The 66,030-nt window shown below is 32.9% G+C and overlaps 2 protein-coding genes and 1 pseudogene across 2 annotated transcripts; 1 reads left to right on the forward strand and 2 right to left on the reverse strand.

Moving 5' to 3' along the window:
• The first annotated feature begins 1,017 nt into the window (after positions 1 to 1,017).
• LOC127840024 (long-chain fatty acid transport protein 4-like) lies at positions 1,018 to 20,258 on the forward strand (annotated as a pseudogene).
• Positions 20,259 to 21,827: 1,569 nt separating this feature from the next.
• LOC127840025 (uncharacterized) lies at positions 21,828 to 23,622 on the reverse strand (the record flags this gene model as incomplete). Its single annotated transcript, XM_052368412.1, has 4 exons — positions 21,828 to 22,229; positions 22,523 to 22,669; positions 22,821 to 22,968; positions 23,223 to 23,622. Coding segments are annotated over 4 exons (945 nt in total), but the record flags the coding sequence as incomplete, so codon positions are not given.
• LOC127837446 (uncharacterized) lies at positions 23,511 to 25,441 on the reverse strand. The gene is made up of 2 exons (XM_052364567.1): positions 25,252 to 25,441; positions 23,511 to 24,591 (listed from the first exon to the last, which is right to left on the reverse strand). The coding sequence occupies exons 1-2, from the start codon at positions 25,267 to 25,269 to the stop codon at positions 23,623 to 23,625; spliced, it is 987 nt and encodes a 328-aa protein (XP_052220527.1). The 5' UTR covers positions 25,270 to 25,441; the 3' UTR covers positions 23,511 to 23,622.
• Between the last annotated feature and the right edge of the window lie 40,589 nt (positions 25,442 to 66,030).

The raw sequence follows: 66,030 nt of genomic DNA on the forward strand, positions 1-66,030 counted from the left end.
AAATTGGAGCCCTAAAAACACAACTTTGTTGGGACATGCCAGTCACCCAGATCATGTCTATGCTATACTTGTTGTAGTTCTGGCTGCCATAACTTTAAATGCCGCTTTTTATGATTTTTGACAGGCGCGACTTTATAGTTATGGACCAACCCCATTAGGAATGTCAACCAGAAATTCCCGAAAAGTTTACAGTTAACAAAGACCGGTCCAAAACAGCTTTTAAATGCAGCTATTGGCCCAAATCAATCACTTGATTGACAGATTGACATTTTCACATTTAACTGATATATTCTTTCACAAAATACTATATTAAACATTTAAAATTTATCTATTCTGCTCTTACATATCCAGAAAAACAGCGATGTGACAGACTTTCTTGAAATGTGAATCTCCCGAGATTTCACGGTCATATGATGTTATTTCTATTTTTAGTAACATACCATGTGCTCAAGTGTTTCAAATTCAGAATGACATTTCCCTGTATTTTAGATTATTCTGGCTTGTTTTGCAAACAAATTGTAGTGTAAATACAAACTCAATGTATATAGTATTTAAAACTACCTGATTCACACTGAAATCAGTCTTATAATCCACCAGAAGTAAGTTGTTAATCTCAAAACATAGATTTCAAAAAACGAAAGTAATGTTTACAAATTCAGCAAAAAATGTCAAGGTCGATCCGAAAGTATCCAAATGAAAACTCGTCACGTGACAAAGCGACAATGGCGTCAAAATTGTGAATTTCAGACTGATGAGAGTTATTTTCATCTATTGTAAGATGCATTTAAAACATTGGAACCTTAAAATATTCCCCCATGCAGTAATTTATATTCATTCACCAATATACGTAGAAATGTATCCAAGAAAATTAAAAAAAATTCTTTGATTTATAGCGCGACATAAATATATTACGGCTCTGGTTGACTTTTGATATGGGGTTGGCTTCAGCGTACAGGTATGTCAATACTATATAAACTGTACGCTGAAGTTTCTTTAGCTATACGTGTTGTAACCCAAATGGAACAAAGCTTGGCTGTGGCATTGCAAAAGGGCTCTTCTGAACAAGATAAAGCCATAGAAGTCCTGTTTAAGACTCTTGGATGGCTTATTGAAGTGATATTATGGGCATTTTTCACTGTTGAATTGAGCTGAAAAGAATTAACTGGTCAAAAGAGTTAGTTAAAATGTGGTTACTGACCAATTACATGCAACTCATCTTGCAACTAGTTGTTTATTAAAATATATTTTATATTCAATATGTTACATGACTCCCCCAGTCCTCTAAGCCGAAATGATCCGTAAAACAAAATTGTTTCGTATGAACGAATCTGCACGAAACTCAATTTAGTTTCACATCGTACATGCATGATCAGTTGTCTAACAAAAGTACGGTTGATATTCAAATGCATTATTTTTCTCTTTCCAGGATATTGTTTTAGTATGTTGATGCTGCATTAACAAATATAAGTGTATATGACAGGACTTTTTTCCCTTCTTTGGGACCCGCCAAAAACGGCCCTTTCCCCTCCGATTTTTTTTCTCCTCAGCAGGTAAATTTTCCCCAAGATATTTTTTTTTTAAACTCTAAATACATAAGTTAACCTGATCCAGTGTAGAAAATATACCAAAGTGCATAATTAAATTATCTGTTGCCTTGAATTTTTTAAAAACAGCAAAATATGTTAAATTGATTATTTAAGACTTTCCTTATTTTCCCCAAAATCCGGCGTTTCGCGTGATTTTTTTTCCCAAAAAATCCTGCATTTTGCGCGATTTTTTTCCCTCAAAAAAGGCCAGACCCTTTCCCCAAAATCAGATAAAAACCCCTGTATAATGGGAAAACACCAGTAATAAACAACAGTTGCGATTGACACCTATACTGTAAGATGCCCATAATATCACTTTAAGGTGGACCTACCTTTGCCAAAATTTCAGTCACTTGTTCATTTACTATATGATTTTAATGTAAAGGACTTGGAAATACTAACCAAAAGTAAAGTAAACTACGAGCCGCCAGAATCAGTCTATGATTTTCTTGATTACAGTGAAAAGTCATGTACTAAGTTTACCAAAATAGTTCTGTTTATTTTTATGCTGGGGGACATATTTTTTTTGCCCTGTCTGTTGGTTGGTTTGTTGGTTTGCGTCAAACTTTAACATTTGCCATAACTTGCATTATTGAAGATAGCAACTTCATATTTGGCCCGCATGTGTATCTCATGGAGCTGCACATTTTCAGTGGTGAAAGGTCAAGGTCATCCTTCAAGGTCAAAGGTCAAATATATGGGGAGGACATAGTGTTTCACAAACACATCTTGATCAAAGTTGTTTTTATTACTTATATTAATTTGTTATTTCTATTGCTAGTCAGGAAAGACCTATTCATTTATTTATTTATGTTCACACTGTTAAAACCTATGATTAAGTATTAGAAAATCTGTCTAAGTGCTATTTTTATCGTTAAGCCTTACAGTACCCATTAATTCAGTTTTGGAGTCATAGATTTTCCCTGGTACTCATAGTTTTAAAATATGCGAGTCCTGTGGCTCATTGAAGTATTATTCTAGATTAATCACTGACCCTGAAGATACATTACTTACGCAGATTTAAATGTACCAGTAGTTTTTTTGCTAGTAGGACTTTTTCACACATCTGAGCAAAAAACATACATTAGTCCGAGTCCAAGGCTATAACAATTTCACTCGGTCTTTAATTTTAAGTCCTGTTCATAGTGTGATTGGCTTTAAAATAGAAATATTGCTTATGATCATTAATTTTCCAAATCCTTCTTAATCCAACAACACAGTCCACTGAAGTCTGCTGGGTGCTGTTTTAACCAATCAAACAATCAATACCAGGAGTTACACACGGACTGGACAGCATTTAAACACACTATTACAAACTTTATTTTTGCAAATTTAAGTTATTTAAATACATTTGAAAAAATATTTAGTTCATAAAAGACAGATTTTCTTGCAGTTTGCGCAGATATCTTAAGGTATAAGAATAAATCCTTGAATACGCCTGAAATTGGTGACAAAATTTTCACTTTGCGTGAAGCATAACGTGAAGAAAAAATTGAATTTTCGAACAAGAACACAATAATAAAGTAATTCTGATGTTTTTCACATTATCCTCAGCAGCATAACAATCTGTTTTTATGCACAAGTTGAAATTCTAAAGAAAAAATGTTTTAAAAACATATTTGGAAAGCAGCACTTTTCTGTGTGATAACATCAACTAAAGTTTACTTGAGAACCCAACAAAGTCGCGTGATCCTGCAACCTTAATACTAAACAGTTCTTGAAGTTGACATGTCAATCACATAGGTCTCGCACAGATGAGAATTATATGCAGATTTATGACTTATATGAACTAGCAGTTCATATTAGACATAAAACTTAAATGAAAGCAATATGTATTACACAACAGGCCTGGTTGCTAAAATTTAAAATGTATAGTCTGTTAACTTGGGACCCAAATAAAATTGAATTTTAAAGCAATTGTTATTTTCAAACATTTTCAAACTAATCAAGCAAACACATTTGTTTATCATTAACACATATATTAAAGGGTTAATAGTTAAGTCACATACATAGCTTGATTAAAAAATAAAACGCTGTAAAGTTATGTTGCCTTTGCAGTTTAGAGCAACCGGTCCCAGATTTGTTTTTGTACACAAACAAATGAACCCTCATAAAATGCATTTTTTAGGAAGTCGATCTTCTTACCAATGACAACGCCAACTTCTTCACTGAGTCCGGCATACGTCAAGATCTTGTGGTTGCCCTGGTGATGGAGAACCGCCCTGACCTGGTGTTCTACTGGATGTGGCTGGCAAAGATAGGGGCAATAGAGGCCCTGATCAACTTCAACCTGAGGGAGATGTCCCAGCTGCACTGTGTACAGGCCGCCCAGGCACAACGTGTGGTCTTCTCGGAGGAGATGGCGCCAGGTAATGAGTATTTAGTTTAATCCAGTTTATTTTAGCTAAATTGCGTTGAAAGTTTAAGGGTCATTGAAATGCTTTTGAGTAAGTTTCTTGGGTAGAAGCAGTTCTTGGTTTCTTTTGGGGAGATCAAAACAATGGCATCAAAATCATATTTGTTTATACATTGTTGAAAAGTTGAAACTTAATCAGAAGTGCTAGTCAACTTGTTTATTTATAAATAAATATGTTCGTTATGCCAAAAAAAGGCTTTTAAAGTATAAATGCTCCTTAGTGAATTGTGACCTACAATAGAGAAAACCGTGAGTTTATACCTTATAACATATAAAACCACACGTCATAGAGAAATAATTTAGTTTTTTGTGTTTAGTTTATGATCAACCTGCAACTAAAATAGCACAAAGACTGACCATTTTGTTGCTAGTAAGTGAATTTATATGCTCCCCCCAAAATTTATTTTGGGGGGAGCATATAGTCGCCGCTTCGTCTGTCCGTGCGTGTGTGCGTCAGTACGTGCACAATTTTCGTCCGGGCTATTTCTCAGCAACGAATGACCGGAATTCAATGAAACTTTATGGGAAGCTTCACTACCAAGAGGAGATGTGCATAGATCAGCGGGTTCTGGTCGGATATTTTTTCACAGAGTTATGACCCTTTGAAATTTTCTATAGAAAAATTATTGTCCCCCCCCCCAACTACTGTGCCCTCAAGACGTTTCCTTTTATCTGAATATATAGTGCAATATTGTGACAAAAAAAACTTTGGGGGAGCATCACCCATCTCCGACGGTTTTTTGTTTACATACTGCAGCATGACATGATCGTATTTCCACCATGTTGGTCAGGTTGATATTTCGCCGGGTACTCTGGCTTCCCCCAACAACACAAGGCTACTTCAAAATTGAAAATATTTCAGTAACAACTAAATAGCCCAACATTGTTGCTAGAATCAAGATTCGTACCAACAAGTCTAGTAAGCTAATACGGTAGACCAGGAATGCAAGGACACATTCCGGGACCACACATAATGCAGCCTCAGACACGTTAGGACCTCATAAACTTGATAATGAATGCATGATTAATTCTTAATTAATTTCTTGCTACATTCAGCCGTAGCTGACATATCCAGGGATCTTTCCAAGTCCTGCAGCCTGTATTATATGGGCGGTGGGCAGTGCCCAGTAGTCGGTGCTGTCAGTCTGGATCCGTTGTTGAAGAAGAGTCCAACCTACACCCCACCTGCACCTATAACCAAGTTTAGGTATTACTAAGATTTGTTGAAGTCATATGAGCCTAGTTCTGGAAACTCTGGGCTTTATGATAGTGCGTAAAGTGTAGTCCCAGAATAACCTGTGCAGTTCGCACAAGCTAATCAGAGACAGCATTTTCTGACTAAACTGGATTTTTAATTAGAAGAGATTTTCTTCAATTTACATAAAAGTGGGAAGTGTTATCCCTGATAAGCCTGTGCGGACTGCACAAATTAGATTTTGACGACAGTTAACACTCATGCCTTAAGCACTGCTTTCCCAGAGCAAGGCTCAATAAGACTTGAAATACTTATATGAGCCACTGCAGGTTTTTCTCACTATTTTGGAATTTTTACCTACATGTATACTGAAATTTTGAGCATGGTAATTTTTGGACTGGACTTGGAAAATAAAGATATGCTTGACCATGATGGGGAACATGACTTACTTATGGCTATAAAATCAGCCAAAAGAGAGTATTGGATACTTATAACTACTTTTGGTCCCAATGTCAATTTACTTGCCTGATAATAACACATTTGAACTTGATTTAAATTTGTTTTGACCATGAAGGCCACTTTTTTCATTTGTTCCCTGATCTCTTGAGTCAAAGTATTTGTTAGTTCCTGACCAAATATTTAGTAAATAGGGGTCTAGATATACTTTATTAATGTAAAAGTGAAATTATCGCACATTTTGTACAGTTATTAAATGATAAAACTAAAACTATGATGAACAATAACAAATTTGCAAAAACGTTTGTTTTTAATTTGCAATTACTTACATTACAGGCATATTCATGATTGGTCACAAGATATAATCAGAATTAAGTCTCTGTGTGAAAAATATGTGGAGTTGTTATTAGTTTGTTTGAATTTTCAGATCGCGTGTTTTACGTATACACATCTGGAACGACAAGACTACCTAAGGCTTCCATCATTTCTCACTCCAGGTATAATTCAATCTTATTTTGAAATCATATTATTAACCTTTTCCCCCCATGAAAGCTAAGTGAAAATGGCTTTTGCATCCAGCATTAAACCAGAACAACCTGCGAGTAACTCGCAATCTGTTAAGGTTTTATGCTGTGTGCTTCTCATCAGTATTCAATGGTTGGATATGAAGCCTTTAAAACTGAATTTAGTAAGAAAGTTATTTAATTTAATGTAAATTTCTCAGGGACTACGAATGCGTCAAAATACGTATCTTAGTGGTAAAGATACACTCTTTTAAGACTCTCTAAGATTTCTGTCCGTCTGTTTCTAAGTAGACACAAATGTGTTAGTAGTTCTGCCACATTCTTCAACCTATATCATTCAAACCTGGACTGTTCTTTATAATATAAGTTTTGCCTTGATTTCTTACATGGAAATATCTTAATTTATGCTTTTAAACCAGGTTTTCCGAAGGAAAAAACGGTTATTAAGATTGGCGAATGTCGGCTGGCGGGCAGGCGGAACAAGCTTTCCCGGGCCAAAACATTGTCGTTCATTGTGAGATTTTAAAATCATTGGGCACATTTGTCCACCATCATTAGACGGTGTGTCGCACGAAAGAATTACATCGATATCTCCAAGGTCAAGGTCACACTTTGAGTTCAAAGGTCAAAAATGGCCATAATGAGCTTGTCTGGGCCTTAACTATGTCATTCATTGTGAGATTTTGAAATTATTTGGCACATTTGTTCACCACCATTGGACAATGTGTTGCGGGAAAGAATTACTTCGATATCTCCAAGGTCAAGGTCGCCACGACTAAAAATAGATTGATTTTGAAACAAGGGGGGTAACTATGAACAATCAGTAACAATGCACATTTTGAGTTGTCTGAGGACTTTATCAGACTTTTTTTCCAAATTGAAATCAAGGTCGCCACGAGTAAAAATAGTGGTTTTGACACAAGGGGAGTAACAATGCACATTTTGAATTGTCTCCATGTATCAGATTTTTTTGTCAAATTGAAAACCTATTTTTGTGACAATGTTGTCCCTTGTTTTCAAATTATAATGTCTGCCATGATTATTACAACTTTATGCGCAATCCCATAATTGGGTATTAGGACATGCTGCATGAGGAAATATTTTAGCGCTCCGTAGGTGCTAGGCACTACGCTAACGTTGAAATTCACAACACAATGTCCAGTTAACATTTTCTTCAAGTTTTATTCTTCAATTTGGTAGCATAACAATAGTCATAAAGAAGTATTATAATATGTTTCAATAGCATTTGCCCATTGTCAATTAATTCCATTAAAATACATTATTTACTGCTTAATCTCTTCAAATACGTTATGTGTCTTACAAAGATGCCTTTGATTGCTGCTATTAACCTGGCCTAGTATTTCAGGTTCTACTACATGGCCAGTGCTGTTCACATGATGTAGGGACTAACTGATCAATACATACTATACGACCCTCTACCCATGTATCGCACAGCAGGGGGCATTATTAGTATGGGCCAGGCATTTCTATGGGGGACCACTGTGGTCATCAAGAAGAAATTCTCAGCCAGTGGATTCTTGGGTGACTGTTTGAAATATAACTGTACAGTGAGTGTTGATTATTCTGTAAACATTTGGAAATATGTGGGTTTTTTCTTTACAAAAGGTCGTAGTGGATATGGTTCCCACCTAGCATCTGGTAGGTTGATGTTTCAATCCCAACTGTAAGACTATTTTTACAATCTTCTCCAAAGATACAACATACTGTTTAACCTAGGAAATGGACTTGCGTGTGTCTAAATAAGACTTACGCTTTTAATGGAATCAAGCGAAATAATGTTTAAACAAAACTAAACATGTTTCTGTCCTTTCTTTTTCAAGGATGTAGCCATCACTAAATTGATAACTGGAACTATTATATATGCAAAGTTCCAAAGGTGTCCTGTCAATGTCATCATAGTAATTCATACATTTTTCTAGTAACAAATAATTGATAATAGTTCTTTTAATATCATAAATACATACCTGCTATCCCTAGCTATACCTTTCCAGGTGGGTTAGCCTCTCCAAAAATCTTCAAGTGCCGGAATTCCGCCATCTCTCCTACTGAAAACAGATCAGTTTAAGCATAGTACACTGTAACCTAACCGGAAATCAAGAACCGTAACTCATCGTACTTTTCTGGACAACACACCGTGCAGATCGCCATTTTTTATCGGCTTTAAATTTGGACTTTTAGTTCAATTCTGCGTGGTGGAATTTGGTTTGAAATTGATGAATTGTATAATTTATCGTTTCTGCTTCATTCGGAAATCTTTTCTTGTATTATTTTGTTGATACTTTGTTGTTTTTCACTTTTTTCCGGGTTTTTCCATGTGCTCATGATTTGAGCACGAGGATTTCGTGATTTTTGTAAACAAGTTATTGACAATTTTGTACATTGTGAATACTTTGTTTAGCTGATTATTTCAGTAATTTTGTTCTTTTTTCATTGTTTTCTTACGCGGAATACTCTTCTTTTTCTACTTTCAGAATAAGAATGAGTTTACAAACTAGAGGTTTGTATGGGCATATTAGGGCTTCGTGGGATTCCCACAAGACTTGTTTGCTATGCGCTAATTGTTCCTTTGAACATAAATGCTCTGTTTGTAGTGCGTAAGTCTTAAGACGATGCGACATGGCGCAGAACGTTTCTTGCAGAAAACGTACAGATGAATCTTCATCAGATGAGAAATTTCCGATGACATTACATCAGACGTCAGATGATCAATTGCAGCATCAGTCATGACGGCATTGGTCAAGATCGTACATAGGTGTTCTTCTATACAATGACAGAATGTTTATCGTTTGCCATTGTGTGCAATAATGATTTTACTTTCCATATGACAATCTGTTTTGAATTAAACTTTGTTTGCCATACGGTCATTATCCGGTGATTACTCTGGTCATTTCATGACCGGTACGTCACCGGGGACCGGTCCGGGCAACAGTCATTATCTGGTGATTACGCTGGTCATTTCATGACCGGTACGTCACCGGGGACCGGACCGGTCACCGGAGACCGGTCCGGTCACCGGTCACTCCCACCGGTCACCGGTCAACATTGACCGGTCCGGTCACCGGTCAGACCCACCGGGGACCGGTCACTCGTCACCGGTCAGACCCACCGGTCACCGGTCAACATTGACCGGTCCGGTCACCGGTCAGACCCCCCGGTCACCGGTCAACATTGAATGGTCCGGTCACCGGGGACCGGTCCGGTCACCGGTCATACCCACCAGTCACCGGACAACATTGACCGGTCCGGTCACCGGTCAGACCCACCGGTCACCGTTCAACATTGACCGGTCCGGTCACCGGTCATACACACCGGTCTCCGGTCAACAGAGACCGGTCCGGTCACCGGTCATACCCACCGGTCACCGGTCAACATTGACTGGACCGGTCACCGGTCACCGGTCAGACCCACCGAACTACCGGTCACTGGTCATATAGTCAACAGTCAACGATCAGAAACAGACATTCTTCTTCATCGGATTATTCAACTTCTTCTTCGTCAAATGCACATTCGTCAGAAACACCGGTCACCGGTCATACTGACCGGTCACCGTTCAGTACTACAGGTCACCGGTCACCGTACACCGGTCAACATGCACTGATCATTAACCGGTCAACAGTTGCTAGTCACCGGTCAACGATCAGAAACAGACGTTCTTCTTCTTCATCTGATTATTCCACTTCTTCGTCGTCGAATACACATTCGTCGTCGACTAGTTCCGATGATAGAGGTAGACGTAGATGCCAGACACGCTCTTATTCATCGAGCAGTCCTCATTCACGTCATCCTTATGATCATTATCGATCATCACGGAAACGATACTCGAGGAGACGTTCTTACCGTCGTAGCCGTTCTAGCTATCGCCGTCGTAGCTGTTCTAGATCACAGCATCACAGGAATAAAGATCGTAGACAAGCTTCATTGAAGCATTGTCGTTCCGACTTTTATGACCGGTCACATTACTATCCTATTTCTGATTGTAATGTCGCCATACCCTATGCACCAGTTTCCATTATGATGTTATCACATGTTGCAGTGACTGATCCGATTTCACAGCCCTTCTATTCTGGTGTTCAACTCACCACAACGGCTGTTTTATCTGCACCGAGGGTATTTACTTCTATTCCTAGTCGGAAACCCTCGGCTGCTATACCGTCTATGCGTGACACATGGTTCAAGATTCCTTTGGAATTATGTACCTGTCACTTTGGATAATTCACTGTCTATTTCCGGCTTTAATTATCAGTGTGTTGACTTTGCGGATAGTCATTATTCGATATCGGAGAATCAGCTTTTGGTGCAGGATAATCCTCTTATCATTCCTACTACTTTCTATGGACGAATAGGGCATGATGGAGATCTTACTATGCTAACTTCTTTAGAAAGTCGATCAATATCAGACCATATGGTGACAACCGTCAGCCAGTTTATGCCCTATGGCATTGGTCAAGGACTACATACGCCATACGGTCATTGCCTGGTGACAACACTGGTCATAGCATGACCGGTACGTCACCTGGTAACTCACCTGGGCCAGTCCGGTCACCGATCACCGGTCCGTGGTATCGGTCCGGTCACCGGTCAATACTACCGGTCACCGGTCAATACTAACGGTCACCGGGCACCGGTCACCGGTCATCGATCAAGAACAGACATCGATATTCATCATCGGATTATTATCCTCTTCTTCTTCTTCAAAGGCATCTGGGTCGTCGACTAGTACCGACAATATATGTAGACGTCTTACACGATCTCCTTTATCGAGTAACCCTCATTTACGGCGTCAATTTGATCGATTCAGATCATCTCGAGACTCTAGGAGACGTTACTCAAAGAGACGTCGTTTCCATTGCATCCGATCTATTTCTCGGCTTTGCAGGTTTAAGCTCGTCATCAAGCTTCACATAGACAGTCTCGCTATGACTACTCGTATCTTACACATTACTATCCTGTCGTGGATTGTAATGTTTCGGTACCCTATGTACCAGATCCAGTTTCCAGTTTAACATTAACAAATGTTGCTAGACTGGTACTACTTCGCAGACTTTGTCGTATGTTGTTTGTTTAACCACTACATATACTTACTCTGCTCTACGGATATCGGCTACGCTATTTTTTCGGGTACCTCGTGCTCCGACACCGTCGAATCCGGACACGTTAGGTCTTCAAGATTCGTCTGGGCAATTCGTACCGATCAATCCTGATAATTTACCATATTCTTTTGGTTTTAATTATCAGATGGTTGATTTGGTGGATGGTCATTCATCATTATCAGATACTCGCAATCTGGTACATGATACTAGCTCTAGTATTTCCAATTCTGTTTCCGCTGATTATTTGCACATTGTTGGTGTTGTAGACAATGAGGCCGATTCAGAGGCAGATTCCAATGATGTCACGGACTAATAATTGTAAGCAATTAATCGGATTTATGAAATGATATTTCAAAATCTTAGTGATGATTATTGCCCAATACCTGCGGAGATGTCTTCTAATTCGACAATCTCAATCACGGGAAATAAGTCCGTAAATTTCATTCCAACAGTCTTTTTTAGGATGCTTCTCGCATTGATACACGCCTTCCTATTGGTTCTACTGTCTTACCAGTATTTCAATCGTTGGAATCAGATAATAAGACATGTCAAAACGAGGAGAACGGTGGAAAGTGCCTTAGGATTTATCTGATCCTATGCATAATGAACGGACTAGAAGCTACAAACCTCTCAGTTTGTTGGAAATGGTCTCCGGACAATCTGTTATCACAGATTCCAATTCTTTAGGAGTTAATACCACATCTTCAATGGTGGCTAGACGAGTAGAAACTATTGGCAGGAGTACCCCTTCTTCCTCGGCAACCGTCTTTGTATCTTATGACGGACGCGATCAAGGAAGGTTGGGTAGCTCATCTGGAACCACTCAGTCTGACAGTTTCGGGGTTGTATTTTCATCAGGAGTCACATCTACATATCAACAATCTAGAAATGCGAACGGTCTTTCTAGTTGTATCTCATTTCCAGTCACATCTTCGAGACTTTTGTGTATGATGTCAACAGACAACACATCAGTTGTGACTTTTCCTCTGTGAAACATTTTATTTATACCCCAAAACATCGATGTGCGAACAACAGCTCAAAAGACTATACTACTAAACAACTCACAAACACAAGCCCGCGTGCTTTTGAGTAAATAACGTCTTTAATAATTACTCTAGTTAGTAATTGCAAACGAAGGCCATAGTGTGAACCAGATAACAATACTAGGGATGTCAACGAATATCCGAATATCCGAATATTCGGTCCCGGACCGAATATTCGGATACTATTTTCCGAATCGAATATTCGGAAGAAAAAAAAAATCGAGTAATTTCAAAGACTTTGTATTCGTGAAATTTGCTTCAAACATTGTACAAAAAGTCGTTCCTCGTGTCAAAATGTTAAGTCCGGATAATTCGTCGCTATGGTGATGACAGTATACCGGTCATAAATCCCGCTAATTGCCTAACAAAGACAGTCACTTTGTGTCAAAATTATGAAAGGTTCTAATCGCATCGGCAATCAAAACACCGACCTGCACTTGATCCAATGACTCGAATTACATTTAAAATTATCAAAGATTAAATGAGTAAAGGAAAAGCCGACTTGGTGTAAAAAAACAAATAAGACCGTATGGCATTTAAAACACAGACCCGTCTTGATCTTATAACTCAAATTACATTTAAGATGATAAAAGATTAAATAAGTAAAGGAAGTGCCGACTTGGTGTGAAAAACAAAAAAGATCGTATGGTTATAATCACGTTGTCCAATCAAAAAAGCTTTTAGAAAATAATTTACTCAACCTCTAACCGAGCAAGAGAATTCTGACGAACTTCAGAGATATTTGCTTGTGAAAATGGAGCCAAACGCTAAACCTCTTGACTGGTGGAAACGTCACGAGAGCGAATTTCCGAAAGTCTATATGTACCTGCAACTTCTATGCCATCTGAGCGCATATTCTCAACCACTGGATTGCTCATCAATAAACTAAGAAATAGACTCGCCAGTGATCTGGTCGACGCAATCGTGTTTTTAAATAAGAACAATGTTCATGTGCCCAGTGACGCCGATCCGAGTGACTTTTAAATGTGGCAACGGTGTTTTGTTTGCATGTGTTCGCTATGTAAATAATACGTTTAAGTTCAGTTCAAATTATTTATAGATCTAACTGTTTTGTCATGTAATTATTTTGTCGTCATGTAAATATTATGTTTCTCGTTCTATTGTTGATGTACAATATTAAAGCACGTGTTCGCTATGTAAATACTATGTTTAAGTTCAGCTTAAATTATTTATAGATCTAACTGTTTTGTTATGTAATTGTTTTGTCGTCATGTAAATATTATGTTTCTCGTTCTATTGTTGATTTACAATATTAAAAGTTTAAAAACAGTTTTCGTCATTCAATTTTAACAATTAGCGCCGGCAATGCTGTGTCAATATTTAGTCACTTCCGGGGAACTTCCGGTAAAAACGAAAGTAGAATTCATGGGGTAATGGAACGGTAAACATAGTTGATTTTTTTCTAACAGATGTTGACCGAATATCCGAATATTCGTTCGGAAGGATGACCGAATATCCGAATACCAATATCGGTATTCGTTGCCATCCCTAAACAATACAAATTCACACATAGACGAACTGACCACATCGGTTTGACGAAACGACGTCACATCTGTTATGACCGATAAATTAGACGGAACGGGTATTAGACGAAACGACAGAAAACCGACGGTTTCAACTAACACACATCGGTCGTTGTTTACTTTCAGACACAGAGGTGAACATTTTATCAATATTTGTGTCTGGAAACTAGGAACTTTTTCATTCTTTGCAAGAACATCAAAATTTCTCTATCGTCTTACACATATCAGGTCGTCTCAACGCCCTGATAGACGTTTTGTCTTGCAATTCTTTCTGTCAAATTAGTTTCCGTTGGGTTTAATGAAATATAATTTGCGCATGCGCGGCAGTATTTTTACAATTGCGTGGATGTATACGCAAAGTTAATCGAAGAACGTTGTTTATCATCGAACGCTAATAATAAGCGTAATGCAATCGTAGATCGCAGTGTAATACTGAACAACGTCAATAATGCATTTCACAGAAATCGATCAAGCTGGGTGGGCGATTGTTATACATTCGTCCACTTGACATAACTGGAAATATCTTGCCTTCTTGGTGAGTTTTTGCCATAATGTCATCGAAACTAATTAATGAACCATGGGATAAGGGTTTTAAGACCTTTTTAAGTCTCCTGTACGATTATTTTCAGGAAACTTCTTCACAGGTCAATTTCATATCTCAGAGAGACATATATTTATACTGATCCAAGCTATGAAATGTCAACATTATGTTTTTCGTTCATTTACCTTCTTAATAGGTTTTAGCTTGTGTTATTGGATGGCTTAATGAGCTTCCAATTAACCGTTGTTTCATCGGGCTTATTAACAGTCCCAACATATATTTTAAGACTGTTTTTCGTCTTTCGTTATGGCTTTTACCATTCGGATCTGTAATTTTGTTATGTAAACCAGGATACCTTGCTTAAAATCAACTCCCCTTTATGGCTTATAACCCTTCAAAGTTCCAAATCTTACTAATACTTGTGGACATGAAGATGATGATATAATTCTTTGCCCAGTCAGGGCGTTAAAATTATATCTTAAGAGTAAAGTCTATTTGAGGTTTTCGTAAGAGACTTTTCATTCCGTTAAAAGGGGGGGGATGTGTCTGAGGCTTCGAATTCTCGTTGGGTAGCCTCAACGATTAAGAAGGCGTATTTATCTCTCTCATTTAGGGATTTATTCCTTTTTAACATTAGACCGCATGAATTAAGAGCTCTTTCGGCTTCGTGGGCATAGATTTATAATGTTCCACTTTCTGAAGTGCTTCAAGCTGCTTTCTGTAGGAATCCGACCACCTTTTCCTCATGCTATCTTCGTTCTCTTGAGTGTCAACAGGACAATTTATATATGTTGAGTCCTTTTGTGGTTGATCAAATAGTAGTTTCTTCCATGGCATAATGTACTGGTCCTATTCAGAAACTAAGTACAATACCGTACTAACGAAGATTGTATGAGGACACAAAAAAAATGTCATTTCTTCTATCTCTGGCTGAAAAATCTGATTATGGGTTTTTGCTGTGATGGGAAAATATAACGAGAACCTCCCACCATAGCTACAAAATCAGCTAGGGATAGCAGGTATGTATTTATGATATTAAAACAATTTTTTTTAAATAAAATTCATTTAAATTATTAAATACTTACCTGCTATCGGTAAGTCCCATCTCCCAACCCCGCTCATCGTTTTATATTTTCATAATTAATTTGAAAAGTACGATGAGTTACGGTTCTTGATTTCCGGTTAGGTTACATTGTACTATGCTTAACCTGATATGTTTTCAGTAGAAGAGGTGGCCGAATTCCGGCACTTGAAAATTTCTGGAGAAGCTAACCCACCAAGGGAGGTATAGCTAGAGATAGCAGGTAAGTATTTAATAATTAAAATAAATTGTATTTAAGAAAATTTGTTTTACATCAAGGACCAACATGGCATAGAGGATATTTGTTCATGTCAGTGTAAGATCGTAGTTATTTCACAAGTGATCATAGAACAATTTATTTTTCTATGATAACAAGTGAAATATCAAACGATCTTACACTGACATGAACAAATTGACTGTTTCTTTTATGCCCATTTTTCAAGAAAATAATTAACATCTGTTTCCCTTTCGCTGAAAAGTTACCCTTTCGCGGAGTTTCTCCTGTGGCGTGCCTCAATACATTTGATTCTGTGGAATGTCGATTTTAACTCACTCGTGATCATAGAATATATATATATATATAATTATTTATGATGATCTAAAAATAGACAAAGGGGTTCCGAAAATGTGTTCTGTTCATCGGTGAAAATAACAAAATTTTGAAATCTTATATTTTTACTGTAAAACTGGTTGGGTTATAAATGTAATGCATTTTCAGATACTTGGATAAGTAGAAAGACAGAATTAAAAAACAAGCAAACAACAACTAATGGTTGTTTTATTAAGAACATGTGTATAAAAAAAGAAATGTACAGTTAAAAATATTCAGGTTCAATACACATTTTGTAAGAACATTATATAAATGTGCAATGGGGTCACTGGGTATCAAACACTAGGTCTGTGCATCGTGATAAAATAAACTTATATGCCTGAAGGCATCTGTTTAAGTCTTTAAACTGTAATTCATTTGAGAATTTCTTAATCACCACTTTTTTATCACATTAAATATTTCTCAGTTATTTCTTCATTACAGGCAGCACAATACATTGTTGAGATATGTCGTTACTTAATGGCTCAGCCGTTCTGACCAACCGAGAATCAGCATCGCGTGCGAGTCATGTTTGGCAATGGGCTTCAGCCAGGATTGTGGCGTGATTTCCAGACGAGATTTGGCGTGAAAATGATTGGCGAGTTTTATGGTGCCACTGAGGGAAATTGTAATATCAGTGAGTATAAATGGTAGTATGAGTGATGTATGCATTGTAACATCAGGAAGGTATGGATTGTAACATCAGTGTGTACACATTGTAATATTAGTGAGGTATAGATTGTAACATCAGTGAGGTATAGACAGTAATATCAGTTAGGCTAAGATTGTAAAATCAATGAGGGATGGATTGTAAAATCAGTAAAGTATAGATTATAGCATCAGTGTGGCAAAGATTGTAACATCAGTGAGGAATAGATTGTAACATCAGTGAGGTATATATTGTAGCTCCAGTAAGTGAGTGATGGTAACATCAGTGAGATATAGATAGTAACATCAGTGAGTTTTAGATTGTAACATCAGTGAGGTATATATTGTAGCTCCAGTAAGTGAGTGATGGTAACATCAGTGAGCTATAGATAGTAACATCAGTGAGGTTTAGATTGTAACATCATTGAGGTATATATTGTAGCATCAGTTAGGTATAGATTGTAACATCAGTGAGGTTTAGATTGTAACATCAGTGAGGTTTAGATTGTAACTTCAGTTAGGAATAGATTGTAATAACAGTGAGGTATAGCTTGTAGCACCATGGGGGTTTTGATTGTTACATCAGTGGGGTATAAATTGTGAGTACACATTGAAAAATGCCTGAGTATACATTGTAATATGAGTGATTTACACATTGTAACATCAGTCAGTATAAATTGTAATATCAGTGATGTATGAATTGAAATATCAGAGATGAATGAATCACAACATAAGTGAGTGTAAATTGTAACATCAGTGAGTATTCATATTAACATCAGGCCGTATAAATTGTTATATTATGGAATATAATTTTGAAGGGTTGTGAATATAGGTTTTAATATAAATGAGTATAAACTGTCAAAACAGTGAGTATGCATAGAAAAATGTATAAATTGTGATAACATAGAGTCTGAATTGTTATGAAAAAGAACAAATTATATATTAATTGAGTATACAATGATACATCAATTACTATACAAACTTTTGTATACTCTTCATATTGGAAAAATTGAAAACCATACAGCGTTCTGCATTTTCACTAGTTCTGCATTTACACCAAAGAGACATTGTATATGATTTGATTTCCAGGCAATATTGACAACACCATTGGGGCCTGTGGTTTCACCTCCATGATCGCTCCCTTCATGTACCCAGTGACCTTGATAAAGGTCGACGAGGACAATAACATCATGAGGGACAGAAATGGAGTCTGTGATCGGGCAAAACCAGGTAAAAATAAGACACACGTTTCAATTGTTAAGACTTTTTTGGCTAATTTGTAATTTTCTTTTTTAGCTCACATGTGTTTATAAATCACACTATATACTACCATATTTTGGTGTAGCACTAATAGGTTACCTACTACCATACGTTTGGTGTAGTACTTTTAGTTAATTCAATATGTTATTTATAGGCCATTTTTTCCGATATGTTTGCAACATGTAGTCTTCTTGCTTCTGAAATTGAATCATGAAAAGAACATACAATTACATTGAGGATTAAAACCTTTTCTTGTGTTTGTTAACATTTAAAATATATATAAACAACACCATGAATTAATGAGTTTATTACTTTGCGTTACAATGTATTGCTCCTTAAGATGGGCTATGTTTTTGTACGATAATTACGTATTGTACTTACATAGTTAGATTCTTTACACAATGATCAAGACTAAAACAAGCTCTGAGAACAGCATACTAGTGCAATGTTCCGTGTATAATATACTGTTGTCAACATTTTCCTAAAATATAGAAACAAATCAGAACTTGTTTTATGTAAGTTTAATAAACAATGTATTTTGCAGAATATAGTGTCTAAGCCAGCTGATACATATATATATGTATATATATAAATATCTGTTGCACCCTTGAAAGGTGCTTTTTGTAAACTTTTAACGATATTCTTGCTATTGGGTAATGCATTTTGTTTAGTTGACAAAAAGTAATATGTATATTATATATCACTATAACTCAGCTGTGACTGTAGGTGAACCCGGAGAGTTGGTGGGAAAGATAGTGGCAGGTGACCCCTTGAGACAGTTTGATGGCTATGTGAGCAAGGAAGCCACTAATAAGAAGGTGGCCATGAACGTGTTCAAAAAGGGAGACATGGCCTTCCTTACTGGTATGCTGGCAGTTGGGGATATTGTAGAGGCATATGTACTCGTAAACGTCCACTAGTGACATAATTATTACAAATCCTAAGATGATGACCTTCCTTTCTTGTATTGTTGAAGTTTTCAATATAGAATAGGGCACATATGCTCATAGAGCTCCATTTTACCTACCTACTTGTTTATTATTGATCTTGCATTTAAAGGGATCTTTTCACGGTTTGATACATTGACAAAATTGAAAACAGTTGTTTCAGAATCGCTAATTTTCGGTTTAGTTATGCTATTTGTGAGGAAACCGTATAACTGAACATTTGCCATGGTCTAATATAGCCACTATATGCATCTTTTAACGATTTAAAAACCTAAAATTATAAAACGTTGCAACGCGAAACAATTGAATAATTTTGAGAGTTCTGTTTAAATTTGTTAAACGACGAAGATTGCTTATATAACGTATAAAATACGCATCTTATGTATGCTTGGCAGGATAGCTCAGTTGGCTTATGCGTTTTTACTTCAGGATTCCGGTAGTCACTGGTTCGAGCCCTGCTACGGGCTACTTTGTTTTCTTTTTTTAATTTTTATTTTTTACTCGAGCTTTTAAAATTTAATGTTTACATTTATCAATATAAAGCATTTAATGACAAACTTCAAAACATACCAAAATCTGTGAAAAGGTCCCTTTAAGACTCTTCATACTGGTATGGCAGATATTTAGTAATATGTAAAGGCGAAACTTCATCTATAAAGCTGAATTTTTACAGGTTACATATTTGTTTTAAATCTTCAAAATTTATCTAATGTTTTAATGTGTTTTGTAGAAGGAAACTTGTGAAAATTAATTTCTGCTTTAGATTTGTTGTCTGGATAATACCAAAATATGTGCGAATTCAAATAATTTGATACGTTTTTAGGTGAAACCTGTGAACATTAATTTCTGCTTTTTAGTGCATTTTGGCATAATACAAAAATATGTACAAATTGGTTGTTGAAGATACATACATTTAATAAAATAAATACTTTTCCAGATTCCTGTATATTTCCCAAGTATATTTCAGATATTTATCATTTTAGGATGATACATTTCCTGATTCCTACATAAAGCCAATAATTATTTTTTTCCAATATCCTGTATATATTGCAAATATTAACCATCTTCAGGTTATGCATTTCTTGATTCCTGTAAAATGTCTAAGTATATTTCACATTTTAACCATTTTCAGGTGATGTATTGATCATGGATGAGTACAGTTACATGACATTCAGAGACCGCACAGGAGACACGTTCCGGTAGCGCGGTGAGAATGTCTCCACGTTTGAGGTGGAGACCACCATCAGCAAGATCATCGGGCTGAGTGATGCTGTCGTCTACGGAGTGGAAGTGACAGGTACAGTAACCAATAAATGAGATGACATTGACTCAGCATAGCTTTAAGGCAGCTTCTATATGGATGTAGATCTACAAAGATAAAAAGGTCTGGAAGAAATTTCTTTTCCCATAATCATTAATGGTAAATCGTAAATATATTGCATGGCTATGGATAATAACGCAATTACAAAATCCAAGTCATACTTATTTATTAACTCTTTACTGAAATATTTTCTGATTGCAACATTTTCTGCCTCTTGATAGGTACATATCCCACTAGAAAAGGGAGTAAATATGAAATAAGACAAAGCCTTAAAGCAAGCTCGATTAATGTTTTAATAGAAAAAATTTACAATAACTTTAATAAAGATGATATTTAAAGTGATATTATGGGCATTTTTCACTGTTGACTTGAGCTGTAAAGAATTAACATGCCAAAAGAATAAGTTAAAATGTGGTAACTTACCAATTATCTACAACTCATCTTGCTACCAGTTGTTTATAAAAAAATATATATTCTTTTGATATTTTGCATGACTCACCCAATCCTCAAGGCCGAAATGATCCGTAAAACAAAATTGTGTTCTTGTGACGTATGAACGAAACTGCAAGAAAACTACATTTAGACTCACATCGTACATCGAATCATTTCTGTCGTCAGTTGTCAAAACGAAAATACGGTGGATATTCAAATGGATTATTTTTCTCATTCCGAGATATTGTTTTATTATGTTGATGCTGCATTAACAAATATAAGTGTATATGAAGTGAAAACATCAAAAATAAACAACGGTTGCGATAGACACCTTTATACTGTTAGTTGCCCATAATATCACTTTAAATACAATTATTATATATATGGACCGTGTCGCGGCAAAACCTGTATTCGTGACAAAATTTGACATTTTTTGTTTTCTATGGATTGATAAAGACTGTTCTGTGCTTGTTATTATGATACCAAATTTATAGATATAGCCCCATTACTTACAGAGAAATTTTTTATTTTAGTAACAGCACTGCAGAGGTGTTTTGACGTTAACAACGTTAACAGCGTTTTCAAGTAAACCTCATTCAGATGTATGTTACATCAAAATCCACACTTATAAACTTATATTATCAGGTATCTATGTGTTCAAAAAATAGTTGTAATTAACATTAAACTGTAAACTAACATACGTTGCTTAGCAACAAAGTCCACTTATATTTACATCGACCAGCAAACCATACATTTTAAATCATTTTTTTCTAAACCAATCTCACATATTTTCACAACATATCATTTAGTTTTTCATAGGAATGCACGCATCAAAACAAACATTATCAATTACACCATTAATACATAAACCAACAATATCCAATAATAAAAATAATAAAATAATTTCATTTTGTTGAAATGTTAGATTTTTATTTCCCAAAAGTGCTGTTTTTAAAAATTAAGAGTCGAGTAATCTTTAATAATTTTTATAATTATTCTTAGCATGTTCACAATTTATTTATCGTACAGCTTAAATTGAAAGCAGAATTCATTGTTTGCCATGAATTCTATAGAAACGAGCAGAAGTGAATACAAATATTTCATTTGATATGAAAAAGTGTTATTTAAATGTGTTATAAATAAACCAATGTATTTAAACAGACATTGAAGGATATTCAAAAAGTACTGAAGAATAAGTTTCAAGTTATTTGTCATTCGCCTGTAAATATTGACATTATAATGTGTGTAATATTTCGCCGTAGATGCGATAGATGCGACGACATAACTATAGTGATGTTTCTGGGCAAGGGCAAGTAGCATCCTTGTTAGCATCGCTGAGATATGGCCTGACAACTTTGTACAAGTACTCCTGTCTGTTTCGGCTGAGTCCTTTGGCATCTACAATCTGCGGTTGTTGGTATGGAATATGGACGCCATCCATAGTCACTGTAACCTTGACCTCTGGACATCCGACTCTCGTGCGCATTGTGACCACACCTGGCTCTTCCGTCGTCATGCGGAAGTACTGATATTGTCTGAAAATAAAAATAAATACTATTTTGGCAAACATTTTAATACGTTTGGATAGGACACAAAATTATGATGCATTTGCGAATAATATTCATTTGCATTGGTAACTATAATTGAAGACAATGTGCATGGTTATGTCCGAGTTTTGTTTTTCTTTCGCTTTGTATTGCACTTTAGGAATTTTAGACTTTTCGTTAAACATCAGTATAAAACCGTTATACAGAAAAAAATATTAACAATTCTACTCAGTGGTGTGAACATTTTCAACCAATTATCATAGGCCTACGTTAGTAAATACCTTATCGCTGGTACAGGACAAAACAGTCGGGACAAAAACCCTTTCCAATCCCGCCAGTTCCATGCCGGATACCTCACTGCTTCATTGGATGCTGAGGACATATTCACCATCTGGGTCAATGAGTCCATTGTCTCAATGTTCGACCTCCTGAATTTTAATGATCAGATTGCTAGTATTGTCAGGAGAAGAAATGTAAACTCGATCTTATTCTACATGCTAAATAAATAAAACACTTCATACAAGGAAAATTTACCTTTTTTAAATTCTTACACATACAACAAAGGCGGCTTTTAGGTACCTGTAAAGTTTCTTTAAATGCCCAAATCCACTGTCAACCAGACACCTGGCATGTCCTGGTATTTGCATGTGGTATTCTATCACGTCATGTCTGCCGGTCATCACACGCCATGTGAAATAGCCAATGAGGTAGCGGTTCTTGTTCTGACCTGTAAAATATTGCAGACCATATGTTAATATTCTAAAAATACATACTAAAACGTTTCTATATTTTTTTCTTTGTTATTAAGGTAACGTTACACATTTTGTTAAGCCTACTTTAAAAGAAAAATCAAACAATTATTACCATATGCTATATAGTCATAGATATAAATAATGTTTAATTGTTAAGAACACAATATTTACTCATATGTTTGAAATATTTATTCAAATATAACTAAATGATAATTTTACAAAATAATACCTGGACAATTATCCGCATGGATGAAGCATGTCGATTCACCACGCCCGTGGGTGTCTAGCACCATATCCAGCATCGAGATGACAGCATTGGGTCCGTGTGTTTGGGTACCATCTATGCCCATAGTTTCACTTTCATCAATCAAAAAATTGAGCTGTTTAGGCAGTCCATCTATCCGTACACCAAAAATATGTACTTTGCGAAGGGACATGAAATAAATTGGCCCCATTTGCCGCGAGAAGTGAGGAATGGATACATTTTGACTAAAATCAAAAGTATAGTGGTTTGTTCTTTTATCAGAACTTAATATGCATGTTTCCTTGGCACGCTTTACACAGTCATTATAAAGTTCTCTTTCTTTTTGGGCATTTATCACATGTTGTTTGAAGTTTTCGGCAGCCTCTTACTTTTCACTCTCTTCTATTGCCTTCATAATGTTCTTTCTATGGCCTTCACATGTTGCGCAAACATCATCCCTAGGCGAAGCTATTCTAATGTGACACAGACAGCTTTTCCAAATTTCACAGAAAGCAGTTCGCTGTAAAGATCTAACCCCAGCCTCGCGACATCTTTCTATATACTCTTTATGAATGGTTAGTTTTGTTTTACCACTGTCAAGATAAATTGGAGGAGTATTGTCGCTTCCTCTGGGAGCTGCTGGTTGGGGGATACCATACGTGTCCGCATAATTTTGCAAAAATTCAACCACGCGTTTTACATCATCATAAATGACGGCTTGTGATGGTTTCTTTCCTACGTTTCCATGCTTTCTTGGCAATGGACCATTCTGCTTATAATGGTCTACAAGATTTTCTAAAGCTGATCTACCAATGTCATTAACCAGCATAAACGTTTTCTTGCAAACTGGCTTTTGGAATGCATTGTATGAAACCATCGAACGTTTCCTTGGCTTCCCTCGTTTTGTAGTCAGGTCATTTCCACACTTAAGATTACTCATGACAATAATATCCTTCTCTGCCTTTGTCAATTCTCTCATGTTCAATATATGATGGTATACCTGGCCAATTTCAAAATTAACAGTACACTTACTCTTGCAACCACATCCGATCTCGAGAAACTGCCTGACAGTTGCATAGTCAGCGTCCATGTCACCACTGGCGCATGCACCACTGACAATGTATGTATCGTCCACATCACTTTCATACTCATCACTGTTGTTACATACAATGTCATGTTGGTGAATGAAATTTCTGGCTCTACAATCAACACTATTTGCTGCTGAACTGTTTTCGTCCTCACTAAATGAATGATCATTTGGGGAATTTATATAAGTCCCATCATCGGAATTTGAGCTCACCTGAGATGCCGATGGAGTTCGCCCAAAGTGGTCGGACAATAAATTGTCCAGTTCCTGGAAACGTATATAGTCTATGCAAATTATTCAAACATTAAATAATCGATACGTGTTTCTTTACGCGAAATTACAGAAATTTGTTTTTGCACTCAGTCATTGAATAAAAGTAGACAATGTAGATCTATATGTGCGATATGCAAGCTATTTCCTACCGAAACAAGGATAATAAGTGACAAAAATCTTCCAGACTTCTATGCAATATTCTTTCCTGCATATTAATCTATTTAAATCTATTAAGAATTTGGATAAATAATAATTTAGAGACTATGGTCGAGTTTATAATAAAAATCGAAAACAAAAACTAACAAATAACAAATACTATTTTGCTTTGAATTTTAAAAACTGTTTAGCCTTTAGGATCGGCACAACAAATTAGAATCGATCGGGTTCAATATTGGAAAAAAAACTTTTTGTAGTAACCCCATGGTTCCAATAAAAGGTTGGGACAAACTCTTACAACAATTCATGTACAAATAAAAATAACAAACTTTTAGTCTGATAAGTTATACCGTAAATAAATTTTCGTTCACTGAATATCTTAACAACGTTTAACATGGTGGTTAATTTGTAAACACGTCTAGTTCGCTATATTCTATTAAATATTTAGATCAAACCAATTTTGCAAAATAGCCAATAATAATAAAATATACTACTTACTTCTATTTCATTATCCATATCACATCATTTCATACTTAACACAAATATAAAACTGTCCAAAACAGCTACACAGATCCACATGTTGCAGTGATGACGAAATCGCGCAAATTAAATAAAATGTTGACGTCACTTTACAGAGAATTTACCAACGTCATAACTGATGTCACGAATACAGGTTTTGCCGCGACACGGCCCATATATATATATATATATATATAATAAAAGTAAAAACACGTGTCTGGGATTTTAAATATATATTGATTTAGCCAACGCGTTTCGCATAGCTCATCAGGGCATAATACAATATATTACAACGTCAAAATGTCATGGAGATAACGTCATATCAATTATGACGTTATACCGTCAATAAATATTAAATGAAATTTAATTTTGGTTTAAATACATGTATAAAATGTTGTTCTTTTGCTAACCTAGCTGAAATATTGTTCGAAAATAGCTTATAAAATGGAAATATTTTAAATTTTGGTTCATTATGTGAACATTCATCTAAATGTTTTCTTAAAGGCATCTGTCTTGTTGAGGGGTCTCGCATTTGTTGTTCATGGACAGATCGCCTATTTCTAAGTTTATCGCCAGTTTGGCCTATATAATATTGTTTGCATCCATTGCATAATAATACATAAATCACATTTTGTATATCACATGACATATTAGTTTTTATTTTGAACATTTTGCCATTAAAATCAAAAGAATTCCTTTCAATAATATAACCACACAGGGCGCATCTAGAGTCATTACATTTGGATACTCTTGGTTCTTGAGATGAAAAGTAAGATTTGGTTAACAGACGTTTTAAATTAGGTGGCTGTCGCTTACATTTTATTATCTTCTGATTTGAAATTATTTTATTCATAACCGGGTCTGTTTGTAAAATGTCAATGTTGTTTTTTAATACGCCAAACAGTTCTTTATTTTTTGGATTTTGTGTTGAAATAAATGGAATTATATTACTCTTGTCTTTCCACTTTCCATCCCTAAACATGAATTACTTTCAAAATCAACACAAAAAGACAAGAGTAATATAATTCCATTTATTTCTTCAAGAAAGTTAACAGAAGCAGAAACAAGTCTATTATCTAAAGGAATATCTTTTGTACCGTCTAAAAAACACGTAGATTTATCAAAGATACACAGTGATCTAGCAGAATGGGAGAGACGGATGCGACTCGCAGAGTATTTCCATAGTGATGAAAATCAAGAAAGGAAAAATGAAAAGGAGGAATATGAGATAAAGAAAGAAAGCCGTTTTACTCCTGAACCTGGTAGAGAAAAGTGGCTAGATGCTTATATAGAAGCAGTTAAAAATGATATTCTAAATGGCATAAAAGAAAATGGACAGTCAAATATCACAAGACAAGAAAAACAAGCGTTGCACACGCTACTAAATGATTCCAGTATAATAATAAGGCCTGCAGACAAAGGTTCTGGAATAGTGATAACAGACGCAAATGAATATGTAGAAAAACTCAGGAATGAACTTAATGACAGCACATCATATGAAAAAACTAATGGGAATGGACTTGAAAATGCAAACAAAAAGGTGAAGCAACTAGCAAATAAACTATTTAAAAACGGCATTATCTCAAAGAACTTACAACAATACTTGATACCCAAATATCCATCAAGAGGGAAACTCAAAGGAAATCCAAAAATACATAAAAAAGGCAACCCGTATAGAACAATCGTAAATGGCATTGGAACAAGTACTGAAAGAATGGCAGAGGTAGCAGAAAAAGAGCTAGAAACCTATGTTATAGAAACACCAAGCTATATAAGAGACACCACAGCATTTTTAAACGCTATAGAGAGGGAAGTAACTACACCATTACCAGAAGGAATTATCTTATACTGTTTTGATGTTGTCAAGTTATACCCATCGATTCCAAAGAAAGAGGGCCTAGAGGCGTGCAAACAAGCTTTAAATAAACGCTGTACTAAGACCATCAACACTGAAGCGGTCATTGAAATGATTGAAACTGTTTTAGAAAATAATGTGATCGAATTTTGTGGACAAGAATACAGACAAAAAGAGGGAGTAGCTATTGGATCGAAACTTGGGAGAAATTATGCCTGTTGTTACATGAGAAAATGGGATGAACAATTATCTGAATACAATAAACAACCAATATTCTATAAACGTTTCATAGATGATGGGTTTGGACTATGGACACATGGAATTGACGAACTCATGAAATTTTTTGACTATGCTAACAAAATACATGAAAACATCAAAGTAGAATTAAGATGGAACACAACACATATAGACTTCCTAGACACAAACATTCAACTAGAAGATAATAAAATAACAACTGATTTATACTCAAAGCCAACCGATAAACATCAATATGTCCAATATGACTCAGACCATCCAACAAATGTGAAGAAAGCAATACCCTATGGATTAGGAATACGTTTAAAAAGAATATGTTCTGACGAAAACAAATACAGACATCGGAAAAAAGAACTAAAACAGAATCTACAAAAAAGAGGATATCCAAATAAATTTGTAAACCATGAATTATCCCGAGTTGATAATTTAAATAGGAAAGACTTACTTAAGAAAAAAGAAACAAATAGAACAGCCAACAAGAGAGTACCACTAGCTATAACTTATTCTAACAACCTTCCAAATATCCACTCAATAATTCGAAAACATACCGACAAACTATATAAATCAGACAGAATGAAAAATATATTCCCAGACGTACCAATAGTTGCATACAGACGAGATAGGAATATCGGTGACATTTTAGTTCATGGAAAAACAAATAAAGAAATAAACAAACGTTCTCAACTAATACCACAATCGTGTAAAACTAATTGTATAGTCTGTAAAATGTTGAAAAGAGGTTTTCATAACAACCCAAAAAGCGAAATTCCAAACGAAGCAATAAAACAGAACTGTAACATTTATAACTTGGTGTACGGTATATTTTGTATTAAATGCCAAAAGATGGTATACGTCGGAGAGACAAGCAGATCATTAAAGGAACGTGCCAAAGAACACGAGGCTGACGTGCGGCTACGAAGAAATAAACCGATCTCAGAACATTTCAATGGTGCTGGCCACAGAGTGCAGGATATGGGTGTATCAGTGTTAACACAAATAAGAGACAGTTCCCATTATTACAGACTTATTAAAGAACTGGAATTCATAAAGAAGTTTCAAACACAATCGCCAAATGGACTTAATACAAAAAATCAACTTGATGTCCTGCTACGGGAAACTATCTTGTAAAAAATATATGTGAAAAACATTTTATAGTAAACATCAACCTAAATGTATGTAAAAATAAGAGTACTTTATGCAATTTATCTTATCCATAATGTGTATATGTTATATAGAATAGCAAGTATATATGATTATTTAATCAAATATCATTATAATATTTTACATAGATATGGATTGAAATAATTAAAGTCATTAAATAAGTTTACCCTATTTAATTAATGATAATAAGTTTAGGTCGATTATAATTACATATGATGATGATTGTTTTATTGTAAAATATCAATTTATTAAATATATAAAGCACACATTTTACATAAGATTAAGACAAAATATGTAAGTGTTTAACGTCATTTCATTTTTGGCGCATTTTTACATTTTTTGGCGCCATTTTAAATAACGCCATTTATGACGTCATCATGTACAACGTCATTTGACGTTTAAAAACATTTTTCTTTGTTATTTAAATTGTGCAGTCAAAAGACGTAAAAATGTAGTTAACATATAATTTCCAATGTTTTGATAAAGGCATTATGCCGAAACGTCAATTAAAGGAGTATAAACAGAGAGTTATAATTATTTAATATCCCTTCGGATAATTCAACTGAGCTTATATGTTTTTTAACTCCGAAAAACAAAATGGAAGATGTGTTGGACTGCAATAGCCAAGAGATGGAAAAATACTTACGTTATGTGTCACATAAAGATTTTATATCAAAGTGTGTAAGACATGGGATTGTACCAGAAGGATTCAAGATCAACTGGAATATTCAGATAGACTGTAGCGATGAAATACTAAAGAAGTGTGAAAAAATCAAACAAGATGCGTCGGTGAAACTCATGGAACTTACATTGGTAGCTTGTGAAGAGAAAATTAACAAACTAAGAAGTGATATATGTGTGGAAGATTTAAACAATGAGGACCATAAACTGTTTTCAAAACGGAAGCTAGCTGAACTTACACAGAAAAAGAATGAAAAATTCTACAAGCTGTTAAACTGTAAGTTAGACTTTTTATCTTCATTGGTAACAATTGACAATTTTCAAGAAAGTTCCATACAAATGGATGGAAACTGTTTCTACAGATGTATTGCAAAAGGAATATATAACAATGACAACAAGCACGAAATAGTTAGACAAAAAATTAATAACCATATGAAGGACTTAAAAGATGTTTACAAAGAATACGTAGATAGAAGTATCACAAAGCATATAGAAAATCATTCATTTAGTGACGGAAGAGTTGAATCGTGGGCAACTGAAGCTGAAATATATGCAGCAGCAACCCTATTTTTAAGTGAAATATGCATATTTGCTGACGACCAAAATATTACAAGTAAACTACTTTTCCAACCACTTAATGGAGTTAAAACAAAACGAAAAATATTCCTAAGATTAAGAATGCAGCATTTCACTTTACTGCATACAAAATTTGACCAAAACAAACATCAATACCTTCCTGAATATGAGAGAATGAATAGGGAAGTTCAAATAGATTGGTTTACAATGGAGTCCTGTTGCAATTTTGAAGAAAGGGGACATAATATGAAATATCAAGATAAGAAAAATAGAAAAATACAAGAGTCTGATACACAAAAACTTAAATCAAACGATAAAAGAACTAAAAACAAGGGTGAAAATAAACCAGCAAAAAGAGACACAATTGAAACAAATAATAATAGTCTTGACACTGTTACAAATCTGTCTTCAAGAAAGTTAACAGAAGCAGAAACAAGTCTATTATCTAAAGGAATATCTTTTGTACCGTCTAAAAAACACGTAGATTTATCAAAGATACACAGTGATCTAGCAGAATGGGAGAGACGGATGCGACTCGCAGAGTATTTCCATAGTGATGAAAATCAAGAAAGGAAAAATGAAAAGGAGGAATATGAGATAAAGAAAGAAAGCCGTTTTACTCCTGAACCTGGTAGAGAAAAGTGGCTAGATGCTTATATAGAAGCAGTTAAAAATGATATTCTAAATGGCATAAAAGAAAATGGACAGTCAAATATCACAAGACAAGAAAAACAAGCGTTGCACACGCTACTAAATGATTCCAGTATAATAATAAGGCCTGCAGACAAAGGTTCTGGAATAGTGATAACAGACGCAAATGAATATGTAGAAAAACTCAGGAATGAACTTAATGACAGCACATCATATGAAAAAACTAATGGGAATGGACTTGAAAATGCAAACAAAAAGGTGAAGCAACTAGCAAATAAACTATTTAAAAACGGCATTATCTCAAAGAACTTACAACAATACTTGATACCCAAATATCCATCAAGAGGGAAACTCAAAGGAAATCCAAAAATACATAAAAAAGGCAACCCGTATAGAACAATCGTAAATGGCATTGGAACAAGTACTGAAAGAATGGCAGAGGTAGCAGAAAAAGAGCTAGAAACCTATGTTATAGAAACACCAAGCTATATAAGAGACACCACAGCATTTTTAAACGCTATAGAGAGGGAAGTAACTACACCATTACCAGAAGGAATTATCTTATACTGTTTTGATGTTGTCAAGTTATACCCATCGATTCCAAAGAAAGAGGGCCTAGAGGCGTGCAAACAAGCTTTAAATAAACGCTGTACTAAGACCATCAACACTGAAGCGGTCATTGAAATGATTGAAACTGTTTTAGAAAATAATGTGATCGAATTTTGTGGACAAGAATACAGACAAAAAGAGGGAGTAGCTATTGGATCGAAACTTGGGAGAAATTATGCCTGTTGTTACATGAGAAAATGGGATGAACAATTATCTGAATACAATAAACAACCAATATTCTATAAACGTTTCATAGATGATGGGTTTGGACTATGGACACATGGAATTGACGAACTCATGAAATTTTTTGACTATGCTAACAAAATACATGAAAACATCAAAGTAGAATTAAGATGGAACACAACACATATAGACTTCCTAGACACAAAAATTCAACTAGAAGATAATAAAATAACAACTGATTTATACTCAAAGCCAACCGATAAACATCAATATGTCCAATATGACTCAGACCATCCAACAAATGTGAAGAAAGCAATACCCTATGGATTAGGAATACGTTTAAAAAGAATATGTTCTGACGAAAACAAATACAGACATCGGAAAAAAGAACTAAAACAGAATCTACAAAAAAGAGGATATCCAAATAAATTTGTAAACCATGAATTATCCCGAGTTGATAATTTAAATAGGAAAGACTTACTTAAGAAAAAAGAAACAAATAGAACAGCCAACAAGAGAGTACCACTAGCTATAACTTATTCTAACAACCTTCCAAATATCCACTCAATAATTCGAAAACATACCGACAAACTATATAAATCAGACAGAATGAAAAATATATTCCCAGACGTACCAATAGTTGCATACAGACGAGATAGGAATATCGGTGACATTTTAGTTCATGGAAAAACAAATAAAGAAATAAACAAACGTTCTCAACTAATACCACAATCGTGTAAAACTAATTGTATAGTCTGTAAAATGTTGAAAAGAGGTTTTCATAACAACCCAAAAAGCGAAATTCCAAACGAAGCAATAAAACAGAACTGTAACATTTATAACTTGGTGTACGGTATATTTTGTATTAAATGCCAAAAGATGGTATACGTCGGAGAGACAAGCAGATCATTAAAGGAACGTGCCAAAGAACACGAGGCTGACGTGCGGCTACGAAGAAATAAACCGATCTCAGAACATTTCAATGGTGCTGGCCACAGAGTGCAGGATATGGGTGTATCAGTGTTAACACAAATAAGAGACAGTTCCCATTATTACAGACTTATTAAAGAACTGGAATTCATAAAGAAGTTTCAAACACAATCGCCAAATGGACTTAATACAAAAAATCAACTTGATGTCCTGCTACGGGAAACTATCTTGTAAAAAATATATGTGAAAAACATTTTATAGTAAACATCAACCTAAATGTATGTAAAAATAAGAGTACTTTATGCAATTTATCTTATCCATAATGTGTATATGTTATATAGAATAGCAAGTATATATGATTATTTAATCAAATATCATTATAATATTTTACATAGATATGGATTGAAATAATTAAAGTCATTAAATAAGTTTACCCTATTTAATTAATGATAATAAGTTTAGGTCGATTATAATTACATATGATGATGATTGTTTTATTGTAAAATATCAATTTATTAAATATATAAAGCACACATTTTACATAAGATTAAGACAAAATATGTAAGTGTTTAACGTCATTTCATTTTTGGCGCATTTTTACATTTTTTGGCGCCATTTTAAATAACGCCATTTATGACGTCATCATGTACAACGTCATTTGACGTTTAAAAACATTTTTCTTTGTTATTTAAATTGTGCAGTCAAAAGACGTAAAAATGTAGTTAACATATAATTTCCAATGTTTTGATAAAGGCATTATGCCGAAACGTCAATTAAAGGAGTATAAACAGAGAGTTATAATTATTTAATATCCCTTCGGATAATTCAACTGAGCTTATATGTTTTTTAACTCCGAAAAACAAAATGGAAGATGTGTTGGACTGCAATAGCCAAGAGATGGAAAAATACTTACGTTATGTGTCACATAAAGATTTTATATCAAAGTGTGTAAGACATGGGATTGTACCAGAAGGATTCAAGATCAACTGGAATATTCAGATAGACTGTAGCGATGAAATACTAAAGAAGTGTGAAAAAATCAAACAAGATGCGTCGGTGAAACTCATGGAACTTACATTGGTAGCTTGTGAAGAGAAAATTAACAAACTAAGAAGTGATATATGTGTGGAAGATTTAAACAATGAGGACCATAAACTGTTTTCAAAACGGAAGCTAGCTGAACTTACACAGAAAAAGAATGAAAAATTCTACAAGCTGTTAAACTGTAAGTTAGACTTTTTATCTTCATTGGTAACAATTGACAATTTTCAAGAAAGTTCCATACAAATGGATGGAAACTGTTTCTACAGATGTATTGCAAAAGGAATATATAACAATGACAACAAGCACGAAATAGTTAGACAAAAAATTAATAACCATATGAAGGACTTAAAAGATGTTTACAAAGAATACGTAGATAGAAGTATCACAAAGCATATAGAAAATCATTCATTTAGTGACGGAAGAGTTGAATCGTGGGCAACTGAAGCTGAAATATATGCAGCAGCAACCCTATTTTTAAGTGAAATATGCATATTTGCTGACGACCAAAAAATTACAAGTAAACTACTTTTCCAACCACTTAATGGAGTTAAAACAAAACGAAAAATATTCCTAAGATTAAGAATGCAGCATTTCACTTTACTGCATACAAAATTTGACCAAAACAAACATCAATACCTTCCTGAATATGAGAGAATGAATAGGGAAGTTCAAATAGATTGGTTTACAATGGAGTCCTGTTGCAATTTGAAGAAAGGGGACATAATATGAAATATCAAGATAAGAAAAATAGAAAAATACAAGAGTCTGATACACAAAAACTTAAATCAAACGATAAAAGAACTAAAAACAAGGGTGAAAATAAACCAGCAAAAAGAGACACAATTGAAACAAATAATAATAGTCTTGACACTGTTACAAATCTGTCTTCAAGAAAGTTAACAGAAGCAGAAACAAGTCTATTATCTAAAGGAATATCTTTTGTACCGTCTAAAAAACACGTAGATTTATCAAAGATACACAGTGATCTAGCAGAATGGGAGAGACGGATGCGACTCGCAGAGTATTTCCATAGTGATGAAAATCAAGAAAGGAAAAATGAAAAGGAGGAATATGAGATAAAGAAAGAAAGCCGTTTTACTCCTGAACCTGGTAGAGAAAAGTGGCTAGATGCTTATATAGAAGCAGTTAAAAATGATATTCTAAATGGCATAAAAGAAAATGGACAGTCAAATATCACAAGACAAGAAAAACAAGCGTTGCACACGCTACTAAATGATTCCAGTATAATAATAAGGCCTGCAGACAAAGGTTCTGGAATAGTGATAACAGACGCAAATGAATATGTAGAAAAACTCAGGAATGAACTTAATGACAGCACATCATATGAAAAAACTAATGGGAATGGACTTGAAAATGCAAACAAAAAGGTGAAGCAACTAGCAAATAAACTATTTAAAAACGGCATTATCTCAAAGAACTTACAACAATACTTGATACCCAAATATCCATCAAGAGGGAAACTCAAAGGAAATCCAAAAATACATAAAAAAGGCAACCCGTATAGAACAATCGTAAATGGCATTGGAACAAGTACTGAAAGAATGGCAGAGGTAGCAGAAAAAGAGCTAGAAACCTATGTTATAGAAACACCAAGCTATATAAGAGACACCACAGCATTTTTAAACGCTATAGAGAGGGAAGTAACTACACCATTACCAGAAGGAATTATCTTATACTGTTTTGATGTTGTCAAGTTATACCCATCGATTCCAAAGAAAGAGGGCCTAGAGGCGTGCAAACAAGCTTTAAATAAACGCTGTACTAAGACCATCAACACTGAAGCGGTCATTGAAATGATTGAAACTGTTTTAGAAAATAATGTGATCGAATTTTGTGGACAAGAATACAGACAAAAAGAGGGAGTAGCTATTGGATCGAAACTTGGGAGAAATTATGCCTGTTGTTACATGAGAAAATGGGATGAACAATTATCTGAATACAATAAACAACCAATATTCTATAAACGTTTCATAGATGATGGGTTTGGACTATGGACACATGGAATTGACGAACTCATGAAATTTTTTGACTATGCTAACAAAATACATGAAAACATCAAAGTAGAATTAAGATGGAACACAACACATATAGACTTCCTAGACACAAAAATTCAACTAGAAGATAATAAAATAACAACTGATTTATACTCAAAGCCAACCGATAAACATCAATATGTCCAATATGACTCAGACCATCCAACAAATGTGAAGAAAGCAATACCCTATGGATTAGGAATACGTTTAAAAAGAATATGTTCTGACGAAAACAAATACAGACATCGGAAAAAAGAACTAAAACAGAATCTACAAAAAAGAGGATATCCAAATAAATTTGTAAACCATGAATTATCCCGAGTTGATAATTTAAATAGGAAAGACTTACTTAAGAAAAAAGAAACAAATAGAACAGCCAACAAGAGAGTACCACTAGCTATAACTTATTCTAACAACCTTCCAAATATCCACTCAATAATTCGAAAACATACCGACAAACTATATAAATCAGACAGAATGAAAAATATATTCCCAGACGTACCAATAGTTGCATACAGACGAGATAGGAATATCGGTGACATTTTAGTTCATGGAAAAACAAATAAAGAAATAAACAAACGTTCTCAACTAATACCACAATCGTGTAAAACTAATTGTATAGTCTGTAAAATGTTGAAAAGAGGTTTTCATAACAACCCAAAAAGCGAAATTCCAAACGAAGCAATAAAACAGAACTGTAACATTTATAACTTGGTGTACGGTATATTTTGTATTAAATGCCAAAAGATGGTATACGTCGGAGAGACAAGCAGATCATTAAAGGAACGTGCCAAAGAACACGAGGCTGACGTGCGGCTACGAAGAAATAAACCGATCTCAGAACATTTCAATGGTGCTGGCCACAGAGTGCAGGATATGGGTGTATCAGTGTTAACACAAATAAGAGACAGTTCCCATTATTACAGACTTATTAAAGAACTGGAATTCATAAAGAAGTTTCAAACACAATCGCCAAATGGACTTAATACAAAAAATCAACTTGATGTCCTGCTACGGGAAACTATCTTGTAAAAAATATATGTGAAAAACATTTTATAGTAAACATCAACCTAAATGTATGTAAAAATAAGAGTACTTTATGCAATTTATCTTATCCATAATGTGTATATGTTATATAGAATAGCAAGTATATATGATTATTTAATCAAATATCATTATAATATTTTACATAGATATGGATTGAAATAATTAAAGTCATTAAATAAGTTTACCCTATTTAATTAATGATAATAAGTTTAGGTCGATTATAATTACATATGATGATGATTGTTTTATTGTAAAATATCAATTTATTAAATATATAAAGCACACATTTTACATAAGATTAAGACAAAATATGTAAGTGTTTAACGTCATTTCATTTTTGGCGCATTTTTACATTTTTTGGCGCCATTTTAAATAACGCCATTTATGACGTCATCATGTACAACGTCATTTGACGTTTAAAAACATTTTTCTTTGTTATTTAAATTGTGCAGTCAAAAGACGTAAAAATGTAGTTAACATATAATTTCCAATGTTTTGATAAAGGCATTATGCCGAAACGTCAATTAAAGGAGTATAAACAGAGAGGTATACTTTATGATTATACTTTAAGAAGAAGAAAAAACAGACAAACAAACATAACAGTGCACTCACACATATTGTGTATTAACTATTATACATAATACGGGTTCGATACATACAATATTCTCATTTGTACAAAATATTTGTTCTGATATCGCATAATTGGTATGCAATTGTCAAAAATTGTACGCCTGAATATTCATATACGGCTATAAACAAGCATGTTGCAATATACATATATTTTGCCATACAAGTTTTATAATTTCGCTTGCATCTTTCTATTTCTATGCATTTGTAGGCATTTGAAGGGAATTTTAAACACAGCACTGACCGCAGTTTTATCTGATATTTTGTGATGCTATGCAATGTAGGACCATAGGCGGATCCCCTAAAATCGCCAAAGTAAAGTCAATTCATTTGATGTTTAACACTTAACTAGATCTTAATCACCTATTTAAACATGTCAAAGCATTCAACATCACTATAATCGTGGCGCTTCCGGGGAGCTTTGCCCCCCTGGACCCCCAAAACGATAAACTATGCACTTTTTGGCATTAAAAGAAGGTACTTTGATGAAAGTATATAAGGCGTGACATGGTCGAGAAGTGGTTGTCAAAGCCTTCAAAATCACTAAAATCGTGGAGCTTAGGGGGGGGGGGGGTTGGGGCTTTGCCCCCCTGGACCCCTATCAGGACTATGCCCTGCACCCACCAGAGGTTCTAGCGGCCCCCCTGGACCACCAGCAAAACTTTGAATATCCCGCCCCCCACCCCAAACCAGAAATCCCGGATCCGCCCCTGTGGACGGGTTGTTGTTTTGAAAATCTTTCTAGGGAAGCATATTTGTTTACATGTGTATACCCTGTATTTTTCGTACCCAAATGTTTTTTCGTACCCAAGTTTGTTTTGGCATACTTTGTACCCTGAAGTTTTGTGTTTTGTTACCGTTTTCTAAATTATGTATCTTGGTGGATTTGAGCAAATAATACAAGTATTTGTCCAGCGTAAAGAAGCCTGTACGTCAGGTATACCCTTAACACAGTATTGAGTTGAGGTACCTGACAGCTTTCATGTTTGTCGTCGGTTAATTGACAATCAATTTATATAAAGTAAATAGTCTATAAAATTGATCTTGGCAACAAAAATGTTCACACCTTAAAAAGGCACTTCACCATTTAAACTGATGTTAAATTTAATCCCAACTGCTTAGTTGAAGTAGTTTATTAATGTTTATGTTGAGTCATTTTAATACTGAAATAACTTTGCATAAAAATAAATCAGTTTCGTTAACACATGTTTTCTCTTATAATCACATGTGTAAACACGTATGTCCGAAAAAAGCATTGTCAACAATCTTGTTCATTTTTAGATCTGCTTATTCATTCTTAGAAAGATATTTTATTATTATGTATTTTTATATACATTTCCAGCATTAGGTTGCATTTTCCACAGTGTGCAATTGCTGGAAGAAAAAAAGCAACGTATAAATACAAAGTTTTGTGCTTTCATTTCATTATATTACGGGCTTTTTGCAGCAATATGAAACACGTTTTAGCTTCTGATTATTTCCCGTAAGAATGTGTTTTGTTTTCTACGCAAACAGTATTATGTCGAAGTATATGAACGCATTCTCGTTATGGTGTCAGATTAAATATCGTCATATAAAATGTAACGACATATAATAAATGTAGATTTTATGATGATTTTTTATATAAAAATAGAACAAACGTAAAACATATTCACGCAAAGTGTAAATTGACTTGATTCACTACTTATTTTTCAATAAATAGTAACCTCTTAGCATTGTTCCTCTCATTTGTACGAAATATATCGCCCTGTTCTTATGTAATATGCATACAATGTACGCCTGAACACATATATGGTAGTCAAATAAAAATGCATGTAGGAATATATACATTTTATTATAATAGTTCATTATTTTGCTTGCATGAACAAACGGATACTTTCTATGTGTGAGTATTTCCAGCATTAGGGGGAATTTTAAACAAAGCGCTTTTTAGAACATATTCTGTGGTTGCATAATTTTTCTGTTCGTTTATACCCTGTAATCTGTTCATGACCATGTTTTATGATCAGAATTCATATACCGTTTTCTAAATATGCATTCATTATATAATATTATTGCATAAACTCTATCTATAATGCCCTCTGGCGGGATGCAGAAACTTGGCAAAAAGAGGGCTTTAACGGGAGAAATCATGTATTAACAATGCGATTCACGTGCCGTTCAAGCGCTGTTATGTGTTTTACATATCCATAATCTGGTCTACGCGCAGTTACTTCCCTTCTCCAGCCTTCGACGACTTTCCAAGCATAAATGGGGAACTGAATAAGCATCAGTTTCCACATGCATGCAGGGATAATGACTATTTCAATCCACTTTTCAAGTTACTATATCACCTGCACTCTCTTGACAACAGCTTTATTGTATTGGCAACGTCATTGAAGTTAAGGTTATTTACTCAACACTTTCAAAAGACTATGCTGTAAATGTAAGTGTTTATGTACCTTCAACGTTCCTGCTGTAAATTCCAAAATAATTCCTCATTTCTTACTTTACGCTGCTGCATTTCAACTTTGCATTAATCCACTGTTTAAACACATTTTTAATCGAAAACTGCCCACCGAAGGTAAAGCCTCGTCATTTCGTATGATGACCGAGTGAGGCATATCTAAAACACAACCTTGAACTGTATTTAAATAATCGAATTATTTTGTCGATGTCGTATGAACAAAATATTGTTTTCAATGTTATTTAAAATTATTTTGGTATGTGTGATTTGTTTATGCAATAATAGCGAAAATACCCATTTTCTCGGACATGATCATCTGCCGGCGCTCTCAAAATCCGTTCCTGCCCTCGTGCCTGCGAGCGCTCTCAAAATCCGTTCCTGCCCTCGTGCAGCGCACTCGGGCAGTAACGGATTTTTCGAGCGCCCGCAGACGATCATGCCCTCGAAAACGTGTATTATCCCTATAGTAAAACTCTAGTTGCTCCAGCATTTATTTAGGATAGAAAAATCATATTTTAAAGTACATGTAATCTATGTGATCATAAACGTAAACACAATTCCAATAGTTGTTACATCTTTTACATATTTTATTTCAGTTTTCGTGAATGTATAATTATGCATCATGATGGATTTCAACATAGCATACAACATCGTTTGTCCAACGAAAAAGAGTCTGTACTATGGGGATGCCCTTAACACAGCATTAAATCGAAGTACGTGAAAGCTTTTGTTTTTGTCGTCGGATGATTTAAGTTCAATTTTTATAAATAAATTAGTCTATAACAACGCATTTAGAAATAAAAACATTCAACCTGAAATAGAACATCACCATTTAACTAGATGTTAAATAACAAATCCAACTGCTAAGATGAAATAGTTTATTATTTTTTATGTTTCGTCATATTAATACTGAAATAAATTTGCATAAAATTAATCTGTTTCTTAAACAAAGTTTTTTTTATAATCACATCTGATTATTCATTCTCAGACATCTAGTTTTATTATTATGTACTTTTATATACTTTCCCAGCATTAAGTTGCATTTTATACAGTGTGCAATGTTATGTTTGGTTTTATAAATTCATACTGACTTGAAGAAAAACAACATATGAAAACAAACATTTGTGTTGTCATTTTAGTATATTAAGGCCTTGTAGCAGCAATGTGATCACAATTTTAGCTTCCGCTAATTTCTGACGCATTTATTTGGTTTTCTTCTGAAACAGTATTATGTCGAAGAATATGAACGCATTCTCTTTATGGAGTCAAATTATAATAGCTGGACATGACAATTAACGATATATATTAATGTAGATTTTATGATTTTATCAAACACCCAACAGAAAACTAACATCATATTCACGCATATTGTAAATTGTCTTCATTCACTACTTACATGTTCTCCATAAATAATTTCATCATAGCATTGTAACTCTTCTCATTTAAACAAAATACTGATTCTGTAATCGATCTACTCTTATGTGATATGCATAATAGTTACGCCTGAATATACATACATGTACATGGAAGGCAAGTAAATAAACTTGAAGGAATATATACATTTTACCGAAATAGTTTAATGTCTGTGTTTATCCAGCATTAGTGGGATTTTTAAACAAAGTGTTTTGTGAAGTATACTAATGTAAAACTTCCGCTGCTCCAGCAGCACAGCATTCCCATCAATAACATTTAAAACATATTCTGGGGTTGCATACTTTATGTTTACACATGTTCATCCTGTAATCCATTCAGGACCATGTTTTTTGTTCAGCATGCCTATAGCGTTTTCTCAACATGCTTTCATTATATAAGAGTAAAAGTCTAGTTGCTTCAGCGTTTATTTAGGATAGACATGTTATGATTTAATGTACATGTAATTTTTGATAATATACGTTAACATTAATTCAAAAGTTGTGATATCTTTAATAATATTTATTACCGTATTCGTGCATGTTTAATTATGTACCATGATGGTGTTCAGCATAGCATAGTTTCTCCAACGAAAAGGAGCCTGTACTATGGGTATGGCCTTTAATCAGCATTAAATCGAAGTACATGAAAGCTTTTATTTTTGTCGTCTTTCAAAACATCTTCGTGGGGTTTTATAACTTTTGTTTGGTCGTGTATACCTTGTAATCCCTTCAGGACCATGTTTTATGGTCAGCATGCATTTAACGTTTTTTAAATATGCCATCATTATATAAGAGTAAAACTCTAGTTTCTCCAGCCTGTATAAAGGATACAAATGTTATATTTTAAAGTACATGTTATTTCTGATCATGTACGATAACAAAAATCAACAGATTTGATAACTTTTATAAATTTTATTACCGTTTTTGTGAATGTATATTTACGTACCATGCTGGGTTTAAGCATAACATACAAGTACAGTCAAACGTAAAGGAGGCCTTACTATGGGTTAGCCCTTTAATCAGCATTAAGTCGAAGTACCCGAAAACTTTTTTGTTTCTCGTCGGATAATTTATGTTCATTTTATAAAAAAAAAAAATCTAAAACAATGATTTTGGCTACAAAAACGTTTACACCTTATATAGCACATTTCCATATAAAAAGATGCAAAATTAAAAATCCAACTGCTGTTATTTTTATGTTCAGCATGCCTATATCGTTTTCGCAATATGCGTTAATTAAAAAAGGGTAAAACTCTAATTGCTCCAGCGTTTATTTAGGAAATAAATACAATGTTTTAAAGTACACGTAATTTCTGATTATGTATGTTAACAAAATCCAAAATGTTGTTATATCCTTTATTTATCTTTTAACTGTTTTCATGAATGTATAATTATGTACCATGATGGATGTCAGCACAGCATACACGTATTTTTGCAAAAATGAGCCTGTACTATGGATATGCCCTTAAATCAGCATTAAGCAGAATAATATAAAAGCTTTCATTGTTAAACATCTCAATTATTCAGGTTTGATTTATACATAAACATATATATAACAACTATTTGTGGCAACAACACCGAATACAAAACATAAAGCATTTCAACATTTGAAGATATGTCAAATTAAAATCCGATTACAAAGCTGTTTGTTTATTTAATGTTTCGTCTAATGCAAACTAAAATTAATTTGCAAGCATTATTTTTTCAACAAATGCTTTCTTTTACAATCATATTTGTAATCACAGATGTCGGGAAGACAGCATCGCCAAGAATCTAGTTAATAATTAGATCTGATAAGTCATACTCAGACGGATAACTTTTTGTATATATTTTGCAGAGTTTTCAGAATTAAGTTGCAGTTTTACCTAGTGTACAATGTTAGTTTTGGTTTGTTCATACGGACTTGCTTGAGGAAAACAATATCCTTACACAATTTTTTTACCGACAATATTTTAGAGTAAGCACGTGTTTCAGCAACGTGATCGAAGTGTTAGAGTCTGCTAATTGAATTGATGTATTTAATTTGTATTTTGTCAAAAATCAATTGATGTTACATTATCGATATATGATAAATGTACATTTTGATTTATGATGTTATGTTTAGTGAGAGACGACACACATGCACACGTTTACGCATATTTCAAATGGACTTAAAACAATACTTATTTTTTTACTACTTTAATAATATCGCTTCAATGGATGCATTTCTTTTATCTATTTGTATTCATGTTCAGTATTGGGAGGGAATTTTAAATAAAGCGCTGATAAAAGTTTTGCTCCAATTTTGTCTTGTATTTTGTAATGTTTACATCGCAGCTTTCTGTTCAGGAAATTGGTCTATTACAGTGGAGAGCCAGCTCATTCGTGAGAGTTTTCTAAAGGTATCATGATCTTTTAAAACAAATAAGTATTTTTCAGTAAAGTGCAACCGCAATATGAAGTCCCCACACTGATCCGACATTTGTCTAGCCGTTCAAACGCGCGGTTGCACTTTACTGAAAAAATACTTATTTGTTTAAAAAGATCATAAAACCTATAGAAAACTCTCAAGAAATAGCGGGCTCTCCACTTTATCCCATTAAAAATGGTGAAATATTTAAAAAGAGATCCTTAAAAATGTTAACTGGGTCGCGCTTTATTCTCCCAACACAGATCCGAAAAAGTCACGTGGTATAGGCACCGTGTTAATGCTAATAAAGCGTCATACTGATACAACACATATTAAGATTTCTTTCGTTAATATCACTAAAGTCATTTAAACATTTACATTCATGATATTTATTCTTGTAAATAAGGATATACATTAAATGTTTTTAAATAATTTCTGAACATGTGTGTCAATAATTTTCTAAATGTTTATGATTTGTTACCGTTAATGTAAAAGTATTTGTCCAACAAAAAGAAGCCTGTGCTGTGAGTATGGCCTTAAAGCATAATTAAATCGTAGAATCTGAAAGCTTTCATTTTTGTCGTCCGAATAAGGCAAGGTCAATTCGCATCAAAAAATAAAATAATATAAGAACGATTGTGGGAAAAGGACCGAACAGAAGTAAAATAGCACTAAACAATTTAAACAGATGTAAATTTAAAATCCAACTGTAAAGTCGAAATAGTTTTTTTTGTTTTGTCTTATGCATGTTTAAATATCTTTACAACCAAACATTTCTTATTTGTATTTTCTATTTGTACAAAATATTGGTTCTGATATCGCCTTATTCTTATGCAATAAGAATTGAATAACCGACAAGGTTATACAAACGCATGTTGAAAAATATATACTGCCTTACAAGTTTAATAATTTCGCTTGTATGGACGCACTGCTTCTTTCTATGTTTATGCATTTAAAACATTTGGAAAAAAATTAAACAAAGCGCTTGCTGCAGTTTACTGCAGTTTTGTCGTGTAATTGTAATGTTTTGCATTTCAGCTTTCTGGTCAGGCAATGTATCACTTCCCTCACACGGACTAGTTACAATGAAGTAGGGATTGGTGTTCTGAAAATATTTCTAGGGAGGCATAATATTTGTTTACACGTTTATACCCTATAATACAGTCTGGACCAAATGTAAGGTCCAGTATGCGATATGACACATTTAAACTACCAATCTCTAGTTGCTCAAGCGTTTATTTATGATTGTCATGTTATGTTTTAAAGTACATGTAATTTCGTATCATGTACGTTAGCAAAATTCTAAAAGTTGTGAATTTTGTTTAATATATGTATAACCATTTTCGTGAACGTTAAATAATGTACCATGCTAGATTTCATCATAGCATAACAGTATTTGTCGAACGAAACGGAGCCTGTACTATGGGTATGCCCTTAAATCAGCATTAAGTCGAAGTACCTGAAATATTGAATACCTGAATATTTGTCGTCGGATAATTTAAGTTTAATTAATATAAATAAATTATTCTATAAAAAATAATTCGGCAAATCATATGATCACACCTTCAATATCACATTACCATTTAAACAGATGCAAAATTTAAAATCCAATGGCTTAGTTGAACCAGTTCATAATGTTTAATATTTCCATATATTAATATTGAAATAACTTTGCATAAAAATAAATCCTTTTCTTAAACAAATGCTTTCTCTTATAATCACATGTGAAACACCGATGTTGGGAAAATAGCATTGTAAACAATTTATGTCATTATTTGATCTGATTATTCATTCTTGGAGAGATAGCTTTATTTTTATGTATTTTTATATATATTTCCAGAATTAGGTTACCTTTTCCACATTGTGCAATGCTATGTTTGGTTAAATTCAGTCAAACTTGCAGGAAGAAAAAACTATCGATACAAAGTTTTGTGTTGGAATTTTATTATATTAAGCGCTTGTCGCAGCAATTTGATCTACGTTCCAGCTGCTGCTTATTTCTTTGATGCATTTAATTGGTTTTCTACTAAAACAGCATTATGTCAAAGAATATGAACGCATTCTCGTATTGGTGTAAAAACTAATATATCTCGATATAACAATTAACGATATATAATAATGTAGATGTTATGATGTATGTTGTATAAAAACAGAAAATCATCAACATATTCACGCATATTGTAAATTGACTTGAAACGCGTCTAATGTGTTTTCGAAAAATATTAACCTCATAACAGTGTAACTCTCGTTTGTACGAGAATCTGATCCTGACATCGCCGTATTCTTATGTAATTTGCATACAGTGTATGCCTGAATAAACATATATGGTATTGACATAACAACGCATGTAAGAATATATACATTTTACCATTATTGTTTATTGTTTGCTAGCGTATACTCTGTTATCCATTCAGGACCATGCTTTATGTTCAGCATGCCTTTAACGTTGTTTAAATATGCGTTCATTATATAAGAGTAAAACTCTAGGTTCTCCAGCTGTAATTTATGATAGCAATGTTATGTTTTACCGCACATGTAATTTCTGATCATGGACGTTAGCAAAATTCAACAGTTGTGATATCTTTTATACTATTATATTTCATTACCGTTTTGTGAATGTATATGTCTTTAGCAATGATTTAGGCAACAAAAAGTACATTCTTTAAATAGTACATCACCATTTAAACACATGAAATAGTTAATCAATGTTTATGTTGAGGCATATGAATACTGAAATTACTTTGCATAACAATACATTCTTATCTTTAACAAATATTTTCTCATATCATAACATGTGTACACACAGATGTTGGGAAAGTAGAATTGCCAACAACCTAGTTTATAATATTATCTGATTCTTTATACTTAGACGGATCGCTTTAATTTTATGTATTTTATATAAATTTTCAGCATTAGGTTGCATTACTCACACCGTGCAAAGCTATGTTTGGTTTTATTCATTCGGACTTGCTGGAAGAAAAAAAAAGTATCAATAAAAAATTGTGTTGGCATTTAGGGCTTGTTGCAGCAACGTGATCATGGGTTTAGCTTCTGATAATTTCTTTTATTGATATATTTTTATCTGAAACAGTATAATGTCGAAGTATATACACGCATTATCGTAATATGTCAAACTAAATATCTTCATATAAAATATAACGATATATAAAGAATGTAGATTTTATTATGTATTTTTTATAAAAACACAAACAAAAAATGGTTAACATATTGACCTATATTTAAAATAGACATGACTCACCACTTCTGTGTTCTGGATAAATATTAACCTTATAGCTGAGCATTGGAACTCTCATTGCGCGAAATACTGATTTTGATATCGCCTTATTGGTAAGTAATGTGCATACAGTGTACGCTTGGATATGCATACATGCTAAGCAAACAAAAAACGTATGTAGGAAAATATTTTCATTTTAGCATAATATTTTAATTATTTTGCTTGCATGGACAAACTGATTATTTCCATGCGTGTGTATTTCCAGTTTATACGTGTTTACCATGCAATCCATTCAGGACCATGTTTTATGTTCAGCATGGCTATATCGTTTTCTAAATATGCGTTCATTATATCAGAGTAAAACTCTGGTGCTCCAGCGTTTATTTATGATAGAAATTAGTACATGTAATTTCTGATCATGTACGTTAACACAATTCCTAAAGATGTGATATGTTATATTTATTTTATTACCGTTTTCGTTAATGTATACTTATGTACCATGATATTGTCAGCATAGCATACACGTAATTGTCCAACGAAATGGAGGCTGTACTATTGGTTAGCCCTAAAATCAGCGTTTTGTCGAAGTACCTTAAAATAATTCAAAATACAAATCCAACTGCTTAGATGAAATATTTTATTAATATGTATGTTTTGTCATATACATACTGTAATAACTAAGCATAAAAATAAATCCTATTCTTAAACAAATGCTTTCTATTATAATCACATTTTTAAAAACATATGTTGGAAAAGTAGCGTTGCAAACAATATAGTGCATAATTGTATCTGTTTCTTTATACTTAGCAGTATATTTATTAATGTATTTTATATATATTTTCATGTTTGGTTTATTCATTCGGACTTGCTTGAAGAAAAGAAAGTATAAATAAAAAGTTGTGTTATGTCTTTTTGTATAATAAAGGCTTGTTGCAGGAGCGTGATCAAAGTTTCAGCTTCTGATAATTTCTTTTATGCATTTATTTTGTTTTCTACTAAAACAGTATTATGTTGAAATATCTGTACGTACTCTCTTGATGGTGTCAGAATAAATATCTTCATATAAGATTTAGCGATATATAATACATGTAGATGAAATGATGATTTTTTTATATAAAAAACAAACAGAAGAAAACGTGGCATATTCACACATGTTGTAAATTGACTTGATTCACTGCTGAGGTGTTCTCTATAAATATTAACCTTATGGCATTGTAACTCTCATTTGTACGAAATACTGATTCTGATATCGCCTTATTCTTATGTAATATGCATATAATGTACTCCGGAATACACATATATTGCAGTCAAATAGAACCGTTGTAGGAATATATACATTTCCCCATTATAATTTATTATTTCGCTTGCATTGACAAACGGATTCTTCCTATGTGTGTGTATTTCCATCATCATGTTGATTTTTTAAACAAAGCGCTTTTTACAACATATTCTGGGCTTCATAATTTACGTTTACACGTGTATACCCTGTAATCCATTCATGTTTTATGTTCAGTATGCCTATATCGTTTTCTAAATATGCGTTTTTTATATAAGAGAGAGAAAAACTCTTGCTCCAGCGTTTATTTAGGATAGAAATGTTGTCGTTTTAAGTACATTATCAGATCTGCTTATTCATTCTTAGAAAGATATTTTTATTATGTATTTGTATATACATTTTCAGCAATAGGTTGCATTTTCCACAGTGTGCCATTGCTGGAAGAAAAAAAAAGGATTACAAAGTTTTGTGCTTTCATTTATTTATATTAAGGGCTTTTTGCAGCAATATTTTAGCTTCCGATTATTTTATGTAAGAATGTATGTTGCTTTCTACGCAAACAGTATTATGTCGAAGTATATGAACACATTCTCTTTATGATTTCAGATTAAATATCTTCATATAAAATGTAACGACATATAATAAATTTAAATTGTATGATGTTTTTTTTAAAATAAAATACAGAACAACGTAAACATATTCACGCATATTGTCAATTGACTTGATTCACTACTTATTTCTCGATAAATAGTAACCTCTTAGCATTGTTACTCTCATTTGTACAAAATATATCGCCCTATTATCATGTAATATGCATACAATGTACGCCTTAACACGTATAGGGTATTAAAATAAAAATACATGTAGGAATATATATATTTTACTATAATAGCTTATTATTTCGCGGGCATAAACAAACGGATTCTTTGTATGTGTGAGTATTTCCAGCATTAGGGGGAATTTTAAGCAAAGCGCTTTTTCAAACATATTCTGCGGTTGCATAATATGTCTACTCGTTTATACCATGTAATCCATTCAGGACCATGTTTTATGATCAGCATGCATATACCGTTTTCTAAATATGCATTCATTATATAAGAGTAAAACTCTAGTTGCCCCAGCATTAATTTATGATAGAAATGTCATGTTTTAAAGTGCTAGTAATCTATTTGATCATGAACGTTAACACAATTCCATAAGTTTTATATATTAAAAGGGGCCTTTTCACAGATTTTGGCATGTTTTGAAGTTTGTCATTAAATGCTTTATATTGATAAATGTAAACATTAAATTTTAAAAGCTCCAGTAAAAAATCAAAAATACAATTTTAAAAAGGAAACAAAAGTAGCCCACAGCAGGGCTCGAACCAGTGACCCCCGGAATCCTTCAGTAAAAATGCATTAGCCAACTGAGCTATCCTGCCAATAATACATAATATGCGTATTTTATACCTTATATAAGCAATCTTCGTAGTTTTACAAATTTAAACGACAACAAGAGACCTCTCCAAATTATTCAATCGTTTCGCGTTGCAACGCTTTATAATTTTTAGGTTTTTAAATCGTTAAAAGACGCATATAATGGCTATATTGGACCGTGGCAAATGTTCAGTAATACTGTTTCCTCACAAATATCATAACTGAACCGAACATTTGCGCATCTGAAACAACTTTTTTCAATTTTGTCAATTTACCAAACCGTGAAAATATCCCTTTAATATATTTAATTTCAGTGTTCGTGAATTTATAATTAAGAACCATGATGGATTTCAGCAAAGCATACAATCATTTGTCCAACGAAAAAGCGTCTGTACTATGGGTATGCCATTTACACAACATTAAGTCGAAGTACGTGAAAGCTTTAATTTTTGTCGTCGGATGATTTAAGTTCAATTTATATAAATAAATAAGTCTATAGCAATGCATTTAGAAACAAAAACATTCAACCTGAAATAGAACATCATCATTAAACTAGATGTTAGATTAAAAATCCAATTGCTTAGATGAAATAGTTTATTATTTTTTATGTTTCGTCATATTATTACTGAAATAACTATGCATACAAATTTATTTATTTTTTAAACATTTTTTATCTCTATTATCACAGGTGTAAACACAGATGTCAGGAAAATAGCATTGTAAACAATCTAGTTCATAATTACATCTGATTATTCATTCTTAGACAGATAGTTTTATTAATAAGTACTTTTATATACTTTCCCACATTTTTATCACAGTGTGAAATTCTATGTTTGGTTTTATAAATTCATACTGACTGGAAGAAAAACAACATATAAAAACAAAGTGTTGTGTTGTCATTTTATTACATTAAGGGCTTGTAGAAACAATGTTATCACAATATTAGCTTCTGCTAATTTCTATAACGCATTTATTAGGTTTTCTACTTAAACAGTATTATGTCGAAGAATATTTACGCATTCTCTTTATGATGTCAAATTATAGCTGGATATGACATTGAACGATATTTATAAATGTAGAATGTATGATTTTATTGAAAAAAAAACACAACAGAAAACAAACGTTAACATATTCACGCATATTTTAAATTGTCTTCATTCACTTCTTACATGATCTCGATAAATAATTTCCTTATATCATTGTGACTCTCATTTGAACGGAATACTTATTCTGATATCGCCCTACTATTATGTAATATGCATAACGGGTACGCCTGAATATGCATACATGTACATGGTAGGCAAATAAAACACCTGTAGGAGTATATACATTTTACCATAATAGTTTAATGATTATGCTTGCATGTAATGTACGCACTGAATTTGTCTATGTCTGTGTATATCCAGCATTAGTGGTAATTTTAAACAAAGTGTTTTGTGAAGTATACTAATGTAAAACTTCCGCTGCTCCAGCAGCACAGCATTCCCATCAATAACTAATAAAACTTATTCTGGGGCTGCATACTTAATGTTTACACGTGTATACCCTGTAATCCATTCAGGACCATGTTTTTGTTCAGCATGCCTATAGCGTTTTCTCAATATGCTTTCGTTATATAAGAGTGAATCTCTAGATGCTCCAGCGTTTATTTCGGATAGACATGCTATGATTTAATGTACATGTACTTTCTGATAATGTACGTTAACATAAATTCCAAAAGTTGTGATATCTTTAATAATATTTATTACCGTTTTCGTGCGTGTTTAATTATGTACCATGATGGTGTTCAGCATAGCATACAAGTATTTCTCCAACGAAAAGGAGCCTGAACTATGGGTATGGCCTTAAATCAGCATTAAGTCGAAGTACATGAAAGCTTTTATTTTTGTCGTCGTTCAAACCTGTTCATGGGGTTTTATAACTTTTGTTTGGTCGTGTATACCCTGTAATCCCTTCAGGACCATGATTTTTGTTCAGCATGCATTTAACTTTTTTTTAAATATGTGATCTTTATATAAGAGTACAACTCTAGTTTCTCCAGCCTTTATAAAGGATACAAATGTTATATGTTAAAGTACATGTTATTTCTGATCATGGACGTTAACAACAAAATCAACAGTTTTGATATATTTTATATATTTTATTACCGTTTTTGTGAATGTATACTGACGTGCCATGCTGGGTATAAGCATAGCATACAAGTACAGTCCAACGTAAAGGAGGCCTTACTATGGGTTAGCCCTTTAATAAGCATTAAGTCGAAGTACCTGAAAACTTGTATGTTTGTCGTCGGATAATTTATGTGTTTTTTTATAAAAAGAAATAAATCTAAAACAATGAGTTTTGCAACAAAAACGTTCACACCTTACATAGCACATCACCATATAAAAAGATGCAAAATTAAAAATCCAACTGCTGTTATTTTTATGTTCAGCATGCCTATATCAATTTCGCAATATGCGTTAATTACAAAAGGTTAAAACTCTAGTTGCTCCAGCGTTTATTTAGGAAAGAAATATAATGTTTTAAAGTACATGTAATTTCTGATTATGTTAACAAAATTCAAAATGTGTTTATATCCTGTATTTATCTTTAACTGTTTTCGTGAATGTATAAGTATGTACCATGATGGATTTCAGCACAGCATACACGTATTTGTGCAAAACGGAGCCTGTACTTTGGATATGCCCTTTAATCAGCATTAAGCAGAATACTCTAAAAGCTTTCATTGTTTAACATCTCAATAATGCAGGGTTGATTTATACATAAACATATATATATAACCACTATTTGTTGCAACAACACCGATTACAAATCATATAGCATTTCAACATTTGAAGATATGTCAAATTAAAATCCGATTACAAAGCTGTTTGTTTATTTTAATGTTTCGTCTAATGCAAACTAAAATTAATTTGCAAGCATTTTTTTTTTAATAAATGCTTTCTATTACAATCCTATTGTAATCATGGATCTCGGGAAGACAGCATCGCCAAGAATCTAGTTAATAATTAGATCTGATAAGTCATACTCAGACGGATAATATTTTGTATATATTTTGCAGTGTTTTTCAGAATTAAGTTGCAGTTTTACCTAGTGTACAATGTTAGATTTGGTTTTATTCATACGGACTTGCTTGAGGAAAACATTATCCTTACACAAATTGTTTACCGATAATATTTTAGAGTAAGCACGTGTTTTAGCAACGTGATCAAAGTTTGAGAGTCTGCTTATTGAATTGATGTATTTAATTTGGTTTCCCCTAAACCAGTATTTGGTCGAAGTATATGAACGCATACGCCTATATTGTCAAAAATCAATTGATGTTACATTATCGATATATGATTAATGTACATTTTGATTTATGATGTTATGTTTAGTAACAGACAAGACACATGCACACGTTTACGCATATTTCAAATGGACTTTAAACAATACTTATTTTTTACTATTTAATAATTTCGCTTCAATGGATGCATTTCTTTTATCTATTTTTATGCATGTTCAGTATTGGGAGGGAATTTTAAATAAAGCGCTGATAAAAGTTTTGCTCCAATTTTGTCTTGTATTTTGTAATGTTTACATCGCAGCTTTCTGTTCAGGCAATTGGTCTATTACCTATATAGAGAATACTATGTTAGTGTGATTGTGAACTTAAATTTATCCCACGAGTGAAGAAAAGTTTACATGGCGAGGCTTGCCGAGCCTTGTAAGCCTTTCTGAGACGAGTGGTATAAATTTAAGTACACAATCACACTTACATAGTATTCTATTTATCCTACAATAATTTTTAATTTAATTTATTCCTAAAATAAAAGCAAAACAACACACATTAAATTAACTAAATCTAGCATTGCGTAGTAATATTAATTGTGATCTTTCCCAACTATGCACTGTTTTGGCATTAAAAGAAGGTACTTTGATGAAAGTATATAAGGCGTGACATGCTCGAGAAGTGGTTGTCAAAGCCTTTAAATCTAAAATCGTGGTGCTTACGGGGGGCTTCGCCCCCTGGACCCCTATCAGGGCTATGCCCTGCACCCACCAGAGGTTCTAGCGGCCCCCCTGGACCACCAGCACAACTTTGAATATCCCGCCCTTCCCACCCCCAACCAGAAATCCCGGATCCCCCCTGAGGACGGGTTGTTGTTTTGAAAATCTTTCTAGGGAAGCATATTTGTTTACATGTGTATACCCTGTATTTTTCGTACCCAAATATTTTTTCGTACCCAAGTTTGTTTTGGCATACTTTGTACCCTGAAGTTTTGTGTTTTGTTACCGTTTTCTAAATTATGTATCTTGGTGGATTTGAGCAAATAATACAAGTATTTGTCCAGCGTAAAGAAGCCTGTACGTCAGGTATACCCTTAACACAGTATTGAGTCGAGGTACCTGACAGCTTTCATTTTTGTCGTCGGATAATTGACATTCAATTTATATAAAGTAAATAGTCCATAAAATTGATCTTGGCAACAAAAATGTTCTCACCATAAAAAGGAACTTCACCATTTAAACTGATGTTAAATTTAATCCCAACTGCTTCGTTGAAGTAGTTTATTAAATTTTATGTTGAGTCATATTAATACTGAAAATACAAATGTTTTCTCTTATAATCACATGTGTAAACACGTATGTCCGAAAAAGCATTGTCAACAATCTTGTTCGTTATTAGATCTGCTTATTCATTCATAGAAAGATATTTTATGATTATGTATTTTTATATACATTTCCAGCATTAGGTTGCATTTTTCCACAGTGTGCAATTGCTGGGAGAAAAAAAAGCAACGAATGAATACAAAGTTTTGTGTTTTCATTTCATAATATTAGGAATTTTTTGCAGCAATATGAAACACGTTTTAGCTTCTGATTATTTCCCGTAAGAATGTATTTTGTTTTCTACGCAAACAGTATTATGTCGAAGTATATGAACGCATTCTCGTTATGGTGTCAGATTAAATATCGTCATATAAAAAGTAACGACGTATGAATACATGTAGATGTTATGATGATTTTTTATATACAATAGAAACAAACATAAAACATATTCACGCATAGTGTAAATTGACTTGATTCACTACTAATTTCTCGATAAATAGTAACCTCTTAGCATTGTTGCTCTCATTTGTACGAAATCTATCGCCCTGTTCTTATGTATATACATACAATGTACGCCTGAACTTTTATATGGTAGTCAAATAAAATGCAGTAGGAATATATACATTTTATTATAAAGTTTATTATTTCGCTTGCATGAACACGCGGATACTTTCTATGTGTGAGTATTTCCAGCATTAGGGGGAATTTTAAACAAAGCGCTTTTTAGAACATATTCTGTGGGTGCATAATTTTTCTACTCGTTTATACCTGTAATCCGTTCAGGACCATGCTTTATGATCAGCATGCATATACCGTTTTCTTAATATGCATTCAGTATATAATAGTAAAATTCTAGTTGCTCCCAGCATTTATTAAGAATAGACATGCATATTTTAAAGTACATGTAATCTATTGTGATCATAAACGTTATCACAATTCCAATAGTTGTGACATACTGTTACTGATTTTATTTCAGTTATCGTGAATGTTTAATTATGCATCATGATGGATTTCAACATAACATACAAGTATTTGTCAAAGGAAAAGGAGTCTGTACTATGGGGATGCCCTTAACACAGCATTAAGTCGAAGTACGTTAAAGTTTTTTATTTTTGTCGTCGGATGATTTAAGTTCAATTTATATAAATAACTTAGTCTATAACAATGCATTTAGAAATTAAAACATTCAACCTGAAATAGAACATCACCATTAAACTTGATGTTAAATCATAAATTCAACTGCTAAGATGAAATAGTTTATTATTTTTTATGTTTCGTCATATTAATACAGAAATAACTTGGCATAAAATTATTTTTTTTTATACAAAGTTTTTCTTATATTCACATCTGATTATTCATTCTTAGACAGATAGTTTTTATTATTATGTACTATTATATACTTTCTTAGCATTAGGTTGCATTTTATACAGTGTGCAATGTTATGTTGGTTTATAAATTTATACTGACTTGAAGAAAAAGGGCTTGTAGCAGCAATCAGATCACCATTTTAGCTTCTGCTTATTTTTACGCATTTATTTGGTTTTCTACTGAAACAGTATTATGTCAAAGAATATGAACGCACTCTCTTTATGGAGTCAACTTATAATAGCTGGATATGGTTTTTTTTATTTGTATTTTCTATTTTTTTCAAAATATTGGTTTCTGAAATCGCCTTATTCTTATGCAATAAGCATGAATAACCGGCAAGGTTATACAAACGCATGTTGGAATATATATACTGCCTTACTAGTTTAATAATTTCGCTTGTATGGAGGCACTGCTTCTTTCTATGTTATGCATTTAAAACATTTGGGAAAAAATAAACAAAGCGCTTGCTGCAGTTTGCTGCAGTTTTGTCGTGTAATTGTAATGTTTTGCATTTCAGCTTTCTGGTCAGGCCATTTATCACTTCCCTCACACGGACTAGTTACAATGAAGTAAGGATTGGTGTTCTGAAAATATTTCTTATTATTTGTTTACACTTGTATACCCTATAATACAGTCTGGACCAAATTTAAGGTCCAGTATGCGAAATAACAAATTTAAACTACCAATCTCTAGTTTAGTTTCTCCAGCGTTTATTTATGATTGTCATGTTATGATTTAAAGTACATGTAATTTCGAATCATGTACGTAAGCAAATTCTAAAAGTTGTGAATTTTGTTTAATATATGTACAGTTGTATTACCATTTTCGTGAACGTTAAATAATGTACCATGATAGATTTCAGCATAGCATAACAGTATTGTCGAACGAGACTGAGCCTGTCCTATGAGTATGCCTTTAAATCAGCATTAAGTCGAAGTACCTGAAGCTTTAATATTTGTCGTCGGATAATTTAAGTTTAATTTATATAAATAAATAAGTCGTATATAAATTAAAAATTTGGCAAATCATATGATCACACCTTCAATATCACATTACCATTAAAAACAGATGCAAAATTTAAAATCCAATGGCTTAGTTTGAACTAGTTTTTATTATTTTTATGTTTCCATGTATTATATTGAAATAACATTTCATAAAAATAAATCCTTTTCTTAAACAAATGCTTTCTCTTATAATTACATGTGAACAACCGATGTTGGGAAAATAGCGTTGTCAACAATCTATGTCATAATTTGATCTGATTATTCATTCTTGGAGAGATAGCTTTATTATTATGTATTTTTATATATATTTCCAGGTTTGGGTTACATTTTCCACAGTGTGCAATGTTATGTTTGGTTAAATTCAGTCAAACTTGCAGGAAGAAAAAAGTATCAATACAAAGTTTTGTGTTTGCATTTTATTATATTAAGCGCTTGTCGCAGCAATTTGATCTACGTTTTAGCTACTGCTTATTTCTATGATGCATTTAATTGGTTTTCTACTAAAACAGCATTATGTCAAAGAATATGAACGCATTCTCGTAATGGTGTCAAACTAAATATCTTGATATAACAATCAACGACATATAATAATGTAAATGTTATGATGTATGTTGTATAAAAAGAGAAAATCATCAACATATTCACAGATATTGTAAATTGACTTGAAACACTTCTTATGTGTTCTCGATAAATATTAACCTCATAACAGTGTAACTCTCGTTTGTACGATAATCTGATCCTGACATCGCCGTATTCTTATGTAATGTTAATACATGTATGCCTGAATAAACATTATGGTATTGGAGCATAACAACGCATGTAGAATATATACATTTTACCATTATTGTTTTAATTAGTTTCGCTTGCATGTACAAACTGAGTCGTTCTAAGTGTGTGTATTTCCAGCATTAGGGGGAATTTTGAACAAAGCGCTTTTAAAAGATATTTCAGTGGTTGCATAACTTGTGTTTGCTAGCGTTTACTCTGTTATCCATTCAGGACCATGCTTTATGCTCAGCATGCCTTTAACGTTGTTTAAATATGCGTTCATTATATAAGAGTAAAACTCTAGGTTTCTCCAGCTGTAATTTATGATAGCAATGTTTATGTTTACCGACAATGTAATTTCATGATCATGAACCGTAGCAAACTTCACAGTTGTGATAATCTTCATACTATTATATTACATTACCGTTTTGTGCAATGTATATGTACGTACCATGCCGGTTTTCAGCGTAGCATACAAAGTACTTGTCCAACGAAAAGGAGGGCTGTACTAGTGGGTATGTTCTAAAACAGCATTAAGTCGAAGTACCTGAAAGCTTAAATGTTAATCGTCGGATAATTTAAGTTAAATTTTATAACAAATATTTCTAAAGCAATGATGTTGGCAACAAAAAAGTACATACTTTAAATAGTACATCACCATTTAAACACATGAAATAGTTTATCAATGTTTATGTTTAGTCATATGTATACTGAAATAACTTTGCATAACAACAAATCCTTATCTTAAACGAAGACTTTCTCTTATAATCACATGTGTACACACAAATGTTGGGAAAGTAGAATTGCCAACAATCTAGTTTATAATTGTATCTGATTCTTGATACTTAGACGGATAGCTTTAATTTTATGTATTTTATATACGATTTCAGCATGTGTACCCACAGATGTTGGGAAAGTAGTATCGCCAACAATCTAGTTTATTATTTTATCTGATTATTCATACTTAGACGGATAGCTTTAATTTTATGTATTTTATATACATTTTCAGCATTAGGTTGCATTACTCACACTGTGCAAAGCTATGTTTGGTTTTATTCATTCGGACTTGCTGGAAGAAACAAAAAGTATCAATAAAAACAATTTGTGTTGGCATTTAGGGCTTGTTGCAGCAACGTAATCAAGGTTTTAGCTTCTGATAATTTCTTTATTGATATATTTTTATCTGAAACAGTATAATGTCGAAGAAGTATATGCACGCATTATCTTAATATGTCAAACTAAATACCTTCATATAAAATATAACGATATATAAAGAATGTAGATTTTATTATGTATTTTTATAAAAACAGAAACAAAAAATGGTAAACATATTGACCTCTATTTCAAATTGACTTGACTCACTACTCCCGTGTTCTGGATAAAAATTAACCTTATAGCATTGTAACTCTCATTGCGCGAAATACTGACTTTAATATCGCCTTATGGTAAGTAATGTGCATACAGTGTACGCTTGAATATGCATACATGTTTAGCCAATTAAAAAGGTATGTACGAAAATATATTCATTTTAGCATGCTATTTTATTTATTTTGCTTGCATGGACAAACTGATTATTTCCATGCGTGTGTATTTCCATCACTTGGGATTTTAAATATATTTTTAAATTATTAATATGTTGGAAAAGTAGCGTGCCAACAATATAGTTAATAATTGTATCTGTTTCTTTATACTTAGCCGGATATTTAATGTCTTATATATATATATATTTTTGCGTTTGGTTTTTATTAAATTCGGACGTGCTGAAGAAAAGAAAGTATAAATAGAAAGTTTGTAATGTCTTTTTGTATAATAAAGGCTTGTTGCAGGAACGTGATCAAAGTTTGAGCTTCTGATAATTTCTGTTATGCATGTTTTTTTGTTTTCTAAAAAACAGTATTATGTCGAAGTATAGGATCGTACGTATCTCTTGATGGTGTCAGATAAGATATCTTCATATAAAATTCACGATATATAATACATGTAGATGTAATGATGTTTTATAAAAATAAAAAGAAGAAAAACGTGGCATATTCACACATATTGTAAATTGACTTGATTCACTGCTGAGGTGTTCTCTATAAAATATTAACCTTATAGCATTGTTGTAACTCTCATTAGTACGAAATACTGATTCTGATATCGCCTTATTCTTATGTTATATGCATACAATGTACGCCGGAATACACATATATTGTAGTCAAATAGAAACGCATGTAGGAATATATACATTTTACCATAATAATTTAGTATTTCGTTTGCATTGACAAACGGTTTCTTTCTATGTGGGTGTATTTCCATCATCGGTGAATTTTAACTAAAGCGCTTTTTAAAACATATTCTGGGCTTCATAATTTACATTTAAACGTGTTTACCCCTGTAAGCCATTCATGTTTATGTTCAGTATGCCTATATCGTTTTCTAAATATGCGTTTATTATATAAGAGTGAGTGAAACTCTTTGCTCCAGCGTTTATTTAGGATAGAAATGTTGTCGTTTTAAGTACATTATTAGATCTGCTTATTCATTCTTAGAAAAATATTTTATTAATGTTTTTTTTAAATACATTTTCAGCATTACGTTGCATTTTTCACAGTGTGCCATCGCTGGAAAAAAAACAACCCTATGAATACAAAGTTTTGTGTTTTCATTTTATTATATTAAGAGCTTTTTGCAGCAATAAAAGGAGACCATTTTACATTAAAAAATGGTAGTAGTAAAATTACAGGTGAGATATAACACAACTTTTGGAATTTTGTTGAAGTACATGATCAGAAATTTCATGTACTTTAAAACATTACATTTCTATCATAAATAAAACTTTGAAACAACTAAACATGTATTTTTTAATTGGGTTATCTGGCATACTGGACCATTGAATAAGGTCCAGGCTGTAAACAGGGTAAACACGTATAGAATAATTTCAGAACATCAATCCGTACTACATTTTAACTGAAATGTTATTATTGTAAGTACATGTAATTTCGTATCATGTACGTTGGCAAAATTCCAAAAGTTGTGAATTTTGTTTCTTATATTTATTATCATTTTCGTGAATGTTAATAATGTACCATGAAATAGTTCAGCTTATAATCACAATTTCTAAACACAGATGTTGGAAGAGTAGCATTGCCAACAATCTCTTTCATAATTTTATCTGATACTTCATACTTAGCGGATAAGTTTTTTTATATATTTTTTATACATTTCATGTTTGGTCTTATTTCTTCGGACTTGCTTGAAGAAAGAAATATAAATAAAAAGTGTGTAATGTCATGTTGTATTATAAGGGCTTGTTGCAGGAACGTGATCAAAGGTTCACCTTCTGATTAATATTTTATGCATTTATTTTGTTTTCTACTAAACAGTATTATGTCGAAGTATATGTACGTATTCTCTTGATGGTGTCATATTACATATCTTCATATAAGAATAAACGATATGTAATAAATGTAAATTTTATGATGATGTTTTTTATATTAACAAAAACAGAAAAAAACACGTGGCACATTTACGCATATTGTAATTTGACCTGACTCACTGCATTAGGTGTTCTCTATAAATATTAACATTATAGACTGTTTAACTCCTATATGTACGAAATACTGATTCTGATATCGCCTTATTCATATGTAATATACATGCAATGTACGCCGGAAATACACAGATATGGTAGTCAAAAAATGCATGTAGGGATATATACACTTTTATTATATAGTTTATTATTTCGCTTGCATGAGTTAAACGGATGTTTTCTATGTGTGAGTATTTCCAACATTAGGGGGACATTTAAACAAAGCGCTTTTAAAAACATATTCTGTGGTTGCATACTTGTTCTCTCCGTTTAGCCCTGTAATCATTCAGGACCATGGTTTATTGATCAGCATGCTATACCGTTTTTTAAATATGCATTCATTTTATAGGAGTAAAACTCTAGTGCTCCAGCATTAATTGAGGATAGAAATGGCATGTTTTTTAAAGTAATTAATCAATGTGATCATGAACACAATTCCGAAAAGTTGTGATATATTTTAATATATTTTATTTGAGTTTTCGTGAATGTATAATTATGTACCATGATGGTTTTCAGTATAGCATACAAGTATTTGTCCAACGAAAAATAGTCTGTACTATGGGTATGCCCTAAACACAGCATTAAGTCGAAGTACGTGAACGATTTTATTTTTGTCTTCGTATGATTAAAGTTCAATTTATATAATAAATTAGTCTATATCAATGCATTAAGAAACAAAAATTTTCACACCTGAAATAGAACATCACCTTTTAACAAGATGTTAAATTAAAAATCCAAATGCTTAGATGAAATAGTTTATTAATTTTTATGTTTCGTCATATTAATACTGAAATAACTTTGCATATAAATAAATCCTTTCTTAAACAAATGCTTTCTCTTATAATCACATGTGAAACACGGATGTTGGGAAAATAGCATTGTCAACAATCTATGTCATAATTCGATTTGATAATTCATTCTTGGAGAGATAGATTTATTATTATGTATTTTATTTATATTTCAAAAATTAGGATGAATTTTCCACATTGTGCAATGTTATCTCTGTTTAAATTCAGTCGAACTTGCAGGAAGAAAAAAAGTATCAATACAAAGTTTTGTGTTGGCATTTTATTATATTAAGCGCATGTCGCAGCAATTTGATCTACGTTTAAGCTGCTGCTTATTTCTATGATGCATTTAATTGGTTTATTCAAAAACAGTATTATGTCAGAGAATATGAACGCATTCTCGTAATGCTGTCAAACTAAAATATCTTGATATAACAATCAACGAAATATAAAAATGTAGATGTAATGTTATATGTTGTATAAAAACAGAAAATCATCAACATATTCACGCATATTGTAAATTGACATGAAACACTTCTAATGTGTTCTCGATAAATATTAACTTCATACAGTGTAACTCTCGTTTGTACGAGAATCTTGTCCTGACATCGCCGTATTCGTCTGTAATTTGCATACAGTGTATACCTGAATAAACATATATGGTATTGACATAACAACGCATGTAGGGATGTATACATTTATCTTTATAGTTCAATCATTTCGCTTGCATGTACAAACTGATTCTTTCTAAGTGTGAGTATTTCCAGCATTAGGGGGAATTTAGAGCAAAGAGCTTTTTAAAAGATATTTCCGTGGTTGCATAACTTGTGTTGCTAGCGTATACTCTGTTATCCATTCAGAACCATGCTTTAGGTTCAGCATGCCTTTAACGTTGTTTAAATATGCGTTCATTATATAAGAATAAAACTCTAGTTTCTCCAGCTTATTTATGATAGCAATGTTATGTTTTACCGCACATGTAATTTCTGATCATGGACGTTAGCAAAATTCAACAGTTGTGATATCTTTCATAATATTATATTTCATTACCTTTTTGTTTTGTGAATAATATTACGTACCATGCCGGGTTTCAGCGTAGCATACAAGTAATTGTCCAACGAAAAGGAGGCTGTACTATGGGTATGTCCTAAAAACAGCATTAAGTCGAAGTGTCTGAAAGCTTTAATGTTAATCGTCGGATAATTTAAGTAAAATTTAAAAAAAAAAGTCTATAGCGATGATTTGGCAACAAAAAAGTACATACCTTAAATAGTACGTCAACATTTAAACCCATTAAATAGTTTATCAATGTTTATGTTTAGTCATATGAATACTGAAATTACTTTGCAAAACAATAAATCCTTATCTTTAACAAATACTTTTCTTATAATCACATGTGTACACACAATGTTGGGAAAGTAGAATTGCCAACAATCTAGTTCATAATTTTATCTGATTCTTCATACTTAGACGTATAGCTTTAATTTTATGTATTTTATATACTTTTTCAGCGTTAGGTTACATTACTCACCTTGTGCAAAGCTATGTTAGGTTTTATTCATTCGGACTTGCTTGAAGAAAAAAAAAGTATCAATACAAATTTTTGTGTTGGCATTAGGGCTTGTTGCAGCAACGTGATCAAGGTTTTAGCTTCTGATAATTTCTTTTATTGATATATTTTTATCTGAAACAGTATAATGTCGAAAGTACATGCACGCATGTCTTAATATGTCAAACAAAATATATTCATATAAAATATAACGATATATAAAGAATAAAAATTGTATGATGCATTTTTTATAAAACACACAAACAAATAATGGTAAACATATTGACCTCTATTTAAATGACTTGACGCACTACTTCTGTGTTCTGGATAAATATTTACCTTATAGCATTGTAACTCCCATTGCGCGAAATACTGATTTTGATATCGCCTTATTGGTAAGTAATGTGCATACAGTGTACGCTTGAATATGCATACATGTTAAGCAAATACAAAACGTATGTAGGAACATATATTCATTTTAGCATACTATTTTAATTATTTTGCTTGCATGGACAAACTGATTATTGCCATGCGTGTGTATTTCCATCACTTGGGGATTTTTAACAAAGACCTTTTAAAAACACATGCCGGGGGTTGCATTACTTTTGTTACACGTGTTTACCATGCAATCCATTCAGGACCATGTTTTATGTTCAGCATGGCTATATCGTTTTCTAAATATGCGTTCATTATATCAGAGTAAAACTGGTGCTCCAGCGTTTATTTATGATAGAAATAAGTACATGTAATTTATGATCCTAAAGATGTGATATGTTATATTTATTTTATTACCGTTTTCGTTAATGTAGTACATGATATTGTCAGCATAGCATACACGTAATTGTCCAACGAAATGGAGGCTTTACTATTGGTTAGCCCTAAAATCAGCGTTTTGTCGAAGTACCTTAAAAATGATTCAAAATACAAAATCCAACTGCTTAGATGAAATAGTTTATTTATATGTCTGTTTTGTCATATAAATAGTTATAACTAAGCATAAAAATAAATCCTATTCTTAAACAAATACTTTCTATTATAATCACATTTGTAAATACATATGTTCGAAAAATAGCGTTGCCAACAATATAGTGCATAATGTATCTGTTTCTTTATACTTAGCAGTATATTTTTAATGTACATGTATTTATATACATTTTCATGTTTGGTTTATTCATTTGGACTTGCTGGAAGAAAAGAAAGTATATATAAAAAGTTGTGTTATGTCTTTTGTATAATAAAGGCTTGTTGCAGGAACGTGATCAAAGTTTGAGCTTCTGATAATTTCTTTATGCATTTATTTTGTTTTTTTCTTCTAAAACAGTATTATGTCGAAATATATGTACGCATTCTCTTGATGGTGTCAGATTAAATATCTTAATATAAGAATTAACGATATATAATACATGTAGATGTAATGATGATTATTTAATAAAAAACAAACAGAAGAAAACGTGGCATATTCAGGCATATTGTAAATTGACTTGATTCACTGCTGAGGTTGGTTTCTATAAATATTAACCTTATAGCATTGTAACTCTCATTTGTACAAAATACTGATTCTGATATCGCCTTATTCTTATGTAATATGCATACAATGTACCCCGGAATACAATATATTGCAGTCAAATAGAAACGTTGTAGGAATATATACATTTCAACATAATAATTTATTATTTCGCTTGCATTGACAAACGGATTCTTTCAATGTGGTGTTTTTCCATCATCAGGTTAATTTTTAAACAAAGTGCTTTTTAAAACATATTCTGGGCTTCATAATTTACGTTTACACGTGTATACCCTATTATCCATTTATGGTTTATGTTCAGTATGCCTATATCGTTTTCTAAATATGCGTTATTATATAAGAAAGAGAAAAACTCTTGCTCCAGCGTTTATTTAGGATAGAAATGTTGTCGTTTTAAGTGCATTATTATATCTGCTTATTCATTCTTAGAAAGATATTTTTATTATGTATTTTATATACATTTCAATCGGTTGCATTTTCCACAGTGTGCCATTGCTGGAAGAAAAAAACAACAACAAATAAATACAAAGTTTTGTGCTTTCATTTATTTATATTAAGGGCTTTTTGCAGCAATATTTTAGCTTCTGATTATTTATGTAAGAATGTATGTTGCTTTCTACGCAAACAGTATTATGTCGAAGTATATGAACGCATTCTCTTTATGGTGTCAGATTAATATCGTCATATAAAATGTAACGACATATAATAATTAAAAAGTAGTATGATGTTTTATAAAAATAAAAACAGAACAACGTAAACATATTCACGCATATTTTCAATTGACTTTATTCACTACTTATTTCTCGATAAATAGTAACCTCTTAGCATTGTTACTCTCATTTGTACGAAATATATCGCCCTGTGCTCATGTAATATGCATACAGTGTACGCCTTAACACATATATGGTAGTCAAATAAAAATACATGTAGGAATATATATATTTAAATATAATAGCTTATTATTTCGCGGGCATGAACAAACGGATTCTTTGTATGTGTGAGTTTTTCCAACATGAGGGGGAATTTTAAGCAAAGCGCTTTTTCGAACATATTCTTCGGTTGCATAATATGTCTACTCGTTTATACCATGTAATCCACTCAGGACCATGTTTTATGATCAGCATGCATATACCGTTTCTAAATATGCATTCATTATATAAGAGTAAAACTTAGTGCCCCAGCATTTATTTATGATAGAAATGTCAGTTGTTTTAAAGTGCATGTAATCTATGTTATCATGATCGTTAACACAATCTCATAAGTTTTGATATCTTTAAAGGGGCCTTTTCACAGATTTGGCATGTTTTGAAGTTTGTCATTAAATGCTTTATATGATAAATGTAAACATTAAATTTTAAAAGCTCCAGTAAAAAATCAAAAATAAAATTTAAAAAAGGAAAAAAAAGTAGCCCGCAGCAGGGCTCGAACCAGTGACCCCCTGAATCCTAAGTAAAAACGCATTGCCAACTAAGCTATCCTGCCAAGCAAAATATATGCGTTATTTATACCTTAATAAAGCAATTCTTTATAGTTGATAAATTTAAACTACAACAAATCGTCAAACGATGCATATAATGGCGATATTAGACGATTGCAAATGTCAGTAAAATGTTCCTCACAAATAGTCATAACTACAACGAACATTGCGAATCGAAACAAATATTTTTCAATTGTGTCAATTTACCAAACCGTGAAAAGATCCCTTTATATATTTAATTTCAGTGTTCGTGAATTTATAAT

The sequence above is a fragment of the Dreissena polymorpha genome, chromosome 7 (assembly GCF_020536995.1).
Source record: "Dreissena polymorpha isolate Duluth1 chromosome 7, UMN_Dpol_1.0, whole genome shotgun sequence".
Lineage (NCBI taxonomy): Eukaryota > Metazoa > Mollusca > Bivalvia > Myida > Dreissenidae > Dreissena > Dreissena polymorpha.